The 72,089-nt window shown below is 37.4% G+C and overlaps 2 protein-coding genes and 4 long non-coding RNA genes across 22 annotated transcripts in view; 3 read left to right on the top strand and 3 right to left on the bottom strand.

Moving 5' to 3' along the window:
- The window catches only part of LOC136251083 (uncharacterized), a 3,964-nt gene extending 2,252 nt beyond the window's left edge, over positions 1-1,712 (bottom strand). For both annotated transcript variants that reach the window (XR_010698923.1, XR_010698924.1), the window contains exons 1-2: positions 1,583-1,712; positions 81-119 (exon numbers count right to left, since the gene is read on the bottom strand). This is a non-coding gene — a long non-coding RNA (uncharacterized lncRNA). The remainder of the gene's footprint in view (positions 1-80; positions 120-1,582) is intronic.
- A 10,953-nt stretch (positions 1,713-12,665) lies between these two features.
- On the top strand, positions 12,666-37,754 carry LOC136251075 (gamma-aminobutyric acid type B receptor subunit 2-like). Of its 2 annotated transcripts, XM_066043458.1 has the most exons (15): positions 12,666-12,998; positions 13,116-13,250; positions 24,569-24,739; positions 25,959-26,075; positions 26,189-26,254; positions 26,336-26,542; positions 27,730-27,963; positions 30,750-30,816; positions 30,862-30,954; positions 31,503-31,635; positions 31,687-31,930; positions 31,986-32,117; positions 32,168-32,485; positions 32,536-32,700; positions 37,450-37,754. In XM_066043458.1, exons 1-15 carry the CDS (start codon positions 12,720-12,722, stop codon positions 37,546-37,548), a joined length of 2,460 nt encoding a protein of 819 aa, XP_065899530.1. In that variant the 5' UTR covers positions 12,666-12,719; the 3' UTR covers positions 37,549-37,754. The 2 variants fall into 2 exon arrangements, with proteins under 2 accessions (XP_065899530.1, XP_065899531.1); XM_066043459.1 differs by lacking the exons at positions 12,666-12,998; positions 13,116-13,250 and adding an exon at positions 14,667-14,772.
- Positions 37,755-52,877: 15,123 nt separating this feature from the next.
- LOC136251076 (uncharacterized) lies at positions 52,878-55,082 on the bottom strand. Of its 7 annotated transcripts, XR_010698905.1 has the most exons (12): positions 54,815-55,082; positions 54,670-54,767; positions 54,577-54,618; positions 54,501-54,534; positions 54,010-54,436; positions 53,878-53,963; positions 53,748-53,823; positions 53,580-53,698; positions 53,450-53,525; positions 53,327-53,390; positions 53,175-53,280; positions 52,878-53,123 (listed from the first exon to the last, which is right to left on the bottom strand). It is a non-coding gene; the product is annotated as an uncharacterized lncRNA (long non-coding RNA). The 7 variants fall into 7 exon arrangements; XR_010698906.1 differs by lacking the exon at positions 54,501-54,534; XR_010698903.1 differs by having other exon boundaries at positions 53,580-53,624; positions 54,501-54,618.
- On the top strand, positions 55,052-60,001 carry LOC136251077 (uncharacterized). Of its 7 annotated transcripts, none has more exons than XR_010698911.1 (6): positions 55,052-55,187; positions 55,249-55,360; positions 55,412-55,568; positions 57,874-58,057; positions 58,536-59,786; positions 59,838-60,001. It is a non-coding gene; the product is annotated as an uncharacterized lncRNA (long non-coding RNA). The 7 variants fall into 7 exon arrangements; XR_010698914.1 differs by having other exon boundaries at positions 55,055-55,360; positions 58,536-58,853; positions 58,989-59,786; XR_010698912.1 differs by having other exon boundaries at positions 55,055-55,360; positions 58,536-58,688; positions 58,798-59,786.
- A 2,009-nt stretch (positions 60,002-62,010) lies between these two features.
- On the bottom strand, positions 62,011-67,323 carry LOC136251079 (uncharacterized). Of its 3 annotated transcripts, none has more exons than XR_010698917.1 (6): positions 67,148-67,323; positions 64,105-64,233; positions 63,834-64,050; positions 63,208-63,602; positions 62,224-62,303; positions 62,011-62,172 (listed from the first exon to the last, which is right to left on the bottom strand). It is a non-coding gene; the product is annotated as an uncharacterized lncRNA (long non-coding RNA). The 3 variants fall into 3 exon arrangements; XR_010698918.1 differs by having other exon boundaries at positions 63,208-63,355; positions 63,452-64,050; XR_010698916.1 differs by having other exon boundaries at positions 63,208-64,050.
- A 57-nt stretch (positions 67,324-67,380) lies between these two features.
- LOC136248526 (uncharacterized protein C14orf93-like) lies at positions 67,381-69,662 on the top strand. Its single transcript, XM_066040300.1, has 6 exons — positions 67,381-67,455; positions 67,748-68,185; positions 68,651-68,712; positions 68,763-68,866; positions 69,168-69,256; positions 69,310-69,662. Exons 1-6 carry the CDS (start codon positions 67,381-67,383, stop codon positions 69,619-69,621), a joined length of 1,080 nt encoding a protein of 359 aa, XP_065896372.1. The 3' UTR covers positions 69,622-69,662.
- Positions 69,663-72,089: the final 2,427 nt, after the last annotated feature.

Raw genomic sequence — 72,089 nt, forward strand, 5'->3', positions numbered from 1 at the left:
CTACAACTTTTTTTACATTATTATGTTCATGACTGCATATAGTTTATAGTAAAATCACAAACAAAATAATACACACTTACATCAAACTGGTGAATTCTGTGACATCTTGTTTTAATACTCTGCAAAATAAAACAATCAGTATAAGGCACAACACAATAGGGAGGATACAAGTAATTTTTCTACTAAATAAATGCCAGGTATCAAATGAATACCAGTCATAATTTCTAAACATTCTGTGCAACAGTGCTATTAAATGACGAAGTGAAGAGCATTGTATAGAGCTCGTGGAAAGCATCAAGAAGAGTACAACGCAAGCCGTGAAATTCAATCATCTGGGATACTGATCACATTTCTACCAACTTTCAGGTTGATTGCAAAAATGTAGTAAGAACAGATACATGATCAAACACGTGACCCATGATACGAATATCTTGAACTATATGGCAAGGATTGTAGTTAACAGTTTGCCAGCAAAACGTGATGTATAATTATACTGATTGTTATATATGATAGGAAGAACACAAATTTTCATCAGAAAATTTAAAATCTTCAAGTGAAATGTGCACATGATTTTGTTTTTACATTTCGCAAGCAACCGTATATGCCCGTGGAACTCATAACCCCGACACCACTAAGTGACACTAGCTTCCCCAAGTCCCAGTTATACAGTCATACTTAGGTAGGTCTCGTGCTCAGGAAACTGCAACTTACAGTTGGAGGAGGGGGCATCGAACCTGGAACCTGCAATTACCAAGCCAATGTTCTAACCAGCCGGGTTGGCTATGTCCAGTGTTGGGCAAGTTACTTTTTAAAGTAACTAGTTACATATTACATATTACTTGCAGCTGAACTATTTAGTTACAGTTACATATTACCCATAAAATAAAGTAACTGTAATAATATTACATATTATATTACTTTGTGTCCATAGTCTTAAGCTGTCACGTGTGAAACTACCACCTTATCACGTGACACGATTGCGTTGTTGGACAATGTGCAAGTCTTGATATAAGTAAGAAGCTGGTGAATAAGCCTCATTTAGTAGGCTTCATTACTTCGTTGTGGCTAGGCATTACTCAATGGATTACTAACGAGATCAGTAACTTCGTTACTTTTAGTAATAATATTACGTAATATTAGATTCGTTACAGAAACTATATTACTTAGGTAACGCGTTACATTTGCAAGTAAAGTAACTTGAGTTATATGACCTGTTTTTATAGCGTATTTCGTTATATTACTTTGTTACCACAAAAGTAATAATATTACGTAACGCGTTACTCCCAACACTGGCTATGTCGCTTCACCTATATGGTATAAGCAACAGCACAAAGCAGGCATTTGTACTAATCAAAGTTCAAATCCCAACATTGTCCCATGTGCAGATAACCAGTAATGTTACAGTTTATGAATGCATGGCATTGGTTGGTAAGCTTGGTTGATTTGTAACCACCTGATAACAATGCCATACATTATTAGCTCAAGGCTCACTCACTACTCAGTAGAGTCCATGTAATGAAAGTACTACTTGGCATACACAACTATTAAACTACCAGAACACTATACTGACTACTTATAATACCTTCCATGAAGCAGACGCCAAGATATAGGGGGTAGCTTGAGGTCACCTGTTATACTAGCAGACTAGCGAGATATCCACTCCACTGTAAACAAATCTTTAAATAAAGGTCACTCGATCTGTCATTGTTACGCAGAACTTTGTGCGGTGATTACGTGACAGCCCAGTTTCCTGTATTACATAATTTTGTGGTTGAGCAAGTCTGTACATAACGAGATTGCTTATCAATCACTACCGTGATTCATGATACCTTAGCATAGTGCAGTGCTCAAATAGCTACAACCTCTCAATTAAACCTAGTATCAATTATAAACAGTTGTATAAGTATTAATAGAGCTAATTCAGTATATTAGCCCTGTAAAAGGGATGGAGTAATAGGTTGTACCCACAGCAAACAAAGTAGAATCACATGATCAAATTAAACATGTGATCATGATCTGTGTTTGGGCAGCAAAACTTCAAATACAACTAGCTATATGTACATTCCTGCAACCATAGTTTGTTCGGCTGCAGAACAGATCAGGTGTTTCATTTAACGGGTATAGAATAGCCATACAACACACACGTCATGAATATAACATAGATACCTGACAACAGGGAGCGTTATAGTAGGATAGCAATATTGGCAAAAGACCAGATTTATCGACATCCTATAACATGTACAATTAGCTTTATTGACCTAATAATTACAGTTGACAATTACAATCCACAGAGCCAAAGAAGCCAGGTAATGGGGATCCATGCAGTTTCACATAGCGTAAGCCCTTCAAATAGCTATAGTTTTTTATTTATTTATTTATTAATGCTTTACAGCACAAGTGCTGAAGGTCTGTAGGACACCTGGTCCTTTTGTGGCATCTAAATACCCTCTTTAAAGGATATGGTTGATATTGAAAATTCAGTTTCCTTGCATGAAGAAGAATACAACCATATATTATGCAATTGAAAATAAAAGGAAAGCTAAAAGTGCAGAAGGCAGACACTCACTGAAACCAGAAAAGACACATGCCACATATGAGTTTGTATGGTCATGAAATTTAAGATGTTTATCAAACAGTATAATATTTATACCAAGGTCTTTATGGGTAGTTGTATCAAGAGTTCATAATATAAAGTAGTATTATAACTATTGGTTGTATATAGTGTCAATTTTTGGTCATTAATGTAGTAGAATTCAAAATGATGAAGTGGTCCTAGGGGTAAATGTTTACACTTTAGTATAAATCTCAGCTGCCCATGCCACTGATCATGACCATTTATAAATTGAGTTTAAATCATTTTGAAGGGCTGTATAGTCATCACTACTTATTGCATGAAATACCTTAGTGGTGTCGGCAAACATGAATACAGGACTTGAAACAAGAAGAACACAGGACCAACACTGCATGATCCTTGTGGTAGCTACACTACTTGTTACTGGCCATGGGATGGAGCAGGATGTGTGACCATTAAGTACAATTTGTTGTTCTCTGTTAATTTTGAATAAAAAAAACTTTTATAATGTTAACAATAAAATTGCTAGTGACTTTGTTCTTTTCTGTCCTCTTGTATGAGACAGCATTCCCTTTTTATTTTATGATCACTACAGTTCACTCCGGTGCACTCTGCCTGGTAATACTAGTATTCTTTTTTGCTATCTGGAACAAACTCCATTTAACATTTATCTTTGTTGAGCTATAATGCTTTTTATCATGCTGTAAAACAGTTTGTTGAAATCTAAACTGAAATTGTATCCGTGGGATCATTTTCTGATAAACTTTGATGAGAATAATAATTGCACTCTACACTACTTATGTCCATGTTCCAGATGTCATCAAACAAAACCTCAATTACCAACTTCAAACACTTATAATTAACCATGTAATTTAAGTAGTTAGTAATAATTGTACGCTGTTATGGTTGTTGGTTGCTACCAACAGACACCTACCAACAGACCTTTGGTGTTTTTACACCATAAAGCCTAAATAATCAATAGCGGATCCAGGATGGGGCATTTGAGGCAAATTCCCCCCCTCACCTTGTGGAAGAGCCAACCATACTTCTGATTAAAATAGCTAGCTATACTCAAATAAACTTTATGTCAGGCCAAGATCAGTTTATAAAACTCCTGAAAATATGCACATTTTACTAGGATTTATTACAGATTCACTTGAAACCAAAACAAGCCGAACTGAGTCAAAATAACTGTGAAATTGTCACCCAGCACCTTTGTGTGTACTAAGCGCCTCTAAAATAATTATCGTGTTTTTGGTTGTTTTTTGGTTTATTTATTAAGGCTTTACAGCACAAGTGCTGATTTATTAAATGCTATCCCACTAGGGACCTGTGAGAAGGCTAAAGCCTGTGAATACAGGGAGTCTGAAACATGCCGTAACTGACACATTGAAGTATGCAGAAAAAATCCCAGCCAGAGACCAGTGTTGACTTGATCTGTTTAAGGCATTCAGTGCCTTTAAAAGACTTCACAACCACCTGAAAAGGCCAAAATGGCAAAAATCAACAGCGAGACACTACTAAGAGGTGATCATTTGCTGTTTCAAAAATGCAGTACTGAACTAGACAATCGGCTGACTCCCCAGCCACCTACAACTTAGCCTATTTGTGTCCCTCCAGGGGCGGATCCAGACTTTTAAAAAGGGGGATTCCACTCTGGAATTGCAACTTCAGCCTAGCTGTAGCTAAGTTAAAGACCAAAAAAAAAGAAGTCATCACCTGCTCACAATAACTGCCCCTCACCAACTATATTTCCTTAAAACCATATTACTTTATAAGAAAGGAGACCCAACCTCTCCCAAGAACTTCTGTCCCATTACCCTGACCTCGGTTTTGGGAAGTTCTTTCATCGTATACTGTCTATTTGTTTAGAGAAGTTTGCTTTGAACAACAGATTGCTAAATCCTTCATTTCAGAAGGGTTTTCTCTACGGAGTGAATGGCACAATGGAACATAATTTCAGTATTGATTCACACTAAGAACCCCCATTGTCATGTCGTTTCTTGACCTGAAAAATGCTTTCGGGTCAGTATGTCATCAATACCTCTTTGATATTTTGCAGTAAATCAAGTTACCTTCTCCTGTTGTTTCTTACATTACCAGCTGTTATTCAAAATTGACAGCGTATGTCTCTACCAAGAAATGGAAAACATCCATATTTTCTATTTACCGTGGAGTTTTCCAAGGTGATACTCTATCACCACTTTTATTCAACTTAGCCATTAATCCGTTACTAGCTTATCTCTCCACCTCAGAGGATTGTGGTTACTCTGCTCAACTACTGGCTGCTAACTCGGTTGGGCTGCCCCCTGTGGAGGTTCCAATAAATGTGTTATGGTCAGACTCCTCTGAGATTCACTGTCCGGATGGTATAGAGCAAAAGTGACTTCCTATCATTGTGATGGCTCCTGTGATCTTGCTTATGATAATGGTGATAGTGAACAGTGTGTGCATGGATCTTCATGTTGTGGAATGGTGCTACACAAGCAGATATCGCAAAGTATACCGCCTTGATTAACCTTCCACCCAACCATCAACCTCCATTAGTGCTGCTGCTGCCCTTCCAAAGATTTGCTATTCGTCACTGCATAAAGCAAAGGGATTTGCTGATGACTTAACTGTCATCTCCAATGATGTCAAGTCACATCAGTGGGTTATATCTTCACTAGTCTTAAAGGTAATTGACATATGTCTAGAGTTCCAACCTCTGAATTGTATCTCCCTTAACTTTAATGACCACCGTATGGTTTCCTCTACAGTGTTTTCAATGGCAGATGGGAATACTGTTAATATCTGTAATGTGAATTGTACCAAGTTTCTGGGCCGCACTATTGGTATATCTGCAGCTACTACTCGAAAGACAGCTTCTGCCAACATGAAACAACAAATCATTCAATTTTTACAACAAATCGATAAGTGTTCTATCCGCAGGGAATACAAGATATGGATTTTAAAAAACTTTGTGACTTCTGTTCTGCATTTTCATTTGGCTGTTGAGAGGCTTACTGTGTCATCTATTAGTTCTGCACAGTCGTCAGTGTTGAAGTTTGTGAAGAGTTGGTTGAACCTCCCCTGTAATTGTACTCCTGGAACTGTTTTTCATCCAGATGTGTTGAATATTCCCTTTTTACCCCATCTGAAGGAGTCAGCTAAATTGTCATACAGTTTAGCTGTGGAACAGTCAGTTGATCCACTGATTGTAGAGCTACGACATTCTGTTGTAGCCAACAGTCTGCATATCTCTTCCAATGTCTTTGACTCTCTATCTGCTGCTAAGGCTTCAGTTGCCAACATCCACTCTGCAACCTTTAAGAACCATGCACATGACCATTTACATTCTACTCACATTGAGCATTGGGATTCAAGCTTTGAGCCATTAACTGTTCAAAATAATTTTTTAGATATTATCACCCTTGAGCAAGCTTGTCCTTTGTGGAAGAGATTAATGTTTGGCCTCCCTGAGAAACAACTGTTGTTCTTGCTACGTGCTGGTTGTGATACTGTAACAAAGCAGGTTACGAGCACTATTCAAGCTACCACTCATATATCATTCACAACAAGACTGACACAAAAGTACAAGGACCAATTAATACTTAACTATGTAAATAGCTTATACAAAAGGTGTTTATAATACAAAAACAAATAATTTAATAGGTCTGTTACAATACTCTTCCAACTCCTATGAAGTTTTTTGAACCTGTCCAGGTGGAATATAATTACTAATCCAAAGTGTGCTCTTTGTCAAACTCCCCAACCTACCACAAATCATATCTTGACCGGATGTTCTGTTGCTCGCACTCAGGGTAGGTATACCTGGAGGCATTACTGATTCAGTCTTGCAGGTTTTCGTTCTTGGGCTTCAAAAGCATTTACCAGAAGTTTTTAAACTTTATGGTGACCTTCCAGGTTATCTTGCCAGTATCAGCCCTCCTAGCACTATCCCCACCAAACTTTCTACCTCCCTTAGCAGACCTGACTTGGTCTTGGTTTCCTAAGGATTCCATCTACCTGTTTGAGCTGATCGTTCCCACTAATACCCAGCAACACTTATTGGCTGCAAGAGCTCGGAAGGAAGATAGATATGGCTCTTTACTGTATGATCTTCAACGCACTGGATTAGTCGTTGATCTCATTTCTATCGAGATAGGATGTCTGGGTCACTTTATGCCAGAAACACTTGCTCAAGTGGCTACTGCTTGTTGTGTGGCGAAGAAAACTGTCCGGTCACTGTTTGAGCAGGCTGCTCGTATTACTATCTCCTGCTCTTACAGAATTTTCAATTCTAGAGCTTCCCCCAAGTGCGATCTATTGGACCTCTTGACCTGAACCTTGTTACTTTGTAGTTATAATTTTGTACTGTAAGTTAAGTAATGTAAGTCGGGAATGTCTATTTTACGGGGGCGTCTGGATTCAGTGGAATGGAATGGTGGACTGGAACGGTGGAATGGACTGGAATGGTGGAATGGACTGGAATGGTGGAATGGACTGGTGGAATTCCGGTAGACTATTCCGGTAGACTGGCCATGGACTCCGACGCTGCCGGGATTATACTCAGCACCATAGATATTATAGACTACGTAGGTATATACCAGTACGTATGGCAGAAGTCAGCGTGATGCCAATACAAAACTTATAATCTCCAATCGATAAGCGACTGTGCGGAAAGGGTCTGGCCACGCGAGACCAGTACCCCAGAACATTGTTAACGCTCCCGCATAGCTACACTGAGTTTTGTAATGATTTGGACACAATTATAATTACACCTGTGCATTATAATCATACCTACACAGTACACAATATAATTATAATAATGCACGCTCAGCTACAACCAACGATAATTAATAATACATGCGCTAAGAGTTTGAGAGATAAGTGCCACCTAATGGATTGGAGTCATAGATAATATAAGCACGTATTATCTATGCTGGGACTTTCGTACATCAGTTCAGTTGTAATGCATCACACAGTCGATTCAACAAATCAAATGTAATTGGCATTTCAGCTGCACGTGATCTAGCTAGCTCTTAATTAATTGATTATAATTATTACAAGTCGACATCCGTATAGATATGTACAGTGGATAATGTAGAAAGTGACTAGCTATGTCGACGTCGGAGCACGATTCAGAAGATGATGAACAGACGCTTGGTACGTGATTTAAACCATAATCTAAATAAGTTAGACACCGCGACCAAGCGATTTAGTAACCCTTCGCGCCCTCACTGTGCTCAGGACGCAGGGACGCTACAGCTGTGTATAATCCAAGAAGCGTCGGAGTCCATGGTCAGTCTATCGGTATTCCATTGTTTGTTCCAGTCCAGTCCATTCCACCATTCCAGTCCATTCCACCATTCCAATAACCTCCCTAATCACATCATCGATACAGAGTCACTAGAACAGTTTAATAATTGTATTTTTGGACTAGATTTGTTGTAATTAACCCCCTTTTTGTTTTGAGGGTCCCCCCCCCTCCTGGATGTAACCAGCACTGAGTGCTGTCTTTCCAGTATCTAATCATAATCATAATCATAATTCCATTCCAGTCCAGTCCATTCCACCATTCCAGTCCACCATTCCATTCCACTGAATCCAGACGCCCATTTTACGGACCGGACTGGGCGAATTTTTTTTTTTTGGACGCACTTCTGACTTGGAAAATTTTTTTCATGTTTTGTAAACTTACCGTTTTTCTTTGTTTTACGGAAAGCAACATTGATGTTTGCGGATAAGGAAGAGATCATACTGAAACTATTAACCCCTGTGTATTAAGTGTGTTGGTCGTCTTCAAAGACATTGTGAACAAAGGACGAGACCTACCTGGATGGACATTTCTTCACTGCCGTTCGCCTGTCATCTCACAACACTGGCGTGACTCGATGGCTAAAAACTTCCGAGTGAAGGCCAAGGTGAAGACATGAAAGGATTGAAGGACACTTGTAAGAAGGTGTCACAAGTAATAAAGACAGTTGGGAACTGAATGTGTAGTATGTGACTATTGAGAGCTGTAATGGTAGACTCTGGGTCCAAATAAATTTTCTGTTTCCCATCCACTGCCCACATCTAGTTACTGTCAGCTCTAACTATTCCATTATTCCGTATTCTTCCATTATTTTCCAGTTATTCTTGCATACTGACAAAGTTGTTTTGAAACAGTGACAACAGCGCTATCAAGTTGGCACAACTTCACGTTTGTACTATTTTTGCAACTTAAAAAGGAAGGAACAAGCTTAAGCATGCTTTTATGGTTGTGCTAGGCAAATAGTGGCTTGAAAAGCTGCCAATTACCCGCGTGTAATTATGCGGACAGGAAATAGAGAATTTATTTGAAGTGGCCTTAGCTATATATCTGCATAAGTTAGTGGTGAATATGTAGCAGTTGGTATAAAAAAGTTATTATGGTGAGTAGTGGTGGCAATATTGTGGTAATTCAGTGGCAGCTGGTTCCGGCCACTGTGGGCACATCCCCGAATCATTTAACACTATACCTTGATAGTCAAGCGACCTTGATTATATTTTTAGTTCAGATTTAGCCTTAATAAAATATAATCTTTTGAGCGTCAAGTTATAGAGGTTTCACTGTACTTATGTTAGCATTTATTACACTTGTTCACAAAATTGATGCAACAGCTATTCAAACTTGACCACTACTCAGTATAAAACAATGTTGTTTTTTTATTATGATACTGCTCAAATTCGGCCTCAGTTAAAGGTGTGGTGGTGTTTAGCTACATAAAAATGGTACTTGTATTATGCATGAAGTATATAATTATACTTTAGCTAATTAAGGCTTATGACCTAATTAACATGGACATTTTATCATGAGGTGATCTTTCAACAAGGTCTTAAAATACACATGAACTATGTGTGGGACCTACTTGAGTTGGTTACTTTAAATGAGATAATCTTATTACTGAGCTTGTGTCAAGTATACCTTAGCTATGTTTGAGACCTAACTACTCAACATGGTCACTGTAATGAGGTGGTCTTATTAATGAGGTCATATAGTACACTTTAGGTCATGTCTGGGATGTACTTGTCATGGTCATTGTAATGAGGTGGTCTTATTAATGAGGTCATGTAGTACACTTTAGATCATGTCTGGGATGTACTTGTCATGGTCATTGTAATGAGGTGGTCTTATTAATGAGGTCATGCAGTACACCTAAGATCATGTTTGGGATGCATGTACTTGACGCTATAATGAGGTGGTCTTGTTAATTAGCTACGTTTGGGACATACTTGACATCCTCACTATAATGAGGTGGTCTCAATGAGGTTGTCAAGTACACCTTAACTATGTTTTGTTACTCAAAACTATGTATTATAAGGTATCACTATGTACCTGTCGTGTTCACGTACTGATTTGGCTTCCACAAACACAAAATCAAACTCATCCTTTGAATTGCTGGCTAAATAGACCGCCACATTCTGCTCTTTGTTTTATAGAACTGGAGAGTCTGGTTTCTGCAGCTTTGGCACCATGGCTTTATTGGAAATGATGTTTAGTGAGCTGGAAAACCATGAAGGGCCAGTCGCATATACACAAGAAGCCAGTACAATACTTACGCATTACTGTATATGCATACATGAGACAAACTTGGAGTGTGTGTATGAGGTCTGCAAAATAGTGTACTAGGAAAAGTAAATGCTATCACATTGTTTTAAAAAACTGCTAGAGTTTTGCTACATAACTATATAATGTTGTACATAATAATCACTGACTCGTAGAATATTCTTAATGTCAATGTAGTAATTAATATATGTGACTAGATTTGTTAGCTCCCGTACGTACATACATATGTACATGCTTGTGAAATTCTCAGGTATCACATTAAAGTGTTCAATAATGATAAAGCTATGTCCATCTATACCTTAAAATCAACCAGGTTGCTTGAAGACATCTTTCGTTTGACAGTCTTGTACAAAGGCAGCTGAATGTATTGCTAAAGTGGAGCAGGGGAAATTATGTATGGATGTAGCAATCAAGTTGCAGGGTAGTATACCAGAATTGCAGGTTGTGCTAACTAGGTAGATTCAATCAGATATTGCAAATCAATATAATATTATGGGCAAGAATTTTTTTTTAAATCTATAAAAGTAGTGTGGGCCAGTAGTATCAGTAGATGTGCAGCACGACCTCAATATCCAGCCAATCATTAATGGTCGTTACAATGATGTTCATCTTATCTCGAAATGTGTAGCTGAACTCAATGTGTATGTACACGTCTCCAATGACTGGTTAATTGACAATTGATTTCATTTTTTGGTCTCATCGTTACCCTTACATGTTTGATTATTGGGTGGAAAAGAGATGGACGTGGTATTTCTTCCTTTGTTGGTGAAATAGCCAGTACAATGATTTGACTGATTCTTGCCAATTATATTGATAGTCCTTATAAATTATCAAACCAAGGCCTTCAAAAATGATTACATGTGGTCTAAAGTATAACTGTGTGATTTAAATCTAAATTTTGAGTCGTAAAGTTAAGTAGTTAGGACTAAGTGTTACTTTACTTCAACGTAAATAACAATCTTGTTCCATCAATGGCTGACTTGTTTTGGGTAGAAAGCCAACAGTTATAATTTCATGACCACGGTCAGCCTAAGCAAAGTAGCAATATGCTACCTTTAAATGCCCATTATGTGACCACATTGTGAAATAGGTCTCTTCCAAATTTGATAATTCATAACTGCATACTGAATATAGCTATTAGCATGATGTTTGGTCACAGGTTAGTATTAACATATGTTAATTTGATCATGGATACTGCATTAAGTCTGTGGATCAAGTCACTACCTGGCCTGGGATTTATTCCTGGCCATTCCTATAATTACTAGCTAATTTGTGGTCATTCCAATAATTATTCAAAAGTGAATGAGACCCGCTAAACCTGGACAAAATGTAACCCAAATGATGAAGGCACTTACAACGTTGGTAAGAATGACAGCATCAGTAACATGAATTCACAATGCAGTATTCAAGGGTGCAGAGCAATTGTAGAACAAAAACAAAATTCTTCTGAGAGCCAAAGATGTGGTACAACACAATATTTAAAACTCTTACAGTGTGGATCCCATTTGTATTTTGCATACTTTGAATGAAGCTGGTAAGGCCACTCCAAATAAATTCTCTGCTTCTCTTAGCATGCGGGCAGGCGGTCCATGTATTTCTATTATAAAATTGGCAGCTTTTCAAGTTATTATTTGCCTAAGTACAGCCATAGCAAAGAACATAACATTTTCAGCTTGTACCTTCGTCATTTACATTGTAAGAATAACACAAACATGAACAGTGATAACATTCTGACATGTGAGCTGGTAAACCTTACAAAATCAATTTTATTAAGCCTGTACAGCATACAGAAAATAGTGGAAGAATACGGAATAATTGAACATCTTAGAGCTGGGAATAAAGAGATGCAGGTGGTGGATGTGAAACAGAATTTATTTGGAGTGTTTTAAAGTGAGTGCTAGCCTTTCATATCCCGGCAGTTGTGAACTTTATTCAATCACACAATACTACGGTACATAGCATAATGAAAAATAATGATGTTAACTTTACACACAACAAACTACTGTGGTCACCACCTGGATACATACATACATAATGACAAGTACAAGATAGCTATAGGTAGTCAGAGTGTATACAGCAAACGTGGATATTATAGTCACATACTACGCATTCAGTTCCCAACTGTCTTTATTACTTGTGACACCTTCTTACAAGTGTCCTTCTATCCTTTCATGCCTTCACCTTGGCCTTCACTCGGAAGTTTTCAGCCATCGAGTCACGCCAGTGTTGTGAGATGACAGGCGGACGGCAGGGAAGACTAACGTCCATTCAGGTAAGTCTCGTACATTGTTCACAACGTCTTTGAAGACGACTAACACACTTAATACACAGGGGCTAATAGTTTCAGTGTGACCTTTTCCATAGATTATAGAGGGGAAGAATCTATGCCTTTTTCTTCTCCGCAAATAATGTTGCTTTCCGTAAAACAAAGAAAAACGGTAAGTTCACAAAACATGAAAAATTTTCTAAGTCAGAAGTGCGTCCAAAAAAATTTTTCGCATAGTGGTAACCTTATTATTCTTTATACTTTATGATGACGTATGCCCATACTCTACCATATAAGTTATACTATCTATGACTCTACATCCTGACGCCTACACTCTACATCCTGACGAGGCCATGGCTTATGAAAAATTAATGGTGTTTACGGCAAGAGCAATTTTATTCGTCGTTTTGGTGGAAGTAGCCTATGGAAAAGAAACACTTCGTCTTGGAGCGCTAGTATCTAGCAGGCAGGCAGGAACCAGATTTGATCAAACAGGATTTCTGCTTCCCCTAGAATTAGCATTAGAAACGATTAACAATGATTCGACGCTTCAGTACACGTTCGAAGTCACAATCAGCAATTCAATGGTAATACCCTTAGTGCAATGTTGTCACTATTAATAGTCTCGCCCCAGGCCGCAAGACCTCTTGTGGTCTGGGGCGAGACTAAAACTGTGTGAATTGTCAATTGCTTAATACGTTTAGTGTGAAGCAACACCTACCTTACGAAGTTTCATAGACCAAATACTTAATCAGAACCTGATCATGTTGATTGGTGCGGAATGCTCTGTTGCTACTGAACCTGTTGCAGAGCTTGCACCCAACTGGAACCTCGTGCAGGTCAGTGATGTGCAGTTGTTATAGCTATATCTGTGACATGCTGTATGTAATAGCCATGTTCGAGGTTTAGTTTGTAGTATTGATAGGTGTGCGATATCTACTAGCTATGTCAGTTATACACACTGTCTCAGAAACTCAGTGTTGACAAAATAATTCCCTAGATTTATGTTGCGAATTATGGGAAGATGAACAAAGAAAACAGTGTCAAGACAGTAAAATCAGAATGGTATAACAAGCTATCCCAGGTTGGAGAGTATATTACATTTGGTTTGTTTGTAGTTATGTGGTTTCTTTCTTTCTTCAAGTTGTACTTTTGGCGAGATGTGCACAGCTAAATGGTGTTGTAAAATTGCAACAGATATCTTGGTAGATGTTCTTTCTTTTCATCGCTGTGATTTCTTTTTGCCAACGGTTGGCCTGAGTTATGGACGAAAATGTACGTCCATAAACTCTATTTCCTCTTCTGTACTTACAATCCAAACACCACATGCACAATTCAATAGCTCTTTAGTTGGCAAACAATAGCCCCCAAGCACCATTCTGTACTGTTGAACTGTTATTCAGCTGCAGTAGGCCTAAAGGTAGCTACCTAATAGCTACTAATACTAATAGTAGCTATTAGTATACCTAATAGTAGCTACTAATACTAATAGCTATTGTATCACATACGTACAAGCAGCAATTCTATGTGAATATTTGCATCGTGAAAACAGTAGTACTCACCAGTAACTCTTGGAGAAGTGAAGTGGTCTTGGCTGCTCTTCCAAAGTTTGAATTCTTAACTGGTATACAGAAATCTATTGAAATTCATTAAATCTCAAATATGGTATGGATTCAGATTTGATGTAGGAATACTTGATATTTGTAGATCCTAAAATCCTTCTACAAAACAACTACGTATATACACCAAAATACTGAAGTCATATAGCTACATATACTTTGCATACCATGTGCACATTTAAAGTGATTCTGTTTGCAAATGTGATCACATGTTGATTGCTCAGCGTGCTTTCAGTTTCATGTACATGTACACCATGCATTATTGCAGATTGTTTTCGTGCATGCACACCAGCTAGGGTACTGATGAAAGCCGGAATGGAACGGAATGGAATGGAATCGATTGGGGCGCGCGCCATGTTAAAAATCATTTAAAACAGATTGTGCGCTATTTCCAACTGTCACACTATAACTAGAATTATGCTAGAATTAGTTTGTTTCTGTTTATAGGCATGATTATGATTATGATTATATACTGGGTCGAGACAGCACAGCTGATAATTGACCCAGGTAATTACAGACAAAAAAAAACATTTAACATATACATGCATACATAAAATTATTTATTGTGTGATGACAAGGTGGTTGATAAAAATTTCTGTGGATTGCTCTTCAATAAAGTTGTTAGGTAAAGTGTTCCATTCTCTTAAAGTATTCGGAAAGAAGCTTTTCTGATACGATACAGTGGAACTGACTGGGATAATAAATCGATGTTGATGGAGCTGTCTAGTTGGATACTGAGTTGGTAAGAAATAAGATGGTAGCTGTATGGCATGCTAGTAATCGTTCGCTCAAAAGTTCTATTAAATGCCCACCACATGGTAAGGTGTGTGTAAATAAAATCCAGCCAGTTTAGTTTAATCTTGTTTTAGAAGTACTTCCTTACCATTCCAAGAGGTAAACTACTGTAGTATTTTCATGTTGTAGCGGTATTCAAACCTTTTTGTACATGTGTCGCTGGTTTTCTGAAGCGACTATAATTCTACCATTATTGGTAGCGATTTACGAGAGTTCGCAAACTGCAATATGTTATATTAACAGTGCTTACAGAAAATAAGTTAACAGTTTAGCTAGATGATCGTTGTTCAGCTTAGACGATTGTACAACGCATTCTTGCAGTGAGCATTAAATAGAGCCGTCGAGCAAATGTTTTCTAGCATGTTTATAGCAGAAGCGAACTAATTCTAGCACAATTCTAGTTATTGTGTGAAAGTTGTAAACAGTACACAATCTGTTTAAAACGATTTTTTAACTTGGCGCACGCCCCCTATTGATTCCGTTCCGTTCCATTCCGGCTTTCATCAGTACCCCAGCTAGCTATATAGCTACATATACTTTGATATGATTTCATGCTGTTGTTAAACCACATATGCATTTGAAGCAATTCAGTTTGCAAATGTGATCACGTACTTGTCTCATGATCATGTTAATTGCTCAGTGTGGTACATACATGCACTTTTATACATGCCGTTTTATGAATAGCAGGAGAGTAGCTGTACTTCACAAGTGTGTTTATTTACAACCACCATTGCTCACAATTATGTTGCTATAAACCCAGCATAGTCAAAGACTGAGCATATAAATACTCAGTATTTGTGGTTACCTTCATTGAGTATGAGCCCGAGGCTGAGTTTATCCATTACACAAACAGTAATCACTGGCACATCATTGGTATGGTCATTCGTTACACGGACAAAAATCAGCATAGTATACTGACACTCCATGTAAGGCTGGTACACTCGTGTATTACACAACCAATAATGGTTTACTGATACTCTGTATAAAGCAGGTTGTATAACATTCATCACAAAAAGTGTAGACAAACTTAGCAGCTGACAAGGACATGTTTGGTGATTGAAACTTGTAATTACATAGGGCAGTGTACAAAGAGTTTGCACTTTAATACCTAACCAGAAGAACTCCACACACGATGTTAAAAACAATAGTTAGACAAGTAATGGAGTTTTTCTAGGCAGTGGGTTGAAAGTTATTCGTGAACAAAATATTTACTCAATATAATTGTTGGTCACAATCAAAATGACATTGTTCAGCTAAATATTTTAAACGAGTTAAATAAGATTGTGAAAACGATAATATGATGCCTCCAAATCCCAGAGGTTCATTGGAGTACTGTTTTCAGCTGTGCTAGTGAATATTACGTGAGGGATACTGTATTGGAAAAGCCGAAAAGCCAGGCTCAGAAAAGGGAAGAACTATTCTGGGCATGTGGCCAACTACTACCACATAGTCTTTTACTATTGCCACAGCCAAGTTATCAACACAACAAATGGTACATCTTTCTTCACAGTACTGGCTACTGAAGAATACAAACACACAACTCTCATGATCATTTACACAGGCACCATTCTTGCTTCACTTTTACTGCAACTGTCTGAACTTAATTTCACTGCTTTTTAGAGATCCAGGTTCGTGGAATGACACTTAACACAATTGCATAACTCTAACTGTGTTGCTATGACTGTGAGGTCCACCACTTTCCAAAAGTTCTTGTGATTTTTGTGATTTCAGTACTGTTTAAATGCATGGGACTTGAGCCTTATTCCTAACTAGACCTCCAACTTTGAAAATAAGAACAAGTCATGGGATTTACTGGCTACCTAACCAAAGTGATTTCTGGTTCACCTATTTAGTGTACAAGAAGTGCTTGACTCTCAGTTATGACTAGCATTGTCAAAAAATGGTAAGAGAGCAAACTGGAAAATGAATCATTGCATACAAAAAACAAGGCACTGAATAGTTACATGCAAGTTAAGCACAAATAATTAATTGTATATGCATAGATAACTCACTACTCTCAGATTAGCTACATTATGGTATAGTGGAACTCTGACAAAAGTATCTAATCACCGTCTTGACAAAGCTTGAATCTTTATACCCATCAGTTGCATAGCTCAGCATACAAATTGTAAGTTCACATGCACCCAATTAGCATCCAGCATGTAAAATCTTTGCCTTTTGATGCTTTTAGCATCTGTCTAGTAGCTACAGATTAGTTCTGGCTGATATTGAATGCACTGTCAAAACAACGTAGCACATTCCAGTTGTGTGAATAGCATGCACATACGTATGTCACGTGCAGTTGGTAGGATTCACACAAGCACTTTTGAGTGTATGGCAGTTCCATCAAAATTGTGTTCTGTCTCTGGACATACTATGGTTTCAAAGGCTCTCAAATTATAGAATGATTTAATAATCTTGTAGCATACAAAAGAACAGCTTTTAATACCAACACAAAAACAGTTATGTTTTCACCTTTCTTCTTTTTGGCTAGCTAGCTGTCATCAAGTTCTCAGCAAACCTTCTTATATATAGAATCTCAACAGCATTCTTTGCAGATTATATTTTAGGCAGCATGATCTAGTGTTGTAGGACTGTCCTATTTATATCATTACAATAGGCAGCCTTACAATTAAGGTGAAACAGATAAGTCACTGTTTATTATTTCTAGAATTGCTGTTATTATTTTCCAGAGTCACTGTTTATTATTGCTAAAACATTTTCTCCATATGTTGTGTGAACTAGCTACAAATGCACTGTTACAGTAGTTAGCATAGTGAAATAATTTATGTAAAGATAATTGTAAGTCAGTAGCTATGAATGAATGTGTATGAAAAGGTGAAGTAAAGTATGGTACTGCTCAAATGTAGCATCGTCTCGTGAGAGTGTGAATGATTAAAAAAACTCACTAATTAAAGGGCTTGGCACCCAATTCACTCGCGAGTATTCATCTCGTTTCATTTGGGATGAATACTTGTGAGCGAAACAGCCTTTAGTTAGCAAGTTTTTTAATCACTCGCACTCGTGCAAGACAATGTTACATCATGAGCGGTACCATAGCTATATATTGTCTGCATTAGTAGCTGTATGCCATTATGAGGTTTTGGGATTATCAAGTTATAAAATGTATCATTGCAGGGGCGTAGGAAGGATTTTTTGAAGGGGGGTTCCAACATCAGTATTGAATTACCAGAAGCAAGGGTCTGGGGAAGCAACCCCCAGCCGCTGAGAGACTTCAACATTTTAATGAATCAAAACTCAATAAATTGCTATATATTTCTATGCAAAAAAGTACATTAATTAATATGCATAATTATACATGCCCCTGGGATGAAGCTAGTACTAGATAAAGCTAGTGGAAACAGACAGCATAACACAGAGAGACACAATATCTGTAAGTGATATATAGTCAGTGTTGGGAGTAACATGTTACTTATGTAACGTGTTACGTAATATTATTACTTTTGTGGTAACAAAGTAATATAATGAAATACGCTATAAAAACAGGTAATATAACGCAAGCTACTTTACTTACAAATGTAACGCGTTACCTAAGTAATATAGTTACTGTAACGAGTCTAATATTACATAATATTATCACTACAAGTAACGAAGTTACTAATCTCGTTAGTTGTCCTCTGAGTAACGGCTAGCCACAACGAAGTAACGAGGCCTACTGAATGAAGCTTATTCACCAGCTTCTTACTTATAACCAAAATTTGCATATTGTCCAACAACGCAATCATCATGTCACATGATAAGGTGGTAGTTTCATACGTGACAGCTTAAGGCTGTGGACACAAAGTAATATAATATGTAATATTATTACAGTTACTTTATTTTATGGGTAATATGTAACTGTAATTAAATAGTTCAGTTGCAAGTAATATGTAACTAGTTACTTTTACAAAGTAACTTGCCCAACACTGTATATAGTTGTCCCATTGGTATAGGAACCATGAATCCACTGATACAAATGAAATGACTTACAATCAAAACATTATATCTACTATATATGCATTGCATGGATTCATTTTGCATTCCCAAGTGATAAATTACTGGAGTTCTATATCTTTATACACTGCACACCAAAGCTATAGCAGTATAAGGTCATGCTCAGTTTTGCTTTTAATGTTAGAATGTCTGGAAAACTCACTAATAAAGTTCCTTAACATATGGATATTTACAGGCATGTTCTATTAGAGTATATACCTGACTGCTCTATTAGAGTATAGCGATCTTTTTAATAAGTTTTTAAGAGGGCTCATGTTACCTCTGTAAATCCTTCCTTGAGAGATCAATGAAAGCATTATTAATTGCTCTGCCATAAACTATTAGCTACTCACTCATTTTGTTCTGCCACACTAACTGTTAGGGTCGTGCTGTAAACTCAGAAGTCTAAATTTTACAGGGGCATGAGGGGGGTTCCTGAACCCCTGGGAACCACCTTCCCTACGCCCCTGCATTGTGCGATTCTAAGAATTATATCAGATTGAGGAGTAGATTACAGATATGCAAGCACGCATGGTCAAGACACACAATACTCAATAGTGTGTCATGCGGCCAAGTACAGCTAGTGCGGTCGCGCGACAGACAAGTGTGCATTTTACAGGAACGTAAGAAAACACCATTTTCACGCATCCGTAGGTCGATAAAGGCAGGACAGAAATTAGCCATTTTTGCTCTGGAACTCCCTCGGGGTAGGGCACCTCCCATTCTAAATTTGAGGTGAATCTACCCATCCGTCACTGAGATACGTGCCTTCGAAGTTTGTCTTATTTTCTCCGTATTTTTCTTCTTAATCTTTTTCTTCTTCGTCTCGCACACTTTAGAAAAATTGTAATAACTCGCGCGTACTTTGGTTGATTTACTTAAAATTTGGAGGGCAGTAGGAAAGTAATACTGCATCCAATTTGGTAAAGATCACACAAAGAACAAGGGAGTTATGTGCGATTTTTCAAAAATCAAAAGGCGATTTGCTCCAGGGTGAACCGCTTGACAGAATTACTTAAAAATCGGTATGTATATGGAGTAACTATCATAGTGCAAACCTTTTGTGGTGTGAAAGAAATCGCATTAACAGTCATGGAGTTATAACAAAAATGCCAACTATGTGTAAAAAGCGCACGATCGAGTTTTGTTAATTAAAAAATATTAATTGTCACGCCTACCAGGCAAACTAGTTTATGGAATCAGCCAAAAATAGGTACAGAGGTAGATTAATTGTTTTAGAACAAGCTTTCAGTGGTTTATAAAAACCATTGAGTTACACTATGTAGGTGTAACAAGTGCGCGATCGAGATACTCTAATAGTGCAGTCACCCTAATAGAACATTCAGCTATATAATAAATCTTTCTATTAGAACATTCAGCTACTCATGTAGAGAGTTCAGCTAGCAACAAGTTACCCAAAAGAGTGTTCAACTACAAAAATGTCACCTGGCCTATAGAGAATTCAACTACAGTACAAACAAGTCATGAAGAGAGTTCAACTACAATCACGTCACCCTGTAGAGAGTTCAGCTATAAACAAATCACCCTGTAGAGAGTTCAGTTACAAATAAGTCACCCTGTAGAGAGTTCAACTACAAACAAGTCACCCTATAGAGAGTTCACTGAGCTACAAACAAATCACCCTGTAGAGAGTTCAGCAACAAACAAGTCACCCTGTAGACTTCAGCTACAAACAAGTTACCTTGTGGAGATTTCTGCTACAAAGTGGCCTACCTGTAGGAGAGAGGACATGTGATAATTTTCATACAGTATTAATTTTTGTATTTAAAAAGCATCATTTTAAAAAAGTATCCATAGAATCCAGGTCTTGATGTCTTCTCCTTTCTGCAGAAAAAGACAAGTAAAGAACTACAAAGCTGGCCACAGGCTGGTTTTGGAATACAAATACAAAAAGAAGTGATATCTCAGCCAAGCTGTGAGAAAAGGGTGCAGCCTCCAACAAAGCCAGGGTGAAAAAAGATGTGAAATCCGAGGTGACGGCCAAGAAATGGCTGTGATGGTAGATTAATGCAAAAAAATTAATAATGATAATTCAGGTGAATTTGGTGCCAAATCCTAGGAGAAGGTAACACAAATTCACCTGAATTGTCGTTATTAAAATTTTTGCCATTAACCTACCATCACAGCCATTTCTTGGCTGCCACCTTTATTTCACATCTTTTTTCACCCTGGCTTTTTTGGAGGCCGCACCCTTTTTTCACAGCTTGGCTATTTTTGTAAAGATATTGTATTACAGGTCTAGTGCTACAGGTATTTTCTTTCAAATATTTGTGACCACATTGAGATAGATATATATATATATGCAGTGTACCATAGCTTGGTAAACCCAGCAATACAGGTTTGACTTTTTTATCATAAATGCAGTAGGAACAGATCCTTTGGAGGAGGGTGTTACAAGGCTTCCATGAAATCCCCCTTTGGTAGAGGAGCCATGTCCACTTTTTTACTGAATTTGGTAAAGTGTATCACTAATATAGATTACTAATTGCATAACTGGTATTCAAACCACTCAAATTACCTGCATTTGTTACAAAAACACCCCAAGACTAGTTCAGTTCTCTAATTGGTTCTCAAACACCTTCAAGCATACTAAGCACCTCTAAAAGTAATTATTGATCTTCAGAAAATTGAAAGGAATAGACACAGAAAACTTCTGCAGCTGTCCAAGAATATCCATGTCTTAAGCCTTGTGTGTTCTAGATGGCCAGTAGCTCTATAAAATGCTAAAACAATCCCAGTGGCTATTTAACACATGCTGTTAGCAACATTAGCAATAAAAACATAATATTATAGTCTGTGTGCAATCACAGTTTTGAATCAAAGAGCCCCAAGATAATATACATAAACACTGGTTCTATAAAAGGAAAATATATAATAAGTACTTAAATTATTAATCTGTTGGTGTAGTGTTTTAGCCTTTTAAATTTTTCAGAAGGGAATAGTTTAGCAAGTTGCTTTTATTTAACTTGCCATAATGGTTGTTTTTCTTACATTGATATTTATTAATACTAGTCTAATTGGCTAGGAAAGGAAAGTGCTATAGGATGTACTGTAGTTGCCTAACAAAGTAGATCATAATTCACTGGTAGGTGGAAGTTATACTCACCACAGTAATGTACCGTATTGCCTCAAATTATGGCTGGTCCTGTATAAACATCTGGTCTCATTTAGTCGCTGGAGTTGATAACAATGTGACCACCATGAATGCCAATTTGTAGTATTCATAGCTTTAATAGACATCATGTAATACCAACTGAAACCTTTGTTGTGTCAACAGAAACCTTTTATAGCAATTAACCTCAGATTTAGAGCTACTTTTGGATGAGCAATAGGTGCTTTAAACAAATAAACGCCCGGGTCATAATTCGAGGCAATACAGTATATCTTTTACTTGAAGAGTACTAAGTATTGAGCAAGACACACAGTTGTGTGTCATGCCACCAAGAAATGCAGTGTGCCACACTGTATGTAAACTGACAAGAAGAAAGAAGTGTGTTTTCATGCATGCATAGCTCCATGGTCGTTGCATTATAGCTTTTTGTACCCCACATATAGATTAAGCAAATATGAAGCCTCAAAGCTAGACTCAATTTCTATGGGTTTTGTTCCCTTTTTTGCAAGGACCTGTGTTTTTCCCCTTTGTTTTTGCAAATTAAATTAACCCACAATGTCATGGCAATTGAGTTATGCATTCACATTTATACTGGGTTTGGTAAAGTGTGAGAAAGGTGAAGATAAATATCACTTACCAACTCTGATGATTCACATTAGGGGTGGGCGGTATCTCGGTTATATCGTAAAACCGCGATATTCTGATGTAACGGTACCAGTATCATCAAAAATTCTTAGAAACGATATTATTGTGACCTCATGATTACTGCAGTGTTCTCCAATAATAGCTAACTACTGTAAAAATGGTGCTGCTGTTTTATCTCCAGGAAAGGGAAGGATCAGGATTATAGATCAAGATACTCTAATAGAGCAGTCACCTATATACTCTAATAGAGCAGTCAAGTAACTCTAATAGAGCAGTCAAGTAATTTTAATAGAGCATTCATGCGAATATGAAAGTAGCTACTAAAGGGACTTTATTATTTAGATTTTTATCGAGGAAAGAATATTTCTGTACATTGTAGCATTGTAATGAAATGTGCATGGGTAATGCAAAACTGAGATGAGCTTTTATTGCTATAGTTAGTAGTGTTTTAGTTGTGCATGGGAATCTGTAGAACTCCTGAATTCATGTCATGCACTTGGGTGTACAAGACACATCCTCACTATGCTTAATTATATGTCTACCTGATGTCTATATCTCCATGTACAGTTCAATGAATGGTACATGTCATGTAGAGGCATGTACATGTCATGTAGAGGCATGTACATGTCATGTAGAGGCATGTACATGTCATGTAGAGGCATGTACATGTCATGTAGAGACATGTACATGCCATGTAGGGGCATGTACATGCCATGTAGAGGCATGTACATGCCATGTAGGGGCATGTACATGCCATGTAGGGGCATGTACATGTCATGTAGAGGCATGTACATGTCATGTAGGGGCATGTACATGCCATGTAGGGGCATGTACATGCCATGTAGGGGCATGTACATGCCATGTAGGGGCATGTACATGCCATGTAGGGGCATGTACATGCCATGTAGGGGCATGTACATGCCATGTAGGGGCATGTACATGCCATGTAGGGGCATGTACATGCCATGTAGGGGCATGTACATGCCATGTAGGGGCATGTACATGCCATGTAGGGGCATGTACATGCCATGTAGGGGCATGTACATGTCATGTAGAGTCATGTACATGCCATGTAGAGGCATGTACATGTCATGTAGAGTCATGTACATGCCATGTAGAGGCATGTACATGTAATTTTGCACATCCATTCATGTTGTTGCAGATTATATTACTTGTGTAGGCAGGTGTAGTTTCATAGTAGAACATCTGTCAAAATATGAAAAAATATCGTGATAATTAGTAATATTGTGATATTTTTCCCACTTGATAGTAAGATTTCAATACCGCCCAGCCTTAATTCACATACCAAGTGAATCTGATAAACATTCACAGTGTCATGAACAATTATTTACAAAAAATAGGCCAAGTTTTGTCACACCTGCAGAGTAAACTGCTTATGGGGATAAATTGAAAATCGGTCATTCAAACCTTTTGTGATTTAAAAAAATCACAACAGCTGCAGAGTTACAAAGAGAAATTAAACCAAAAAAAATTGTGGAAATCAGACGCTCTAATACAACAGTCTCACAATGGTGAAAAGATGTACAAAAAACATTGAAAAATAGTCAAAAACAAAGTCGTCTAGGTTTCAATTCAGGGTTATTCATACAGCCATTAATAAAATTGATAGCATAATTTTTGCCTTTTTCTTTGCCTCCATCTTTGAATTCACAACTTTTTTCACCCAGGCTTTTGAAGGCTGCATCCATTTTTACAACAAATTTTCATTTATAATATAAATTAAATGACTCAAGTAATTGACAACAGCGGTTCAGTGGTGAAGGGTTTGGGAGTTAGGTGTGCCTTGTTAAAAGTGATCAGCATTGAAACATTGCAGCTATGCATTTTTTGGATGCTATCTTTGACAATTTTTTTCACCCAGGTTTTGAATGTTGCATGCACCTTTTTACAGGTCAGCTGTTTTTGCACGATTGTTGGTGTGATTGTAACTTCAGATTGGCATCTTTTGTAGATATCACCAGGAGCTACCTCACCTCGTCTTTCTAATGAGAAGTTATTTCCTCTATTCCTAAGAACAGTGTCAAGTGATGCAGAAATTGCTGTAGGAATAACAGCAGCCATGAAGAGATTTGGTTGGTCCAGAGTTGCTTTAATAACACAATCAGAGAATATCTTTACTTTTGTAAGTCTTGTACAAGCTCGCCAGTGATGCATAAAATATATTGAGTATTATTGATCGTGAGGAGTGATGCACAAGTCATAATTAATACTGTTATTCTAAAATTCATCATAGTAAGTTACACACACTGGCATTGGCGTAGCAACCCGGGCATAGGCGGATCTAGGAGGCATTGTCAGGGGGGAGCAAGAAGTTTTAGTGTACAACAGTGTTTATTCCACTAAGAGGAATTCTAGTACACAAGTTATATTCAGTTGCATAACTTTATTCAGTATAGCTGGATGAATAATAGACAGACATACAGTTTTACGACTGTAGTTAAAGAAACTTTTTTAAAATTAGACCTACTAGGTTTGAATTTGGGAGCATTATTGATAACATTAAGTGTATGCTTGCAATGCATATAAAGATTAGTTAGCCTATCTGCTTGATGGTAAAGTGTACTAAATCAAAAATAAGGTGTAGCTAGTATTGTTATGACATTAGAATTGTGACTGTTCTATTAGAGTAGTGACTGCTCTATTAGAGTATCTCGATCTTAGCACAAAAAATTCTAACTTATTTGCCTCACTTTCTTTACAATGTATAGTATAACTGTAAAATATATTTATAACTGTTGTCTTATATTTGCCCATTGGCTTTCTATGCTTCTGAAAACAGTATAAATGCATGATTCCAGTTTCTGGTATCAATATAGTACTGTGAGTACAAGGGGGGGCAAGAAAAAGGCCAGGGGGCACAGCACCCCTTGGCCCCCCTCAGATCCGCCTATGAACCCGGGGGGCCCTTGTGATTTTCTGATTGTAAATTCAAAAAAAGATCGAGATACTGTAATAGAGCAGTCAGTTACTCTTATAAAGCAGTCACAGTATTCAGAGAAGCAGTGTAGCAAACTATGAAGTTGTGAATAAGGATTTTAATGTGCTTTATCAGTGATAGAATCTATATTATTTAGTGGAAGACAGCCATTCTTAGCAGCTATTGACCCTTTTTTTTCCTCTTCGACACCAAAGTAGAGCCCCCTATCTAAAAATATCTTGCTACGCCTATGACTGGCTTTCCTTGGTCACATGCACAACAACATGTACACTCTCCATTTTTAGAAATGCCAGGGATATATGTACCACAAATTGCAATAGCTAGTACTATAAGATTACAGTTCTGTTTTAGAATACATGTAGATTAGCTTTGAGAATAAATCGTATTACTGATATTGCTCTAGTTTTCTACAGAGTTTAAAAGTCATCTTAACCAAGCAAACTTGCAGCTAACAGAAGAGCTTATCTTTAACACGGATGAGGCAGAAAATAATGTAGAGTTGCTTGTAAATGCACTGAAGGTGAGCACTGAATCTTGTATTATTGAAGTGTGCATACATACACATGCATAATGTTTTGATAGCTACTGTCATTTGTACAATTACAGTATACATATCACTTATGCATTTTATAGAATTCTCCAGCACGGATCATATTTTTAAACATGTATCAAGAAAATGCAATAAGACTGATGTGTGAGGTACACATGCACTTTGATGTGCATGTACATTATTGTAATGTAGTATTGTCGATGTGTGTTAGCTGTACTATTCATATATAGGCACTCGAAAATAATATGGCTCATCCAGAATATGCATGGATGTTTTTCAACTGGTACAATGACAACTGGTGGACTGATGTTAGTTGCACAAAGAATGATCCTGTAACTGAAACTGCTATAGAAAATATCTTGCTGACTTCACTGATCTTTGATCACTATCCCAGACTTGATGAAGAGTATAAGGATGAGCTGAATGTAGGAAATATAGTAAGTTATGTTACTACTTCTATTTAGTATTCATTGTACAGATTTGATCTCTAGTAGGCACCAGCCTGTTATGCTGACATAATTTTGAGCATAATAGGTGCCTGAAAGCATCAAGCATAATGCTAGCATAATAGGCAGAATAATTGTCATACTGTAGGCAAAAATGCATGCCACAGAAAAAGGTTGGCTTACAATAATAGAGCTGTTGATGCCACTTATATGGCATTAAGTAGCTATCTGACACAATTGTTATTATAGTTAACAATGCAGCCAAATTCTTAATGCACAACAAGTACTTTTTACATTTAACCAGTTGTCCATAAGCCAAAGTTTATCATTATCCATATATGTGACCGGATTTGTGAAAAGGGGTCTCCACACACATCCAATTCTATGAACTTGAAAGACCATAACTTAGTGGTCAAGAAAGATACATGCATGAAATTTTCTCCTTCCATTTACCTATGTTGGCACTCACTACTGGCCAAATTATACATCAATAACATTTTCCAATCTCAAGTTATGAATTGCCACAGTTCGTAAATTGGATGTGTGTGGAAGACCCCTTTTCGCAATTCTGGTCACATATAGAAAGTAACAAAACATTGGAACTGTGGCAAAAATTTTGAGCATAATAGGCAAAACTTTTGAGCACTGCAGCATAGCATAATGGGAAAAATTAAAAGCATAATAGGCTGGTGCCTAATCTTTAGTAATTGAAAATAGGGTGACCATAGTTACCTACTGTTTTGTAATACCCACTATGCAGGAAGTTTTATGATTTTTAAAGGCAGAGTTTTTGCAGGTATCATTTTCTTTGGGGGATCCCTATGTTTGTAATACATCTAGCAATCTTTAAGAATTTAAATAAAACAAAGCCACAGCAAAAACCTATAGCTGCTATAATGTTGTTTCCATCATTAAAATACATTTGATGGCATATGTATTAGCTCCATAAGTGACCCAATCATTGAAATTTCACTGCATAGTTAAGCTTTGCTCAGTGACAAACTTTAAGTCTGATTACATCATTAGTGTGGCCCCTCTAGTTGGTCCCAAACAACCAAGGTGCACTGCGTAACCCTAACAATGAGGGCCATAATATTATTTGGGCTACATTGTTTGGTTCCTAACGTGGCTGTATTAATGATCTTTTTTTATTAATGATTTAAATGTCTTTTTTGCAGAGCTGGAACTACTATACATCATATTATGATGACGTTGCTAATGATTTGGATATTGACATATCATCTCAACTAGAAGATAGTGCATTCATGTTTGATGCTGCATGGGCAGTAGCTCTAGCTCTGAACAACACTAATGCAGATTTAGTCAATTTTACTTATGACAGTGAAGACTCTGCTAACATTTCCCAAACCATATATCAGAGTATGCTCAATTTGGAGTTTTTTGGATTAACCGTAAGTAATATTTTATCATACACTGTATAGTACATCACAAGTTTCACTTGTCTGATTGCTTTATTGGAATGTTTATAGGCCTCGAAACAGTTGTATACATATTTGCCAGGTGGTTCATGTAATAGCCACACCTGTATAGTAGCCACATCACCACCGTGACTTAAACAATATTACAAAGACATATTTGAACAGGCTGTTACAGGTACTGATAGGATATTCTTGACCTTTTGGTGTTTTCTTGCTATTAGCTGTTACTTTATCTCAGTAGGTCCTCCATTGTACCACCCCAGTCAACCCAGCGAGCAATTCTGCCCAGCAAACAGAATCCTCTTGGCATGAACAATATACGTAGTAACAACAACTTTCATTGACTGAACTTAAGAGACTTACAATTACATTTCATGGTTTTTTTATAGTCTAATTACAAAGTCTCATGACTGGGGTCATTGAATCATGCCACCATCACATTATCACAGAACTTCCTCCCTTGGTTAAGCTTGTCCCAAGTGTCTTCTTGTATGGTCAACATGTTAATCATTCCAGTTACAACTTCTCAAGAAAGTATGGACATTTCTGTTGTTGAGATTGTCTACTTTTCTGTTGTTCCATCATTGTCTTAGTAGATGACCTCTGATCTTACTAGCAGGAGTATCTGGCTCCTTGGTACCTGTACTCTGACTGTGTCCAATTTTCTTGACCCTTGGTGTTTTAGTAACATTTAGTAGTTCTAGTAGCATTGGCTTCAGCTTCAGATGTAGTTGTTGCACAAAAGGAGCAACTTGAGCTTCAACAGATTTCTTATCTTCTTATAAGGTGAACTGGATATTGGCAGGGTGATAGTTAACCATGTCTAACTGATGACATACAGCTTCAGATAAAAGTAATTGGTCAGGTGCCACTAGTTTAACATACGCAGTAACATGCAACACTTTCTCACTGAAACTGAATGCTATGTCTATCTGTCCATCAAATATAATGGGCTTCTGGTCGTACTGTTGGTGACTCAATTAAAGTGTACTACAACCTTCTTTGGTAGTTGGCCACAGCATTGAAACAGGGTCGGGTTAACCGGGTCACATTTTGTCGGGGTCATCCGGGTCAGACCCGCTTTAAAAATTATCCAGGTCTGACCCGAATTGAATCATGTGCGAAGCAAATTAATTAGTTGGACGGTACAGAAGTGTATAAACACATCCTAGTACAACCCAGTTTCTTTTCGTGAGCCACGCCCACTTATCGGACGACTGCCTGCAGTCATACATGCAGCCACGCCCATTTGTCGGTGATATTAAAGTCTACAGGTATGCACGAAACCATACTCATAGCTACCTGCTGGCTTAAGTGGAGCCACGCCCACTAATTGATTGTTGTACGAGATACAGGCAAGGCCAGATTTTTTCGTGAGCCACGCCTACTTTATATCATGACTGTGTCATACCTTTTTAATTATTGTGTGTTAGGTGCGTGCAAAGCCACACCTACTTACAGGAAGCGTATCTTGCTTTCTGCAAACTTACGTGGAATCATGCCCATTGAATAATGCGCTAGTCGACACTAAATCTATGCTCAAAACTTAACTGTTGGTGCAACTCACTTTTAATTAACCCGGGTCACATCTGGGTAAAATCTAGTCTGGCGCGGCCGCCCCTTCACAAACAGGAAGGGTATGGGGACTCTAGCATTGCGTACTTGTGCGAACTTACCGAAAACTGGTGCATCCAATCAAATCGTTTACCTGCTCATTCAGTGACGTAATATCCGTTTTGGCTAACTGGATATGAATATCGCAATGACTATAATGATAATGCGAGTGATAATGGTGCAACGTAATTACGGAAAATCACATCTCTCCCACTAATTACATTCCATTCGCACAAGTACACTATGCTAGAGTCTCCAGACCCTTCCTGTTTGCGAAGGGGCGGCCGTGCCAGACTAGGTCAAATCTGGGTCAGTGGGTCATCCGGGTCAGCAGTAGTGACCCAGTTTCAATGCTGGTCCACAGCTCTGTTACACATGATACAAAGTGGAGTATAGACATAGGTGTTTGTTACTTTTTTTAGAAAAAATGAACCCTTTTTCTTTTCCAAAATGCTAAATAATAATGAAAAGCGCGGGTGATTTCAGTTACAAATGTAGGGAAGCCATCTAGAGCTGGCTACCATGAATCAACACCATGCACTGTCAGCAAAGATAAAGAGAACACAGGTAAGTCCATGATGCATGCATTGTATGTGCTGCAGCATACCAAAACACACTTATAGGGTTGAAGCGACGTTGTTGAACAGTGAAAAAATCAAGCCCATAGCCTTATAGCCGTTTTCAAGTATCTCTTGTAAGTATACAGTTACTATATTAGCAATTCTATAAAACACTTTGCATGTTATGGAAAGTATAAAATAAACTTTTCTGTTGGATCTTGCCCATACAAAATTACTTAGTAAAATAATAATCCTAATGATTCCTAAAATTGTGATGTTTAAAAATAATTGTCACCCAAGAATAATAAACATTGTATTCAGTTGTCTGAACCCCTTGGGACCATGGGTGGTCCATGCATAAGTATGAAAATTCCATATCTCTGAAACTGTGTATAAATAACCTTTAATGGCATATTTTAGAATCAGTATTATCAACTACTCTAATAGGACAGTCACTACTCTAATAGAGCAGTCATTTCTGTGGTTCGGTTAACCAAGAATCCGGATAAGTGGGGTCCATGCAGATATAACTGAGGTTCTACTTTATGTATAAAAAATTCTGCTATGTATATCATATTGCTATAGGGTAATGTTTCATTTAATGACAATGGTGACAGACCTGGAAGAGTGCGTGTGCTCCAGTACAGACAAGGTCAGGTTTACAATTACTAAGCAAATTAATAAAACTCTATCACAGTTAATAACATTGTGACTAAAGTTCCAATTGGAAGAGTGGAAAATGGTTTATTAATCATCGATAATAATGAAAATGGCAGTGCAATATTTCCAGGTGTGTATACTGTGTAGTCATGTATAAACTCTTTACAGATGTACAGAGAAGAGATTCAGTAATACATGTTACACTCTATATTGTGTGTAGGGGACACAATTAAACCATGAATTGGGCTGGAAAAAGGACTTGCAAATGGACTGGGAAAAATTTTCTGAAAAATTGGCTTTAATAATTTTGAGCATGTTTGTGATTGCATTCATAGGCTAGTTTGTTATGTTTTAGAATGCTATACTGTTAAATCCATCCTTTGCAAATCCGTTTTTTGTCCATTCTGTGTTTTAGTCATGTTCCATGTATATGTAAGTCATATTATGCATATAGATTGCCACTTTACATAAACCATATCTTTATCAATAATTACCTGACTGATTTATGAATACCTATACCACAATTTCTTAGGTTATAAATTCTTATGTTTAAGCTACAATTTTTTTAAAATTCAATAAGTGTTTCCTGCTCATTTACTTAAATAATCCCATGGTACACTTGTTATCTAAAATAATTTTGGTAATTGTCATTTTAGCTTTCTTTATCTTGCCTATTAGGTGGTGCTGCAGAAGACGAGGAGTACAGCCGTATTTATGTGTCATTGTTCGTCATCTACACTGTGTTGTCCATATTTGGAATAATCTTTGCTGTTATTTGTTTGGTTTTCAACCTGTGGTTTAGAAAACAAAAGTATGTTATTAGAATCATGTACTATTAGGTTGAATGTGTGAAATAATTTAGGCTGGTGAAACTAAGTAGTCCATATGTCAATGTGATGATTATAGCTGGAGCAGTTATATTTTACATAACAGTGATTTTGTTTGGAGTGGATGAAAATGTGGCATCATCTTCAACAGTAGATCATCTGTGTCAGACAAGAATTTGGTTGGTAGCAATCGGATTTAGTTTACTGTATGGTACAATATTTGCCAAGACATGGAGGATATACTATATCTTTAATTATTCTACACCACGGTCTAAACTGGTCAGTGCTTGTATGATGACTGGTATGAATAGTATTGTACTTGTTTATATTATAGACTATGAACGATATTTATTTATTGACCATTGTTGGAGTACTAGTTCTGGTAGATATTGTAATACTGATCCCACCAACAGCAGTGTCTAGTGCCATCTTGAGAAGAGAACAAGAAGAAGTTGAAGGAGAAGATGTTAGTGCTTTAGTAGTAATGTTTATTAAATTGACAGTACTATTTTGTAGGCTGGTGATCTGCCTAAAGTAATTGGAGTTTGTAGATCTGAAAACTCACTGCCTTGGTTAGTAGTCGTGTTTACTTATAAAGGATTAGTGCTGCTAGCTGGACTGTTTCTGGCCTTTGAGACACGTAAAATAAAAATTAAGTCTTTAAATGAGTCTCGGTTTGTGGCAATGTCAGTTTACGGAGTGGTGATTGCTTCGATAACTCTCACTCCAATTGGATTTTTTCTAGAAGAATTTCCAAATGTACAATATGGTATACTAGGAATAATGATGCTTCTTATCACGACTTTAATATTGGGCTTGGTTTTTGTTTCAAAGGTAAGTAGCCAAATGTATATTACATTTATAAATGACTACACATACTGTAGATGTACAGGGTGTATCGTGATCCAGAAGGAGAGCATTGTTTAGATCAACACTCTTACAAGAGTAACTCTGATGGTAACGCTAATCACCAATCTGAAGAAGACTACAAGAAAAGAATACAAAGCTTGAATTTAGAAATTAAAAGGCTTAATGAGCGATTAGAAAAGGTACTGTGTCTACATGAATCCATTTGTTATCCTCTAGTTATAAAACTGATATGTATAAATGTCACTCCCACTAAGCAGCCACATCACATCCAGCTATAAATGCACTCCCATAATGATTATAGGCATTGAAGTAAATATTTTCAGCAGTGATATACAAATGCTAACCAACCTAAGAAGTTATCTGCATGTTTCATAGAACTTTTAAGGCATTAAAATTGCTGTATGTAGCACTTGTTATAGTGTACACAGTAGTGTAGCCAGGAAAAAAAATTTACCAAGGCAAAGTTATACATTGACCTAATTGAGAGGGTCTGCTTCTGACTCAACTGATTCACAAATACTTTCAAACATGGATGATACAGCATTTGGAGGTTGACTAGGAAAATTTTGAAGACATATATATGCTTTGAAATGGTTGTATATAACTGCTAATGCATGATATGCATGATCAACAAATTATTCAAGCTATATACAAAATGCTTATCAATTCTTTTCAGTTAGAGTGATTAACAATTGGAATTCTTTACCCCAATCAGTGATTGACTCCAACTCCCCTAATCAATTTAAGAATTCGCTGGACAGACACTATAGTAATTTGCTGGACAGACACTATAGTAATATAATGTATGAATTATAATGGGTATAGCTACTTAATTGTGTGTAGGCCTCAGTCAAATATGCTCAAAAAATTGCCCAAAATGCTTTTGGGAATTTCCTAAATTTTCACCCATTATGATTTTTCAGTGTTTCTATTATGCCTGCATTATGCTCCTAAGTTTACAACATTTGGGACAATTATCATGGAACATTTTAATCAGTGTTTCACTATAAATGACTGTTCTATTAGAGAGTATCGATCTAAGGAGCTATGTATATACAATGCATTTGAGTGCTCTATTGCAGTTTGCAGTTTCCACCGACTGTTCTATTAGGGAGTATCAATACATTTTCATGGAATTAAACTCCATAGTTTGAAATATTCACTTAATATGCCAGCATTATGCTGGCATAGCACTCCAGCCTATTATGCTTTTTATTATGATTTGATGGAGACCTAATTGTGTGTATGATTTGGATGTACAGGCTACGCCTCTATCCAAATTTACAATTACAATTAGCTCAATGCAATGCCATGCAGTTGACTCATTTGAACTTTTGAAAAGACAATTAACATAAATGTGATGGCATAGAATAAAAATGGGAGCTTATGCACACCCTGGCCAATTACTGTTTTTTAGTACATTTAAATATTTGGCCCTAAATGAAGCAGTTCACCAATTTTGAGCATCACTGTCCCAGTTTTACCCTTAAAATACCCCCAATGAGCATAAGCTATTTTGCATAGAATAAAATTGGAAGCATGACCAATGCATCATATGAAAGTACAATAATAAAAGAAAATCAATTACAACTGTTGTTTCTTGTAACATAATCAACCCATCGTTCTTCAGGGATAAAATTTCGGCACATCTGAGTTAAATGCGTCAGTTTGGTAGCAGTTATTTCACGCGTTTTCTTCAGTTGGTCATATGTATCACTTTCTAAGGGGAAAACATTAATATCTGCTGTATACCCCGAGTTCAGTGTTAAAGGTGACTTCTTAGATCTCCCGCCATAACACCCTTCACGTACTAACATAGTGGCATTTCCAGTGTTTGGAGATGTAACTATCACAAAGTCATGAAGTTCACGAATACCAGGTAACTTGCTGTGTTTAGCACTAATTTTTTCTCGCCAATTGTAAATCAAGTCACCTTTCACTAGTTTAGCTGTAATATGATTAGGTTGGGACATTACGTTTACAAGCTCACTGGTGTTGAATACATCAGAAGAGTTAAATGCCTTTGATGTAATTGAAAACACTCGATCTACATCAAACTTTGTATGGCCAGCCACAAGAAACGAGAAGCGCAAATAATCCAAGTATTTTTTGCTGTATTGTTTCCATTCCCCATCCCATAAAATAGGCATTTTTATTTGTGCTCCCTGTATTGTCTAGAAATATATGTACCCGTTTAATCCATGATGGGAAAGCAGCATTGCTCCTGATGTAGTCCATTAAAAGTGATATAGTATGATCCGTATTTTTTGGACCAATTGTTTCGTCAAAAATGCATAGCATCAAGTGGTCCTCTCGATGATCCACAACCCCAAAAATATCGTGTGACAGTTTTTGTAAATAATATGTACTGCCTGGCTGTGGAGACAACCCCAGTATGGAACAAGCTTCTGCATTTGAAAATCCACGCTAAGAACTGCTGTAAAATTATGTCGAAGATTTTCCAGTGTTTCATTTTCTTCATTGCTTTTATTCTGTTTGTTTTCTAGTTTATAAATTTCTTTCCATTCCATTTGGCATCGACTTTTACCTCATTGTAATAATCATGTGATTGTTGCGCTTGCTGTCGATGTACTTTCACTTGTTCATTTATCTGAGCCATTTCATCCTCAATAGACTTTTGTTGATCTTCGTCAGCAGAACCTGTCTGACAAATACGATTTAAAATAGTTTGCTTGGATCGTAATAACTCTTTTTGCTTGGCACAAGTATCACAGTAATCCAGTTTATGGGGATATATGACATGTTTTGGTTTTTCCTTTTTTAGCCAGGCACTTGCTGAATAATTTGACATGGTAGACTTGTGTTGCTCCTGTTGTGCTCGGTTAAATTCACCAACCAATGATTGCTTCACTCTTTCTTCATAGTTACTCACGCCAACCTTAGGAGTTTGGATTGTTCTAAATTTAGGTAAGAAATAATGGGTGGACGAGGAGCTTTCAGCACTTCGTCCATTTGGTTGAGAGTTTAAATCAACGAAGTTCAGAAATTCTTGTTTTGTATTGACTTTGGCAGCATGTGAAACCCTTCCTGCTGAACCATGGCGTTCATGTGGGTACCGAACCATTACAGTACTTGAATTATCAAGCTGTTTCCACCATGCCATGAAAGATATGTCACAACCCTCTGGCATTACCACATTCTGACCTAAATTTTTTGAGATAACTTCTGATTTGGTAAATGACCGAAGCGGTTCACTGAACTGCTTCTTTTTGATTTTTCTCTGTCTAGCTAACCGTTGAAAGGAAATGCCCAAACCGTGATGAACACACCGACAGCAAAACAAATAGTTACCTGTGGCATCAAATATGTTATTCCTTATCCAATCATTTTGTTTCACCAGATCTCTGTAGTGTTCTTTATCTTGCTTTTTAGGGTGGGGATTTATCAGTTTCCTTCGTTTCAGTTCACTTCCCTGCCTTTTCATCTCTCGAAATGTAGTAGCATATTTCTCCAGTACTGGAGCACAGCTTTTACAAACGTTTTTATTCCATGTACTCTGTTCAACGTGGCATGCCATAGCCTGGCTGCTTGACGTACTGGGTTCATTATCACCAAGTACCTTTTGCAAATCGCGTGACAATCTGTATGGATTTCTACAGTTTCCTGTAACATATCGGTGCTTCTTATTGGATTTTCTACCTATCCTTGTGGAAGATGAACTGTCGGGCGTTTCACTGATAGAAGTACTAAAATCATCACTACACAAAGCATCTTCATCGTCATCTTCATCACACAAATCTTCGCTAGAACTAAAACAATCGTCTTGCTCTTCTTCTTGCAACATATCTTCTTCCTCAACACTGGCACTTCGTCTTATACACTTTTGACAGATATCGTAATCCTCATCTTTATCAGACAAATCTTTGCTAGAACTAGTGCAGTCATTTTCCTGTTCTTTTTGTAGCACAACACTTTGTTGTACACGCTTTCTACCTCGCTTTCTACAAACGTCCACCATTTTACTTTAGTGTTTCCAAATAATGCCAACTTTGGGCTTGAACTAGATTAGGATGCGCTTAATAATGGTCTAAAGTTTTGTTTTATTACCATGCTTCGTTTATGAGATGTAGCGTAAGTATCCATGCTTGTTTTTCGCTACTTTTAAACGCTTTTTTCTGGATAATGTATGGTATGCGTAAGCTCCCATTTTTATTCTATGTCATCACAAATGTAAATGATTTAGACCAAGCAGTGTAATGAGAACAGTGACTATAATCTGTATACTGAATGCTCTATTAGAGTATATTACGATGACTGCTCTATTAGAGTATCTTGATCATTTTACAAATTCAAGTAGACATGCAGCATTACTGTACCACACATAATAGAATCTATGGCTGTAGTACTAAGCAGGGCTAGAACCCATGGTGACATGGTGCTGGACCACTTTACAGCTCTAGTAACGTTTGAGTAGAAATCCGGGGGTGCCCAAACTCAGACCTGCTCAGCCTGTTGTTGAGCATTTTTACCGAGGCAGCTGCCTCGGTTGCCTCAATGGTAGCTATGTCACTGGTACATACTGTGGTATGCCAAAAGGCACCTGTCAGACTGAAGCGACATCAAGCAGTGAAAAAATCAAGCCCGCAGCCTTAGCTGTTATTGAGTTACACTTGTCTGAAAGCATCAGGCAGTTATTCAGTCAGTAGAAAATTCCATTGAATAATTTTTTAAATTTTGTAGAAATTTATTGGAACTATTTAGGGCTGTACTGAGGGCACTTTTGGGCTTGGTTATACCTAACCAATGTCAGGATGATATTGTGAAGCTAGTTTTTGAATGATTTTTTCTGCCAGAAAAATTCAAATCTCCATGATCCCTAATATACAGATAGTAATTCCAGTTTTCTATATTATGGTGGATATGTCACTCACTGCATTCCTCTAACAGAGATATGTCTACTTTTATAGTCCAACTCTGATTCATTTGCAAGTTCAATACGACTACTTGAGGTATCCGATGTTTCAAAAGGTGATGATAGTGCTGGAATACAAGATATGCAGCTTTAAAAGATATTATTTAGTTTGTTAACTGAAGTACATACTATAAGTTTATGTGCTACATGCATTCACTATATCTTTTTGTATGTAGTTATATTTTGTTTTGTTGTGCAGATGGTATGTTACTAGTAGTAGTAGTAGTAGTAGTAGCTGAAACTCAAACTACACAAATATATGTAGCATATGCACCATCTATATCTACCTTTTAAAAATCATGTGGAGAATAATCCCATCCTCAGGGAGTTTCTGGAGGAGACTTCTGGTTTTGTAACTATCGGATATTGGGTTTAGGGGCACAGCTCCTTGACACTGAATAGTTTCAGTACTGCAGACTGAAATCTAATCATACTGTATAGTAGGGATCATGAAGATATTTATATCTAATCCAAAACAGCCAAGCTGTAAAAAAAGTGTGCGGCCCTCAGAAAGGCTATGGTGAAAAAAGATGTGAAATCCAAGGTGGCGGCCAAGAAATGGCTGTGATGGTAGGTTAATGGTAAAAATTTTAATAATGACAATTCAGGTAAATTTTGTGAAGTGGCACAAAAATTCACCTGAATTGTCGTTATTAAAATTTTTACCATTAACCTACCATCACAGCCATTTCTTGGCCGCCACCTTGGATTTCACATCTTTTTTCACCATAGCCTTTCTGAGGGCCGCACACTTTTTTTACAGCTTGGCTGTTTTGGATTAGATTTCATTTCTTTTTGTATTTGTATACCCCAAAGCCGGCCTATGGCCAGCTTTGGGACTTTTTTAACCTATGTTTTTTTTCTTTACTACAGGAAGAAGTAAAGATGAAGTAGATATACTTTAAATATTTTATCAGTAAATGTACAAATTATATATATAATACATATGTGACCGGATTTGCAAAAGGGGGCCTTCCACACACATCCAATTTGCCAACTTTGACAATTGATAACTTCAGATTGGAAAGAGCTATTGCCTTGAAATTTGGGCAGTGGTGATTTCTTTGCAGCTGAACTCTCCACTTGATGGTTTCTTTGTAGCTGAACTCTCTATAAAGGCAATTTCTTCTAGCTGATCTCTCTACAGGGAGATTTGTTTGTAGCTGAACTATCTACAAGGTAACTTCTTCTAGCTGATCTCTCTACAGGGTGATTTGTTGGTAGCCGAATTCTGTACAGGCGATGTGTTTGCAGCTGAGCTCTTTACAAAATGGTTTCTTTGTAGCTGAACTCTCTACAAAGTAACTTCTTCTAACTGATCTTTCTACAGCGTGATTTGTTTGTAGCTGAACTATCTACAAGGTAATTTCTTCTAGCTGATCTCTCTACAGGGTGATTTATTTGTAGCTGAATTCTGTACAGGTGATTTGTTTGCAGCTGAGCTCTTTACAGAATGGTTTCTTTGTAGCTGAACTCTCTACAAGGTAATTTCTTCTAGCTGATCTCTCTACAGGGAGATTTGTTTGTAGCTGAACTCTCTACAAGGTAATTTCTTCTAGCTGATCTCTCTACAGGGAGATTTGTTTGTAGCTGAACTATCTGCAAGGTAATTTCTTCTAGCTGATCTCTCTACAGGGTGATTTGTTTGTAGCTGAATTCTGTACAGGTGATTTGTTTGCAGCTGAGCTCTTTACAGAATGGTTTCTTTGTAGCTGAACTCTCTACAAGGTAACTTCTTCTAACTGATCTTTCTACAGGGCAATTTGTTCGTGGCAGAATTTTATACAGGGTGATTTCTTTGCAGCTGAACTCTCTACATGGTGGTTTCTTTGTAGCTGAACTCTCTACAAGGTAACTTCTTCTAACTGATCTCTCTACAGGGTGATTTGTTTGTAGCTGAACGATCTACAAGGTAACTTCTTCTAGCTGATCTCTCTACAGGGAGATTTGTTTGTAGCTGAACTCTCTACAGGTGATTTGTTTGAAGCTGAACTCTCTAAATGATGGTTTCTTTGTAGCTGAACTCTCTACAAGTTAACTTCTTCTAGCTGATCTCTCTACATGGTGATTTGTTTGTAGCTGAATTCTGTATAGGTGATTTGTTTGTAGCTGAATTCTGTATAGGTGATTTGTTTGCAGCTGAGCTCTTTAAATAATGGTTTCTTTGTAGCTGAACTCTCTCAAGGTAACTTCTTCTAGCTGATGTCTTTACAGGGTCACTAGTTTGTAGCTGAATTCTCTACATGGTGGTTTCTTTGTAACTGAACTCTCTACAAGGTAACTTTTTCTAGCTCATCTTTCTACAGGGTGATTTATTTGTAGCTGAATTCTTTACAGGTGATTTGTTTGCAGCTGAGCTCTTTAAAGAATGGTTTCTTTGTAGCTGAACTCTCTACAAGGTACCTTCTTCTAGTTGATGTCTCTACAAGGTCACTAGTTTGTAGCTGAGCTCTCTACATGGTGGTTTTTTTTGTAACTGAACTCTCTACAAGGTGACCTCTTCTAGCTGATCTTTCTACAGTGTGATTTGTTTGAAACCGAACTCTCTACAAGGTAACTTCTTCTAGCTGATCTCTCTACAGGGAGATTTGTTTGTAGCTGAACTCTCTACATGATGGTTTCTTTGTAGCTGAACTCTCTACAAGGTAACTTCTTCTAGCTAATCTCTCTACAGGGAGATTTGTTTGTAGCTGAACTCTCTACATGATGGTTTCTTTGTAGCTGAACTCTTTGCAAGGTAACTTCTTCTATTGATCTCTCCACAGGGCGATTTGTTTGTAGCTCAACTCTCTACATGGTGGTTTCTTTGTAGCTGAACAATACAAGGTGATTTTTTCTAGCTGAACTATCTCTTTTCATAGTTGCATGAACTCCCTACAAGGTAACTTCTTCTAGCTGATCTCTCTACAGGGTGACTTTTGTGTAGCTGATCTCTATACAGGTTTCTTATTTCTAGCTGATCTCTTGAATTCTCTTCAGGGTGACTGCTCTATTAGGATGACTGCTCTATTAGAGTATCTCGATCTCGCACTTGCCGCACCAAGTTGGATTTCGTGTTATAACTCCGTGGCTTTAAGTCTTATTCTTCTACACCATTGATGAGCCTTTCTAAGATGATTACTCCATCTGTACAACGATTTTCAAAGCATTACCCTAAGCGGTTTATCTGGTAGGCGTGGCAAGCAGTCGTTTTTTTTATTAGCTATCTCGATTGCGTAATTGTTACACACTGTTGGTTTTTTTCGTTGTATCTTCCTGGTTTTTAGCTCGATTTCTTTCAAACCACAAAAGGTTTGAGGTTCAATAGTTAACCTATTCACCCACCGATTTTCAGCTTCTTCCCATACGCGGTTTACCCTGTAGGCGTGACAACATATTGGTGTTATTTTTCGTGAATAATCGCTCATAACTCTTTGCCTGTTTATCGTATTCCAGCCAAAGTTGGTACCGAGATGCGCCTTTATATCCCCCTTCTGTGTGCCAAATTTCAAGGCAATCGGATAACGCGTTCGCGTTTTATAGCAGTCTTTGTAAGTGTGCGACAAGAAAAAGAAAAATAAGAAGAAGAAGAAAAAAAAACGAAGAAACTGAGCCAATTTTTGAAGTCGCATATCTCGGGAACGCGCGAAGCGATTTCGCTCAAATTTGGAATGTGGAGTGCTGCAGTTGGAGGGAATGTCCACAGCAAAAATCGTCTTGTTTCATCAAGGAAGCACAGAGCTACGGAGGTGCGAAAATTGCGTTTTCTTTCTTCCTGTCAATATACTCACGGGTGTTACGCGCCGGCTTCTTGGGCCGCACGACACACTACCGTGTGTCTTGATACCTTCCCACCAAAAACAAAGTATTGACAAGAAACTAGCCTTACAATATACCTTTAAGGCACCTTGGCAATATTAGTGAAGTATAACTTATCCCAGAAGTGCCTTCAGTGTGATATGAAACACATTTTAAAATGGAATTTTCTGCTGGCTGATTATGTGATTTGTTCGTCAGCTAAGGCTATGGGCTTGACTTACTTTTCAAGTAAGCTGGTCGGTTGTATAGGCCAGGCCAGATTCAATTATTTTTCTCCATGTTCAGGGCAGCATAAGGCCCCTATTTGGTGATTATTAGTTTCTCATCCACCGCCCGCATCCCTCTTAAGCTACCGCATGGTAAGCCATTATTTACTCTGCGCATGCTCAGAAGAACACGTGATATCAAACTGTTATAATTTTTGTTGATGAACGCTACAATGCGCTATATATCACCAGGAGAGCTGTTGTTTTCCTTAGCAAATTGCTGCAGTGCCAGTTGCAATCGTGCTCTATCGACTTCATCAAAGCAGGCTTTCAGTTGACTGTCGAAAAACAGTTGGCGATCACGAAAATTAGAATCAGCTGGTGAAGGAAATGTTTGTAGTAAGAAAGAAAGACAATTTGGACAAGGTCTGTACATCAGTGTGTTAATATTATAAAATAATGGCATAATGGTAATACCCTCCCGCCCACATCATAATAATTAGAAAGGCTGGATGAGAAACTAATAATCACCGAATAGGGGCCTAATGGGTAGAGCATTGCCAAAACCAATACAATACAGCTACATTGCTTAGTAGTGTAGGGACCAGCGTTGAAACCGGGTCGGGTCATCCGGGTCACATTTTCTCCGGGTCATCCGGGTCTGACCCGGTTTACAATTTATCCGGGTCTGACCCGGATTGGATCACGTGAGAAACGAAACTGTTCGTTTGACGACGTGGAAACTTATAAACGCTATCGCGTAGCTCTTTCGTGAGCCACGCCCACTTATCGCATTACCAACATACGCTCAGCCACGCTCATTTGTTAGTAAGTGTAGTATGTAGCACGAAATTGAGGGTATCTATGGTGAGGGGTAGCTATTGTCAGTAGGTGAAGACCCCCTTTTTTTTTTTTTGGTCTTCAACCTACAGCTAGGCTGAAGTTGCAATATTTACTCAACACGAATCGAACGCTGAAAATGTAGACTCGTTCGCTCGCTCGAGACTAGCCGAAACACGTCTCGGCTTTAATTAATCCGGGTCACATCCGGGTCAGTGGGTCATCCGGGTCAGCAGTAGTGACCCGGTTTCAACGTTGGTAGGGACACACATTTTGTCATACAATTATAGCCTCATCTGTCTGGCACCATTCTTACTTTTGATATAAGTTCAACAATGATGAATATAGTGGAACCACTCTATTACAGACACTTTAGGACCAAGAAATTGTGGCCATTTTGGGATCAGAGTAGACTTGCTGAGACCAAATTCTTGTCCTTATTATGGAGGTTTATTCCCTTAATTTGGATTTCTAAATTATGGTGTTAATTCCTTAATTTCTATTGTGTCTTATACAGGCTAAAGTAGAGAATTAAAATGGTAACCTTGTTTTGTAATAATTCCTACATACTTGATGTTTTTCCTTGTAATCATTACTAAACTTATTCAAAATGGGCACAATATTTATCCACACTGGCACAGTAGCTAACTATGTCAAGAAAATGGAATGACATGCTGACCAGGATGGAAAACAAAAAAAAATTCAATGTTTTGGCTCCAGTCTCACAAACATTGGGTAAGGCCATGTTGTTTTACTGAAACCACTTAACAAGGGCCAGCTCCTCTCAAACATGGAATTGTTTAATAGATGGCATAAAGCAACAGTCTGGCTTAGTCTTGTTTGCCTGTTTGCACCCATATAGTGAATGTCACTAAGACCATATATCATGCCGCTGAATTGCTAAACTATCCAGGGCCTTTTGCAAATCCAATCCCAAATTCTATAAAGAGGGCAGATCAACAGGACAGTAGTAGCACAAACCATATCTGAACTCAAAGCAAAATGACAGCTTGTTTAACTTAATAATTATACTATCCTACCAGTAGGACAAAAATTGAAAGCTAGTCAGACTGTATTTACAATTTAAAGATAAGTTGATCAATCACCACTTTGAAGTAGGCAGAAATTTATGAAAGTGTTGATATAATGTAATTGACTAAATTTAACTATTGATGCTTATATATCCAGTGTGCACATCACAGAGTGCCAATCTAACACATATTGGAGACTATGTACTCTTTCTTGGTGCTGTGCAACCAATACAGTGAAACCTGCCTAATCACGTCACTGCATAAAGAGGTCACCTGTCTAACCCTTGGTTTCCCAGCACCTTTCTTCCATACATTTTTTGTACTTCCTGGTAATCTTTTTTTCTGAGTAGATTGAAAGTTCTTTCTTTAAACTACTGGTTTATATTTGGTTAGTAACCTCTAAGCACAGGTTAGAAATAGAAATTTCCTTAAAAGATGATGTTTATGCCTTCAGGCAATATTATGGCTATTGTATTCCTATTCTGTCATGCAGTAGTGAACAACCTTATTCTAGTCATAAAAACATCACAGAATAATTATGGTTTTCTATTCCAATTTTTTCTACAGGTAGCTGAATGTTGTGGCTATCCACTGAAATACGAAAGATTCCTAATAGAGCAGTCAATGTATGTAGTAAAAATTATTGAAAATATTTAATGTTTAAATGTACCACAATCCTAATTAGATTATTTGATGATCACACCCATGCTCTCAACTGATCACTGGGTGTAGAGAAGAAGTGCAGAAAATTTCATGATGATAGCTAAATGTATGAATGAGATATAAAGCAACATGTGAAGTAGTGTAAATGTTGTGCAATACTTGGGAAACAAAGGGCTAAACTAGCTGGCCATTATAAAAATCCCCACATGTGCCAACTGTGTACAAAGTGAAATATTTAGGCTATACAGTAGTACGGTGAAACTGAACCTGGTCATCAAATTTTTCTGGCCTTATTAAGGAGGTGACTGCATTATGCAAGTTAGGCCACTACAATGAGATAACTTGTTTTTCATCAACCGCCCGCACCAAAATTTTCTTTTGCCTATGTGCACTCATTATTGCACGAGATTGCAGTATAGCTTTTTTAAGTGTTGTGGTAGTGGGTTTATCACGTAGGAAAGCACTATTTACATGGAAAACTGCAATCCCATTGAGATACAGACACCATTTATGAGTGTTTTTACTTCTGTGTTGATTAGAGTGCTTTCTGGAGTATCCAACCACCAATGAATCAACAGTGAGTGCTACAGTGTACTAGCATTGGTACCGTGACCTGCATGCCTTATATGTGCAGGGCCATCATATCTAAGAGTCATAGTAGCTTTAGTGTTGTTACTTCTGCTACAAGCTTGCACAGTCACATGAAGAAGAATACAACCATTTATATCTAATTGAAAATAAAAGGAAAGCTAAAAGTGTAGAAGGCATGCAGACAGAGTACACTTATTGAAACCAGAAAAGGAACATGTCACAAATATATGAGTTTTTGTGGTCATGAAAATTTAAGATGTTCATCAAACATTGCACCAAGGTCTTTATGGGTAGTTGTAGTGTCAATTTTGGGTCATTAATGTAGCAGAATCCAAAATGATGAAGTGGTCCTAGGTGTAAATGTTTACACTTTAGTATAAATCCTCAGCTGCCCACTGATCATGACTATTCATAAAGTGAGTTAAAATCATTTTGAGGGCTGTATAGTCGTCACTACTTCTTATTGCATGAAATACCTTAGTGTTGTCAGCAAACATGAATACAGAACTTGAAACACTAAAAGCACATGTGCAGGACCAACACTGCATGATCCTTGTGGTAGCTATACTACTTGTTACTGGGATGTGTGACCATTAAGTAGTACAACTTGTTGTTCTCTATTAAAAATTAAAAAATACTGTTATGATAAAATTTCCTCGAAAATTGCTGTTATTTTTAGTAATTTTGCATCCTCTTGTATGAGACAGCATTCCCTTTCTATTTTACTGACCGCTGCAGTCCGCCATCAATTGACTCCAGTAATACTGGTATTCTTTTTTGGCAATAGCCTAGCTACACCACTATAGCTAGCTATCTGGCCATTTAATGTTTTACCCTTGTTGGTATACATCTATAGTAATGCTTTTCGTTATGACATGCTGTAAAATGTACATGTGGCACTGTGTAATCTTTACATAACTCTAGATCTAGTTATGTCTTGTGTTTGTGTGCGTGCTTGTGTTCAGTGTCGTTTTTTTCTTGCTTTTTGTGTGTAACTTATAGCTAAGCACCCTCGTGCAGGCCTAGCCTTTTATATAGTGCCATCCCTTGCAATTACATATTTCTGACTCCCTGTATCAGTTCACAGGCTTATGTGTTGAAGAAATCTGTACGGCCACTATTTGAGCAGGCTGCTTGTATTGCCATCTCCTGCTCTTACAGAATTTTCAATTTTAGAGCTTCCCTGGAGTGAGATCTATTGGACCTCTTGTCCTGAACTTTGTTACTGTGTTGTTATGAATTTTGTACTGTAATTTAAAGTAAGTGATGTAAGTCTTGCCAGGGCTCCTGCATTGATCACTCTTTTCAGTGTATGGTAACTAACCCTGAGTCTGGGTCCCTGTTTGCATACTATGACCATGTGTGCGCTAAGGCGTGGCACTTTATTACATCATCAAAATAATGCACCCGCCATTTTTTGAGGGCAAAAAACGTACGCCGGAATTCTATGCCTACGAAATTTTTTTAATGTTAATACAGGGACGGATCCAGGGGGGTTGAAAGGGTTCCATAGAACCCCCTAGAGCCTCTCTTACTCGAGATACTCTAATAGAGCAGTCAAGATCGAGATACTCTAATAGAGCAGTCACAGTTCTTAAGAGGAGCAGTGTAGCAAGCTACATGTGCAGTGGCGTAGCCAGGAAAAAAAATTTACTGAGACAAAGTTTATACATTGACCTAATTGAGAGGGTCTACTTCTGTCTCAACTGATTCACAAACACTTTCAAGGAAGGCCGGTGGTACGGGTTGACTCTCTAGTTGGATGAAAGAAACTTTCAGAAAACTCTGAGCATTTTTCTACATGTCATAAGTAATGCTCCAGTTTAGTTAATGCTACAGTATACCATACTTCAATTATTAGACTAGTTTAATTGCACTCAACACAAAAAAATGACTTACTCCAGAGATAGTTTCAGTGGTCAGGCCTGCAACGGACGTCATTAGTAATGCACACCATTCAGTTTTTATTGATCTGATGTGATGTTTAAGTCAGAGATTATAATCTCTTTCATGTGATACTCAACTGTATGTGCTAAGCATGTCAAGCTAGGGAGTCTGGGAACATGCTTCTTCAAGGAAAATTTTGAAAATATATGCTATGAAATGGCATGTGGAGGCTATTTTTTAATTGTAACTACTAATGCATGACATACATGATCAATTAGCTCAATTTAATAATGCAGATGACTCATTGGAACTTTTGAAAAGTAATTTAAAGACAATTAAAATGATTAATAGATCAAGCAGTGTAATGACTATAATCTGTACTGAATGCTCTATTAGAGTATATATCACGATGATTGCATCTCGATCTTTTTCATACAAATTCAAGAAGCTGAAAGTGATTCAGCCATGCTGGACCGTGTCACTGGGCTCCGGCCCTGCTTAGTACTACAGCCATAGATTCTATTATACATGATCTTGTCGATTCTCGTGTGTGATACTATCTGGTATTAAACATTTGAGTAGAAAATGTTTGAGCATTTTTTTACCAAGGCAGCTTCCTCGGTTGCCTCAATGGTAGCTACGCCACTGACAATGTGGAGTTATTAATAAGGAAATATAGTTGGTGAGGGTATCTGTGGTGAGGGGCAGCTATTGTCAGCAGGTGATGACCTTTTTTTTTGTCTTTGATTAACAGTGGAACCCCCCCTTTTAAAAAGTCTGGATCCGCCCCTGTAATACGAAGGAATCGTGATAAAAGATAGAGTAGCGCTAGTATAAAGGTTACTAGGTAAAAGTACATAATATTTGCTGCATGGCGAGTTATTCCGCCTAGGGAGGGTTTTTGCAATAGAACGCTCGATACTGTTGCCCTCACTTTTCTCGTAAACTATCGTGAAACTTGAAGCCGTAGCAACTTTTTTCCGGTTTTTGCCAGACCACGCCTTGGCACGCACAAGGTCTGTTATTATCAAACTCTGTTCTTCAAAGTCATTTGTATTTGTATTTGTATTTTAAGGATAAAGGCTTACGCCTGTACATCCATAAACAAATTATGTACTTAGCTATTCTAATTACTATACAACATCAAATAAGCAATTACTGTAGTGTCTGTCCATCAGTGTTTTAAAATCATTGACAGAGGGAGAATCAACAATAGATTGGGGTAATGAATTCCAGTCATTGATTACTCTGTTACTATAAAAATTAGATCTTGTATATGAATTAGTGTGATGTCTGAATAATTTCCTGTGTGACCTCTTGTTACAGTAGAAGTGGATGGGGTAAATTAATGATTTTCCATGTCATAACTGCCTTTGAGAATTTGGTACAAATAGATCAAATCACCACTTTGTCTACGGTGTTGTAAAGATGGTATGTTTAGATGTCTTAATCTGTCGTAGTATGATAAATGGCTGATAGATGGAATCATTTTGGTTGCTTTACGCTGTATTCTTTCAAGTTTTTGATTGTCAAGTGTGTAAGAAGGTCCCCATATGACATTGTTATATTCAACAATTGGGCGAACAAGTGTTTTATATAGTTTTACTATGACATCAGAGTCTTTATGCTCAAATGATTTACCTAGAATCCTGTAGGCCTTTTTAACTACCATATCTGAGTGAATATGAAATTTTAATTTTGAGTCAATTTGTATGCCAAGATCTCGAATGTTATCCAATAGCTTCAGCCGGATTCCTGCTATAGTATAATTGCCGGTGTATGGAGCATTGCCAATATGTAAGACCTTGCATTTTAAAATATTAAAAGATAATAACCCTCGTTTTGACCAGTCAAGCAAGATATTTATGTCATTTTGCAGTACAAGGCAGTCTTCAGAAGAACGGATGGTACGATAGAGCTTTATATCATCTGCAAACATCAGTAACTGACTGGAGACAAGTGACTGCAGTTCGTTAACATATAGAGAAAACAATAACGGACCATGTATTGAACTTTGTGGGACACCGCTGGAAACCTGTACCCAAGATGACAAGACACCATTAATTTTAACACACTGACGTCGACCAGCAAGAAAACTTTTGAACCAGCTCAAAAGTTGACCATTAATTCCATATGTTTGAAGTTTCAATAGTATGTGGGAAGCTGTCAAATGCCTTTGAGAAATCAAAATAAACTACATCAGTAGAGAGATGTTCATCGAGTGATAAGGTCCAATCATTTAAAGCATGTAGTAGTTGAGTACAACATGATCTTCTAGGAACAAACCCATGCTGATTAGGTGAGAGTAAGTTATTGTCAGAGAGGTAATTGGACAGAGTATCCTTTATAATAGATTCAAATATTTTAATGACAGTAGACGTTAGACAAACAGGACGATAATTATTTACTTTAGTCTTGTTACCCTTCTTGTATATAGGTGTTATGTAACCAATTTTCCAATCATCTGGTAGTACACTACTTCTAAGGATTTGTTTAAAAGGATAGACAGAGGGACACACAACTGATCTGCACACTGTTTGAAAACCTCTGCTGGCCATCCATCTGGTCCAGGTGCCTTACCAGTTTTAAGAGAAGCCAATTTTTCAAACACAATAGATGGATCTATGGTAATACTGGATAATGAGACGTTATCACTTTTGTCTATGTTAAAGGTTAGTGCTGCACTTGGGTCCTCATTTGTAAAAATGCTGGAAAAGAACTTGTTAAGTGCATTGGATTTAGGCCACACCAAGTCAAACCTTAGTTTCTGGTCACCCGCCCGCATGGTAAACCTGGAACCCTAGTTTATGAGGACTATTATTAATATTACAGGTGTTTAAGTGCATGTGACCCAGCAAGACACTTATTTTTTACTGCAAAAGATCGAGATACTCTAATAGAGCAGTCAGGGATTCCAATAGAGCAGTCACACTACTCTTAACTCTAATATTAGGTATATATGCTACACTAATAAAATGTTTCTAACTATAGCTAGTTTTGTCCTTGATTATATAGCTGTTCAGATTATAACTGTTACTAATGTTTCTGTAACCAAAGTAATTTCAGTAGCATTAACTAGTCTACTAGTCCATGCAGATGGGCCATAGCTTTAACTTTATAATTCAAATGTAGTCCTCTAATGATTAGTCTAGTAACTTCAAATTCTTTATCACTGAACACTGCAGGAGTATGGAAAGCCGGCAACATTCGGTGAGCCTAAACTTAAACTTTTCCATAACTAAAATTAGATTGGCAAGTAGAAACCCTTATAGTTTAAACATTCCCAGATGATCACTAAAAACACTAGTCTGGAGCACTCAATGACTCAAAACTTTGACAGTTACTTTTCTCAAGGTTTGCTGAATAGAAGGCTGGAAACACATAGCTGGTGGGCTAAGACTTCACATTTGAATGAAGAATTTCTGATGTGAAAATAGAAGTTAAATTTCATTTTGGATCATGATCATTTGAACAACTTAGCTATAAGTCATAGTAATACTTTCCTGACATAGCTAATGAGACATTTATTTCACTTGGAAAGCATAAGTAGCTACATGAGCAAAACATTTCCTATAGTATATTCTAAATAAATAAATAAATAAATATACTTAAATACTATACATCAGTGTATAGCTAGCCATGATCCATCAACAACTTTCCTAGTGCATTGTTTGCCGAAGCACAACTACTTATGTTGTTGGTTAAGTTTGACTAAAAACAAAATCAACATGAATTTGCTAAATTGAGCAAATAATAGTACCATACAGTATATTGTCACAGTAGAGTCTATAGTCCTGAAGTCCTGATCATCCGCCCGCCCGCATCCATTTGTAGGCTTGGGAGTGACCAGAAACTAAGGTATGACTTGGAGTGGCCTTATCTATATCTGAGGTATAAAGTTTGCCATCAATTCCTACAATATTTCCTGTCATCTCCTGGTTTTGATGGGATAATCTATACTCATTCACGACATCTATCATCCTCGCATCATTTTTTGGCAACGCTGTTTAATAAGCTGCTTCAGGTTGGCATTTCTCCATCCAGCTGGTCCACAAACGAGATTCTACTGACAACCCTAGCAATTTCCGCCCTATTGCATTGACTCCGGTTGTTGGTAAGCTATTTCATAAGATTTTGGCTGCTCAGTCGTCTGGAACACTATTTACTATCCAGTGGCGGATCTAGGATTTTTAAAAAGGGTTTCTGAAAATTGGTATAGCTAAATAAGGCATCTGATGACAATTTTCAGGAAAATTTTTGAGATTTTAGATGCTCTGAGGTAGGATTTTAGGCTATTTTTAGTTAGCAATTGCAATAAATTCAATGCTTTAAGCTGTAAATAGTTACTACCGTAGATTCCCTAAAACTTCGGCAGAAATAAATTAATTCCGTTCGTGTCTGGCCGAACAATTAGGAAAAAAATGTACCAACCCGGTGCTATTGTCGAATTTTTAGGGATCTATCCCTAATGCAGTCTGCACGCTTCATGGCTATGTTATTTACGATCTGTTTACTGCTTACTTTCTGGATTTCTTTCTACAGGTACCAACAGGAGCGCCTTGAGGCGGAGCTGACGATACCACAACACTCACTTGGCCGTAGCGCTATATACTATGATTGTCTACATTATCCAGGAGGAATGGTCAATGTCATTACTACATCAGTCGCTTTTGAATACAATCACCCAGACGTAATATTAAGGATTTCAACAATTAATAAAAATAGAAACCACAATCAATAATATTATAAGCGCCACTGCAATGAGATAACTTGTTTCTCATCAACCGCCCGCATCAAATTTTTAGTTATGCACATGCGCACCCATTATCGCACGTGATAAGATTGGTATTAACAGCATGGCTCTCTTGTGTGTGACGGTAGTGAATTTATCTCGTAGAAAATCGCTGCTTCCTTGGGAAATCGTTCAATCCCATTCGGATACAGCTACCTTTCGTGAATTTTTCAATTCTGTGTTGGTTCCGAAGCTGTCTAGCTCATCAACCACCACTGAAGCACCACAGGTGAGTTCTAGCTAGCTAGCTATATTGTTTTAAAAATATGAGCGTATTTTGGAATTGAAATGATCATATGCATGGTCGCCACTGTTGAAGTTTAATAATTGACTGCATGCAATTATTATAAAGAGCCTATAAAAACTTCAGTAGCCATATTGTCTATAGGTGGCCCTTTTATACAGTGTAGATCTATGGTTGCTTCTAGCTTCTTCTTACTTCTTATCTACTTTACCAGTTAGGCACTGGAGGGTGGACACAGAAGGCAGAGCCTGTTCGAGGTGTTTACCCATAGCCAAGGAGCCTAAAAGCTATATCGTATGATATTAAAGGACACTGGAGCTAAGATGGAGAATATGGTATAGGGAAAGTATACAGTGTATATTGTATTAGGTTACAAATATGGTCTTTGTAGCTATTCTCAAAGCCACAAAATCCAGGTGGGGTTTAGTTTATGGGATATTGAAATCACTTGGATACATGGCATTTTATTGATCCACCCAGCCATGTCTAGCCAACCCAGTGGCCTCAAAAGAACCCAAAACATGCCAGGGGCGCTTATACTGAAAAGGGCATACATTATGGCTGCCATGATGCATAAGCAGACTTGATTATTTGATGCTTTTTATACTATAATGGCCATATAGAACGAAAATCTTTTACTGCATGGCATTAATAAAACTTTTTGCTCTGGTTAGGTGGATTTTGTTGAATATGGGCATAAATATATATTGCAAATTAGCTACTTTTTTATTAAGATTTTCAATTCACATATTGCAGAAGTATTTGTTGGCAACAGCAAGGAATCCTTATCTTTAAAGGCTAACCTCGATTTAGCAGTAAATTCAGTAGCAAAAGAGTTTGGAAAGTTTATCAAGTTTTTTGTTGATACTTCAGAAGATGTATGTGAAGAACATCGACCATCTCTCCATGTCAAGACACCTAAAAAAACACTACCATTTTCTGCAAAGTGTGCAACATGTAAAGAATGTTGACATGATGATGTTGTGTGAGGAATGTGATATATGGCGTCTGTTGTACTGTAAAACAAAGTTAAAGAAAACACAACGCACATCACTGGAGTCCACCATGCAAAAAGTTTGAAATACTTAGGTGTATAACTGATGTATGATTATGATATACGCTAAGAGTACACATGTGTGGCACATCTGTTATACACCATGGTTGCACCTGTGTATAGATACCATTTACAATACTATGTATAATTATGAGTATAATTGACTCATACACTACTGGTTAACCATGTGTATAACCTCTGTTTACATAAGTATAATGTGTGTATATATAAGATATACATACTTAGATATACAGACCATTGTATAATTGTGGTGTAACAGCTGAGTATAACTGATGCATATTTCTGCTATTATAAGATTAGAGGTTTTTAAAAATTTAATTAAAATATTTTATACAACATTAAATAAACATTGTTGCATGTGTTCAGTACAGTGTTCACATTTCTTGGATAGCTACAGCTACGTTGTTCTTCCTTCCTCTATATAGGTCTCATCATCAAACAATGAAAGAGATCACTTGACAATGATTCGCATGCTCTCTTGCTATATCACCACTGAAAACAATTATATTGACCAGGTGTACAGTACCGACATATTCCTCTTCCTAGAAAAGGCACAATTATAATAATTAGACAACTGTGCAAAGCCATTATACCTGTTCACTACATAAACACATTTAGATCAAAGGCTGACTCAATTGTGATCATGTGCCTGTACATCTAAACATGAAGTATCAGTGGGATTGATTCTACTAGCCAACCCTACAAGATGAAACTTAACAGTCAGTAATTCAACATTAATACATACCTGCAAAAATATTGATGTGCCGTACAGTCGTAATAAGCAGTGGCAGTTCCACTGTCACTTATTCCTGGAATTAAAAATGATTGGACATTAAAACTGACAAGAAAATGTAGTACAACTGCTTACCTATCCACAATGTGGCAAAGTGATGCCAGCATTTCTAGCCATCTGAAATGCATCATCTGCCGTTTAAAACACACACCTAGCAAACAATAAGATTTAGTATACCCCTATATCAAAGAATCGACAGACTCACATGTGGAAGTGCTCCTGTAAAAGTGTTCCTATGACTAGCAACATCCTAGAACAATGCACGATGAAATAAATGAAATGAACTACCAGAGTCTGCACATTTGAATAACTTGCTGAAATAAGCTATCGTCATTCACAGTTAATTCAAATGTTGTTTTATTTGTGGTCTCACCATTGAATCTGGTATATTCCCGTGTGTGTTCTTCTTTGGAGTTTACATCTCTATAAACTCCAGTGAATTACAAATACTAATGTCAATAGGAATAGCACATTGTTAAATAGACAATGTAAGCCCACTATACCTGTTGGTTACACAAACACAGTTAGATCAAAGACTGACTTGATCAACACTGTATGCCTGTACATCTACTGATTGTACCAACCAGTCCTACAAGATTAATTTTTAACAGTCAGTAATTCCACATTAAACATACCTGCAAAGTACAGGCCTTATGGTTGTAATGAGCCTTATCCAAATCACGTCACAAACATAAATAGGCCACCATAGTAGGGGCACTTTCATGACTTTTGTATGGGCAACTATCGGAAGAAGACTTTGAATGGTCATATCTCAGGTAAAAATGAAGATATCGAGCACTAACTACCAAGTATGATTATAAGGCATTACAATAACTACAAACTAGCGGTTTTCAGTTGATTTTCAAAACAACATTAGATCCCTCTTCTTTCAGTTAATATATAACCATACCTGCTGGGTATACCTCGACATCTTTGTTCTTGGCTGAAATATGGCCATTCAAAAATCTTCGTCCGATAGTTGCCTACACAAAAGTCATGAGAGCTCGCATGAGAGTCCCCTACTATAGCAGCCATTTTTATGTCTGACATATTCCACTATTACTGGGATGAAAAAATGATTTAATTAAGTAATTATAACTGACAAGAACATAGTGCAACTACTTACCTACCAGCAATGTGCCAAATTGATGACAGCATTTCTAGCTGACAGTTAAGTTTAGACAAGAAGTGAACAAACACACCTTTCAAATGTCTCATAATTGCTATTGTACTCCAAGCAAAATCTAAATTAAAACAACTTCAACAAGCACAGGTACAAATTGATGTACACTCACACCACAGCAAGTGACACACGACCCCTGTCTCTAGCCAAGTGAACAGAGAATACAGCTTGACAGGCACAGCTACACGAGCCTTACCAGCTAACGTACACCTAAAACAATAACATTAACACCACTAGAATTGAACATAGTCGTTCACCTGTGTGGAAGAATGGCTATCGGAAGAACGGCTATCTTTAACCCAGAACAGGAGGTTAATAAATAATCAATTACTTCTGGAAGTGCACCTGTAAAGGTGCCCCCCTACCCGCCACATCCCAGAACAATGCGCGATGAAACATATCGACGAAATAAACCACCAGACTCCACACATTCTAATCACTTGCTGCTCAAACTGTTGAGTCTTCACCCAATGGTCCAGAATGATCTAACCGCATCCGGTAGTAGCTAGTGTGTTTATAAATTCGAGCACTTAGTTAATTGATTCAAGTGTATATGTTTACTTTTGTCTCCAGGAATCTGCCCCTGGTTCAGTCCCGTCTTTCCTTGCCCCGTACAGAATTTCCATCGAAGTTAAGGCAGATCTGTTTCTCTCGAGCGTGCGTGTCATTGATGTTTTCCTTCTTTGCTTAGTGATCATTATTTAGAGTTTAAGCGTCTCGACATCAAAGAACTCGTTGCCCTAATATGTCACAACTGAACAGCCAGTAGTCTTGTGAGGGTGGTGTTACTGATATTTCGCTAGGTGAGTGGTTATGTTGTTAATGCACCTATCAATGTAATCCTTGACTACCAGGGATACTAGTGTCGCGTGTTTGGGTGGGGAGAAAAGAATCTGGTGCAACTCCAGTAGCTGTTTACTTCTGAGCCGTTCCCAGAATCTGGGGACGTTAATTGAATAACATTGTCCACAAAGGAGGCGTGTGAGGGTGGTGTTAATGACATTTCGCTAGGTGAGTAGATATGTTGTTCTGCACCTATCAATGTAATTCCGCGACTACCAGGGATACTAGTGTCGCGTTTTTTCCGTGTATTGGGTGGGGAAAAAAGAGTCTGATGCAACTCCAGTAGCTGTTTACTTCTGAGCCGTTCCCAGACTTTGGGGACGCTAATTGAATAGCATTGGCCGCAAAGGAGGCGCCAATGACATCAGTAAGTAAACTCGAGATGGCTTCGATCTGTTTATCCTTTAAATGATTCTTAATTTGCTCCGATATCTCTTTCATAGCATCTTGAAAGTTCATCCTCATTGTGTAGCAAGACTCACAACCACAACAGGAGTGTACGAATATTTCATTCTTTTACTGATGTTATGATGCCTCTTTTGCAGTCAATGTTATTCAATTAGTGTCCTTAGAGTCTTCAGAAGTAAACAGCTATTGGAGTTGCACCAAACCCTTTTTTCCCACCCAATATATGGAAAAAAGTGGTCTGGCCACACGAGACTACAGGGATATGGGCTAAGGTGGGGGAAGGTGGGGATTTGCATCACAGAAGATTACTATTCCTCACCTACTGGGGAAGTATTGGTCATACAAACCCTGACTAAGCCTCGACTAGCAAACCCTGGGGATAGTGTGGCTTGGAGGGGATTTGTATGATAATGTGGCATTCAGGTGTTGGCCAAGAGATTCAGGTTGTGAGTGAGTACAAGTGGATTCTAGTAGTTAGCTAGCATCTGAGTAACTCCTTTCTAAAACACACGCCTTTGTTTCAGTAAATTTCTTAGTGAAGACAACCCCCCATGGAAATTTGGCGATTGATTCCCCCATCATCCCCAACCTTCCCCCACCCTCAGCCTGTATCTGTGGTAGTCGGGCATTACATTGATAGATGCATTATAGTGCAAGGGGGTGTCACACATATACTCACTGTAGGTCGATCTGCAACCGCAGTTAAAGTCTTGACCCACCCAAAATTTTGCTATGACCTGTAACTAATAGTCTTTCGATCTTTGACTGGTGACTTTAGCAACGATATTTCACTAAGTACTTTTCAATTGTGGGTTGGAAATTTTCACTCTTGACCGTTGACTTAGCACGAATTTGGTGGCCTTGACCTTTGACTTAGACTTTGGTTGCAGATCTACCTACAGTGAGTGTCTGTGTGTCACCACCATGTAGTGCCGTTCCTTGAAGTTAAGAATACCCATAGAGCATTCACATATCCATGGTAACATAATTAAGGCCATGTTCTTGTACCAAGCTGAAACTTCTATCAGCTGAATTGGGCCAGAAACTAAGTCAATAAGTAAGTGATTTAGGTGTAGATAACAGGAATGATATTTTAAAAAGGTACCAGGCCTAGGAGATCTGTACTGAATCCCAAAAGGGCAGTTTTGTAGGGAAGGGAAACGTATATTGATCTATTAGGCCAGGTTACAGGCAATTCACGACTCCAAACTGGCTAGAACAACACAATCTGTAGTACAGGATTATATCCACCACCACAGAACCATACAGCAACGTTCAACTTCAGCCAGAGCTCCATCAATGTCCCATACCAAACGCATTCTAGCTTACCACTCAGTTCGGAAAAGTAGCTAGCAAAACCAAACCACTTAACTCTGGTTGGTTTTACACATGAAGTTCGAATGTAACATATTTATTGTCAAAAGTCAATTAAGTGGTCTGCCTTTACTGGTTCCATTTAGGACGGGTCTCCTATACCTGGTAACTTTTCTAAATAGCATTCCTGTCACTTACACCTAAATCACTCACTTATTGACTTAGTTTCTGGCCCGATTCAGCTGATAGAAATCCCAGCTTGGTACAAGAACATGGCGTCGATTACGTTACCATGGATATGCAAACGCTTTATGCTGAAGCATACACACTGTGATGTACTATGACACATTGGGCATACAAAATAATAGAAGGCTCTATAGTTGAGATAAGGCTAGTGGGATCATTACAGTGATGGTGCAGCCATTAAACAGCCCTCCACTAATAATCCTACCTCCCCAGAAATGCATTCATTAATGATGGTTGTAAGTGCTTGAGTGTGACGGTCCCACTCTGTCATGTTGGTCATTTCACTGTGTCATTTTGTATGTCCGCTGTGTAACTTTTTGTGATGTGCAATTGTAATATTACATATTATGATGAGTTTCTATATTCATGAGTGTACACTACAAATGGGACCATGGATTAAAACTAAAAGTGTCTTGATTAGTATTTGACTGAACTTAACGTTTGCTACATGCATGTGCTTAATCTTTTCCCAGATTGCAAAATTTATATGTGTGTGTGTATGCAGAGCTGTGTTGTGGGAGCCATGATTATATGTAAGCACTGATGTACATAAGTTGGAATACATTATGATATTCAAAATGATGAAGTACCAGTGCTTTATATTGATGTCAGTGGATTGGTCAGTTAGTACGCCCATCCTAGACGTGCTGCTTGTCACTTGAGAGATTATCAATTACCCATTAATGCTGGTGAGTATATTATATGCTATATACGTGTGTATTGAGTATAAACTAAACAAACATGAGCAAAATCGTTTATTCTCATTTGTAACTCTGTGCAAGTGAAACATGTAGAGTCAAAATAAAGTAAACGACTGGAATTTTTAAAACAAATAATAATCTGTGCACACACAGTACATACACTGTATGTAAAGCCGTCAGCTTTCTAAAGCTCTTTGCTACATAGTTGATCTTGTATGTTTCACAAAGCGAAGGATGTAATGTACTTAAAAGGAAAATTACTTATGGGTATAAATGCAAGTGTGCACTATTAGGAATTCACTTGGGTGTCTGAGTGGTGCATAAGCACCCCAGTTGTCATTCACTGGGAGGTGATAGTTATGGTAGTAGGGCTGGGCTGCCATTTGTAGTGCACACACACATACACTACACTACACACACACACAAAACATGGGAGGTGTTACTCATATTTCGTGGTGTTGATTAGTATGAGAGGCGCAGGCCAAAGTCAAATGATGGTGAAAGACACATTCTTCTACTGAACGAGAGGACGCGGCAAATCAATCCGAGGTTGGGTTCCATATCATGCATTTTTGCAGGATGATCCAGATTGCTCCAATCACCCAGTATGTGCACGATGGTAAGTCCCCTTATACTTGCATGTTTTACCCTCTCTTTGGAGTTTTTCTCTAGCAAACATTGTACCAATTTATAAAGTGATACTTTTATTTGTAAATCATTATTGTTAGTGTAATAGTGTGGATGGTCAAGTTTAAGGAACTGCAAGTTGAACCATTATTAAGAGGTAAAGGTGTGGACTCAGTGCATACAGGGTAGGCTTTTGTGATATACTGGGCGACTGTTCGTGATACGTATGTAAATACTTACACATAGTGTATGTGTCATACACACTGCTATACCTCTATTGTGTTTCATACAGGCTGCTGTCGGTGATGAAGATAAGATTGTCCATAGTTCTTTTCCTAGTTCTAGTGTGTTTGTGTGTGTAGTGGTATGTCGTGTTTGCATTGCACAACCCACAGTGTCACGCACACAGACACTCTCACATACACACATGCACACACACATGCAATATATACACATGTGACAAGATGTGGGAAGAAAAATTGTTACATGTGCGCACATACATACACGTACGCATGCACGCACGCGTGCATGCACACACGCGTGCATGCACACACACACATGCACAACACGAGCACGTACACGTGCACATACACGCACATGTACATACACACTCGCATACAAGCATATTCCTGAAATTTACAGTACAGTGTATTTGTTGCTTTTTTAAATTAGTGCTTGTTGAAGATACTCATGATCACTTAGGGTTGTCTATTGCGATCACGTCGTTTGCTTTTAAATGCATTCTAAATGCATTGTATGCTACATGTTTGCAATGGTCAAGCCTTGTTTCGTAATATCTACTGTACCATTGCAACTACAGAGCACAATGAGTATGGTATATGCTCATAAGTTAGTCATTTATACTGTTACATTTCATTTCATGCTGTTTGAATTTATAGGGGCTGTTGAAATGTAGTCTTACCATTGAGACAGGTATCATGTGGTGTACTGCAGTGTTTCTTGCTTGTTTGTTTGTTTTGTTTTTTACAGTATAGGTACTCATGCAATCAATATTTTATATACTGTGGTCTTTAGTATTTCTACAATGCATCCATATGCATCTACCATATTGAGTATGAGTGGATAAATAGTGAGTTCTCTCTCATGTTTCGTCTAGTCCATTTTATGCTTCAATTTATAGAATTCCATTTGTGAACGTGGGTGGATTATCATGCAGCTCGGACCTCTTATCATCATGGAAATTGTGACAGTGTCTTGAATGTTTATATGCATAGTACGCATGATTATTATATTATGTATATAGTATGTATGATTTTATTTTATCAAGTGATAGAGAATTTATAATAATTGTAGTATAGAAAGGTAGTGACGTACTGGAGCAGTTGGGTGGTTTATCAAATTAAGTTGCATGGCTTCATAAATAAAATATAAACAGCATTAATAGTAAACAGTGTAAATATTTCATACAATTGTTAAATAAATCATACAAAACTAACAATTTCATTAGTGATGCTTACCCATCACTTATTTGTAAAGGAAGAGAATTTCCCGTTGGCTCATATGGCTTCTCAAATAATTGAGTTGGACAGGTTGGTGGCAAAGTATAAGTTTCACACTCCTTGTACTCTAATAGAACATCACTGCTTGGAAACACAATCAATTGAATGAATAATAAGACCACCCATGGCCACACATGGTAAATTCACTGTCTCACAGGTGTGAGGCATAAAGTGCTGTGGAAGAGTTTTGATACTAAAGTCAGATTGAGTGGAAATATGTAATTGATCATGATGACTTTCAGTTTACGGAATTTGACATCCTATAAAAGAATCGAACTTATTGCTAACGACATGCACGCATAAGTACAATTCTTTTTTGCATACGTGGATACACAATACCACTACCCACCACTAGAGTTTCACCCATTAAATAATTATTATTATTTTATTGAATTGCGGAGATTAACATAATTTGAAATTCATTCCATGTTCAAGTTCATAATATTATTCTGACCACAGGATACACCCAAATATGTTTGTTATGGATTTTTAAGTTTATTTATGGCCTCTATGACACTTTACATCATCCAAAACATCAGTATTGATGCTTCAAGTGCCTATAGGTTTACAAATTTGAGGTACTATTAATTTTTATGTTTTAATAATCATAACTATTATAATATTTTTAAGGATACTCCCACTAGGCTCAATTTTTTTATAGAAGGTATTACTTAAGGCTTGTAATATTTTTTTGGCCAAAGGAACCTTGTACATCACACGCTGTTTGATATAGAGAGCAAATAGTGATAAAAATCCTGTAAAAAGTACACTCTTTGCAAGGCAAGTTAAGGTTACTGTAGGCACTGTAGCTATTTTTATGATGTGCACCTTTAGCCAATTTTATCACTATTTGCTCTCTATATCAAACAGCGTGTGATGTACAAGGTTCCTTTGTCCAAATAAATATTACAAGCCTTAAATAACACCTTCTATAAAAAAATTGAGCCTAGTGGGAGTATCCTTAAATATATTATAATAGTTATGATTATTAAGTTTAAACTAAATTATAAAATTATTGTTACCTCAAGTTTGTAAACCTATAGGTACTTGAAGCATTAATTTGATGTTTTGGATGGTGTGAAGTGTCATTGTGGTCCTAAACAAACTTCGAAATTCGTAACAAACATATTTGGGCGTGTCCTGTGGTCAAAACATGAACTTGAAACAGGGAATGAATTTCAAATCATGTTATAATCTCCGGATGTCAATAAATAATTATGTAATGGATGAAACTCTAGTGGTGGGCAGTGGTATTATGTATAAAATTGTACATCCACATGGTTAGCAATAAGTTATTTTATGGGATGTTGAATTCTGTAGTCATCATGAACAACGCATATTATATTTCCACTTTATTTGACTTAATGTTTTTTATCAAAAAACTCTTCCACAACACTTCATGCCTCACACCCACTGATCATGACTCTGTGAGACAGTGCATTTACCATGTGTGGGTGGTCGTACGCGTATTATTCATTCAATTGTGTTTCCAAGCAGTGATGTACTATTAGAGTACAAGGAGTGTGAAACTTATACTTTGCCACCAACCTGTCCAACTCAATTATTTAGGAAGCCATATGAGCCAACAGGGCAATTCTCTTCCTTTACAAATAAGTGGGTAATCACCACAAAAAATTGTTAGCTTTGTATGATTTATTTAACAATTATATGAAATATTTACACTGTTTACTATTAATGCTGTTTATATTTTATTTATGAAGCCATGCAACTTAATTTGATAAACCACCCAACTGCTCCAGTACGTCACTACCTTTCTATACTACAATTATTATAAATTCTCTATCACTTGATAAAATAAAATCATACATACTATATACATAATATAATAATCATGCGTACTATGCATATAAACATTCAAGACACTGTCACAAATTCCATGATGATAAGAGGTCTGAGCTGCATGAGATAATCCACCCCACATTCACCAATGGAATTCTATAAATTGAAGCATAAAATAGACTAGACGAAACATGAGAAAGAACTCACCCAGTGTAGCCAATATGGCAGATATAAATCAGGTTGATTGTTAACTAATATGTGTGGTAGCAATAAGTGACAACTCCCATCTAAAGAAAAGAATAATTTGTATGTGTATCTGTATTGTTCACATATGTGTATGTATGTGTATGTGCATGTGAGTGTGCGTACATGTGTCTGTACATGTGTCTGTACATGTGTCTGTACATGTGTCTGTACATGTATGCACATAAATAATAACAAACACTGCAGTACACACAATTTAATAATGAATTCATTACCAGCTCCCCTACAGCTACTATCACCTCTCACGATTCCAATATCACAACTGTGTTGAAGCTAATTTTTTACAGCTAGTCCTAAATCAAGAGTTTGGGAAGTGTAGCAGTATGGAGGAAATTGACGTATACCACTCGCAATCTACTTTGACCTACACAATGATCCTGTATATAAAAATGGATACTCTGAATGTGTGCTTACATTATTACCCTTAAGTTTGACTTTTATACAGTTCTGTGATGTACGTAACTTACATCTATCGCCATCACCATTTGTTAGATCCACAAAAGGCCATTCCAGGTTTGACTAATCTTACCTCCTCGTGTTTTAGCCTATCACCTTCAAAGCAATATTTATAGGGATACAATGTGATGCTGGTACCACATTCACAAGCCAAGGTATGGGTTGCCAGGTAGTAATTATAAGTCCCTTTATTGCAGATCTGGTCACATTAATTTTGCTTTATGCTCTGATCTCTGATTTTTGACAGCTTTGGAGTAATAAAACAACTTTCAAGGTCTGAAGCTATGTCCCAGCACTAGTGTACGTGTGCACACACACAAGTGCAATCAAATGTCCTGAGACAGAACCAGTAACCCACAGGAGTGCCAATTTTTGTATGAGGTCATGTAATTGGTACATGTTAACATCAGGAGTAAATAAGCACCACTATAAAATAATGTTTTTTTTATGGGCTACATGTATGTTGCTTACTTATTCCCCAGAAAATTTGGGACTGCTACGTCACCTGCTGTGAGTTGACCAGAACTAGTGATTCCATGCTACAGAACATTTTGTAGGAATTGGCAAATACCACTCCTTAAATCGTCATTGGGAAGCCATGTAGCAATCTCTGCTGGACCTGCCAACAGAACAGCATGGCAACAATGAAAATGGCAAATAATTCAGACCACCAAAAAGAAATGGTACTGTAGATACACCATGCATATTACATTACCAATGATCGCCTTTACACAGATCATTGATGAAGACACAGTAACGACTAAAATGTTATTGGATCACAATGCCTGCAAATCCAGCAGAGAAACCCTGAATTTTCACCACAGAAGACTTGTTCCAGCCTCCATCATACTCACTGTATCTATTACCTAAGAGTCACAAGAGTACAGCACATTACAGCTTTGGCACGACATGACAAGTGAAAATATGCTATATGTAAATGCACAAAACTTTACTACTAATAGGTTCACTATCTCAGCAAGCATAAGTAAAATTGCAATATCAATACTATTAAGTGACATACTTGATTGGCCTTCAATGTCAGCAAGAGAACTAACTCTATAATGCATGATGTACTACCTAATGTGGCGAGTTCTTACCGGTCTACATGAGGAGGTGAAGATCTTACTTTTACCATTCGAGCACACAGAATTAGGACTCCTTACACAGAGATTCTGGGTACAAAGATTGGGGATTTTGACAATACCACCAACAGCGTCCCTCTGTCTTCAGTAAATGTAGCACAGCTTGGTGGTTCACTGGATGGCACCAATTTTGTTTCTATGTACAATTGGAGTGAAGATCAGATCATCATAACTGCATTGAAGGGATTTAATCAGATGCACCATTTCAGATATATTTCATGCTCACCTGGTGTAGTATTTGTCAAGTCAGTGGGATCAGGAGCAGGGTGAAAGTGCTCAAGAACACAACATGGGCATGAACTGCCTGCTGTAATAGTTCCCATGGGGCTTAATTTCCACTGAGATTAAGCAGTATCTATTTGACAAAATTAGAGAGCAATGTCAAAAACCAAACTAACAAAACACCTGTACGTATTACATTTATCATTAACTGTGTAGCTAGTATTTGGTAAAAACTGACAAGAAGGTGGTTGTTGAATGAAAATTCACTAAACCAAGGCCATTTGCTGTACTTTTTTAACTTCTCATATGTAGTAATGCACAGATTAATTGATAAATAATTGGAAATCAGTTTATGACCAAATTTCAGCAATACTGGTATCAGTAATTGTGACCGGATTTGCGAAAAGGGGTCTTCCACACACATCCAATTTACCAACTTTGGCAATCTGTAACTTCAGCTTGGAAAATGCTAATGACTTGAAATTTGGTCAGCAGTGAGTACCATCTTTAACTTAATGGATGGAGAAAATTTCAGGCTTATATATTACTTGAACACTAAGTTATGGTCTTCCAAGTTCATAGAATTGGATGTGTGTGGAAGACCCCTTTTCGCAAATCCGGTCACAATTATTAGCAGATTATTCAGCTGATTAATTATACTGACCCTTATGCTACAATTTTCATCAAGTTCAAAAATGACAATTTTTCAATATACGTGTGAAATTTCAGTAAACATAAATATCAGATTGGTTATCGGTATCAGACATTTCCTTATATGAATTTCAATAACGGCTAACTGGTAAAATCTCTTATCAGTGCATCACTACTCATAGGACCATATATTGACATTAATATACTGTGCTCCATCCCTTTGTAATGCTTACCGGTGACCATGTGTATCTGGAATAAAGAATGTTATATATTACTAGGTAAATAACTAGACTGGTTTTAGTATCAACAGTATAAGGGTCTTGTTACAATAGTGACACTTTACCACTATTTGAATTCCAGGAGTCACTCACAACCATCCAAAATAACATCTGGTCTTGAATAAAGGCTCCATTGAATTGTAGGTCTGGTCAAACTACACTCTTGAGCCTTCTTTATAGTACATTTAAAGTACTTTTGTTGGCGAGATCAAAGCAAAAATAGTACTCTATTTTCTGTAACGTATTCAAGTGTGCTATATTTTTCATTTGCATCACAATAAAGTAGTTATGGAAGATAAAGAACAGTTATGCATTGATTGGAAAATAAATACTAAAAACAAGATCATGTGCGTAACATTTCTAATCACCAAAAGTAGCCAAAAAGATACTATTTGCTTATATTACTACCACAACTGTACTACATAGACACTAACCGATTGTCTGATGGCTGAAAGCTGACGCGGTTCAAATTCACTAAATGAATGCTCCAAGACAAGACAGCACTCTAAACCAGTTAAAGCACCGCTATACTTGTACAATATGAAAATAATAGCACTTGGGCATGGTATAAAGCCTAATATAGCACGAGGCGAAGCCGAGTGCTATATTAGGCTCGATACCATGTTTGAGTGCTTTTATTTCCATATTGTATGCGTGGTGGTGCTTTAAATAGTATGTAATTGGTACACATTAACATCAGAAGCCCATGCACATAAGCATTAAACTCCACTGATACAGTTATTAACAGTCATCAATTTGTGACCCACTGAGCAAAAACCCAACTTGTTTGCATGATTCTGTTTTAGAGATAATGTCATTGAAATACATTAAGTAAAAATGCATAATTTTATGTAACGTTTGAATCACTTCAGTATGCAGTGAAGGAAGACTCAAAGTGAAATGTCTAAATATACCAATGGATTAGCATCTTCATGGAGAGTACGAATAATTATAATTGTTTCATTTCTGTGCTATGAAGTAAATGTGAGTTAGCTTACATTGCAGTAAAACTCAACTTTATTGTCGCCATTTTAAAGCACCTTCTTACTTGATAGCATGGGTGTATTTAGGTCAAAACATATACTTTTATGAATTCTCCAGTTCATTGTAAATAAGCTCATTGAGCCATTACAAAAATCATGCTTAACATTTTACGTAGGACACATACGCACACACACATACCATACCTTCCTGTTACACCACTGTGTGCACATGCTATTTACTTGGCAACAGGTTCAGCCTCATTTTTATACCTACATAAATATTTAATTTCACATGCAGTACACTAAAATGTAGCAATTTTAAAATTTTAGTAAGGATGGTACAACTAAAAATGCAACGTTTCACATACGTAGTGTGGAGCATGTGTGCACATGTGTGTGTGTGAGGCAGCATAGCGAGGTGGTTAGAACATTGGCCTGGCAATTAATTTGGTATTTTCCTTGTGTAAGAAACTTTCTCTGTTTTCTCCAGTATTGTAAAAAAAGCAGCCCATCCAGTTGTAACATAAAAGGGCACCCGATATTGACTGGGGAAGCAAATACCAAACTGTATTTGTCTCACTTAGCTGTGTTGAGGTCACTGTGGAACTTTGGAATCCGAACCTTTCCGTAAGACCTGGTAGTCCTCCTGCGGGTTACTGTATGTGCGTGTGTGTGTGTGCGTGGTAGACATGTATCCCATATACATTAGCAGCACATTCATCAATTTGTATATCATATAAGTTAATAACAACTGAGACAGCCAAATTAAGACTGTGACCTACATGTACCACCACTATTTATACAATAATTCTAAGAAATTCTACACATAATTATAGTGAGGCAATTATTTTTCGTGCTGCGGTTAACCTGTCTACGTTGCTACAGCCGCCTCATCAATTTTTTTTATATAGCTAACAGCAAGGAATAGAGTACATCATTCCGTGAGGCCGCGTGGGCGAACAACTGAAATACGCCTGCATTTCCACATTGACTAGCGAGGTGCATCGTTGTTTAGTGTGTAATGTAAAACAAGGACCTGTAGAGCTGATATTATACCCTCATATTATCCCTGAGCCTTGGTGGAGGCTCTGCATAGCAATATTAAAGTAAATAATATTATTATGGAAAAACTGACCTTATATTAATACTCATCATTCAAAGAGGCAGCGAGAGTTGCGCCACTCCATTGTCAATCACACGATTTCAAGGGAAGCCGGTCTTCATCTCTGTCATTCGCCCCTCTTGGTGAGCCCACAGATAGTATAACTACGTACAAGCCTTTGAGTGTTTCTTTTTCCTTTCCTGTCATCACGTGCTATCACGTGAACTAGAAATAAACCCGCGAGTTTCTGGTACCTTTGGCGCAAGATGACTTCTCTATCAAGACCTGCAACTGGTGTACGTATACGAGTATCTGGAAACAGGGCACCCCAGCAGCATCCGGTAACTATTTTTATACAGTGACACTTTAATAGCTAACATTATGTCAACATGAGCAGCTAGACGGGCGCACCGCATCATCGAGTGCTGAAACTCGAGGCAAAATTATTATGTTTAGGGATATAAGCATCAAGGCGCTCATGTAGTAAAAGTGTAACTATACCTAGTCTGGTAAATTCATTCCAGCATGTGCTCACTGCCATGTCCCTATAGCTGTTGTCTGTGTGAGTGGGATAGCATTGTGGAAATTGTTTTATTCGCAGTAGCTATATTTTGTACTTTATCATGATTACAGCCTCCAGCAAGACGCAACTTGTTTGTTTCTGGATCTGCAAATTCTGATGAATGGTCAACTACCAGCGGCCTTGAATATAACACAGCAGTTCCCACCAACCGGTTCTATGGCAGTAGCCAACCATTGTCTACTCACTATGATGCTGAGCTCGAGCCCCAAGACTCCACTCAACGCTGGCTACCTGGACAGACAATCCCCATTGTGGCTAATGATATTCATGCCATTTTGGCTGAAATGCAATGTTGCATCACAAGGGAATTTGATAGGCTAAATGGTGCTATTGAAGACATTTCGCATCGCCTTGATGCAATTGAGAATACCATGGCTTCTCATGCTGTTACAATTGAATCTCTTCCTTCAGTAACTCCAACTACATCTCCATCATGTGAGGGGGTTGGTAGTGGCAAACGAAAACGTCATGTACCGACAGAACTCACTGTAAGTGAACAAAGGGTTTACAATTGTTTGTCAATGTAGGTGTCATTGCTTTTTATTATTTATTATTATCAAGTCTACCAGTTGGGCACCAAAAAGTTTGAACAGAAGGCAGAGCCTGTACAAGTACTTCACCGCTTGCTAGTGTTGGCTTCCCTTTACCAGCCTGCTGAACTACATGATTTCATAGCTATTAATTTTGATCATGCAACCTCAAGTCACTATTACTAACCACAAGGTGATGATGAATAGACCTCTCACCTGAAACCATACAAGAAAAACTATCAAACTTATTAATAATTAGTCTTGAGTATTAGCTAATTATTGTCAAGTTATAAATTTTCAAAAATAGCTACATTGACGATGTGTCAGCTATTTCCAAGGCCAATTAAATGGGAAACAATAACTATTTATCACATGTGTAGAAGTACTATTTATTAACTATACTGTATTGTTCCAATTTTCTAGAATTTGGTCCATGTTGTATACAACAACTTTCCAAATGAAAAACGGTTGAAGTTGGAGGAACCGTATGTTTATCTAGTAGTAAAATATTGTACCAATGACATTTAAATTGCAGAATTAATAGTGAGCACAATAACCGTGTAGTTGGGTGGGTGATGGAGCAGGTAAATGCATCTAAAACAAGTGAAGAAATTCCACACTCACTAAGTGATGTCAAAAGTAAGTAAATAGATTAGTGAAATAGGACTTTTACACAACTTCTATGGATCACTGATTCATTAATGTTAATGACTAGAAATCAGCAGTGAGCAACAATGGGTACAAAGGTTTGGGAACTTTAAATTTTAGAACTTTATGGTATGGTATTTGAATTTCATAGAATTGGGTGTGTACCCTTTTCACAAACCTGGTCACATTATAGCAGAGTGTGCACAACCACATAGATCAATGCACATGAAAACACTAGTAAAATATATACATTTAGTTACAGGTATAGATTAGATGTTGTTATCTATAATAGGTTCTTTGCAAACATACCGCAGAACATTAAACCGAAAGCATACAGATGAAGAAAAGGAGAAACGCTTAACAAGATCAAGAAAGCAAAGGGTAAGGATTTTATGCAAATGTTTGTATTTCTATATATCCTGTACATATATTAGAAATATGAAAGGAGGGGAAGGTACGTTACAGAAGAGGAAATGGATAAGTGGCAAGACATCACGCCTATGATGATGTCAGATGAGGAGGAAATGGATGGGAAATTCAAAGTGCATCGACCAGAATGGAGGTCTAGGGAACTAAATGATTTATTTAAGACCCTGGATATGAGGGCCAATACCTCTGAAAGAGCATCTGGCCATCCAAGAAAAGAAAGGGTGGATGGAACTCCTATAAAGTGCCCCCCACCTTTATGCATTGGTGATGGCTGCTGGATGGTGGCAGATGAAGCACCAAATAGTGATTTAGATTAGTTACTGTTATAGTTATGACATATTAGTGTAATATTACAATTTTTTGGCAAATTAGTTATTTATACATATAATAATGACTTAAATTAGTTACCGCTATATAGTTATGAATACATATGTGGTATCTTTAATGTAATGTTACAATGTTTTGGTAGTATTATTTTTAAACCATTAGGAAGTGCATAAGCACCATTACATTATTATTACACAACTGGCTTGAGATGTTCGGTATAACAAAATATATCTAGATGCATGTTAATAAATAAATATATTGTGATCTGACTATAGTACAGTAGTATCAGTGTGAAGTGCTGTACAAGTGTGATCATATTACATTTTCAAATTGTTGGTAACCTGCATCATATAATTACTTCAACATAATGAATTACCTCATAACATGTATTGTCTTTACATGGTTTTGGAACTATGCCTATATTGTATTTCCTTTGCAATTATATCCTGTCAGTCCTTATATGTATAAAGTTCACTGAAGCTGATATGACATTACACTAACCTCAACTACCAAAGTGATGATATGCCTGGCAAAGGGACTTCTTACTTAATTTAGTGCTTATGAATACACTACCATGCACATATGAATACACTACATCACATCCTACACTGCCATATAAAACAAGATAAAAATAAATTTCATACATTGTAGTTGTTAGAGTTAGATATATCTGTTTTGATGGCAAGTGAAGCGGCAAGGAAACGAGGACGAGATAAGTGCATTAAATGCAACCAAGAGCTTTCACATGCTGCTTTGAACCGTCATAAAAATCCAGCTGTCTGTCCTGGTAGACAGACTGCACAGCAAGTACTTAATGACATAACTGCTGATGATCACGAATCATTTAGTGTTGATGAAAGCTTGGAGCAGTTAGATTACAGTGGTAATCACGCAGGGTATCATGAAAACTCTGAGCAACAGCAGCAAAATATTATTTCACCTTTAGCCACAAGCACAGATTTGAACAATGACTACAGTGGAAGTGATACTGATAGTAGCTCAGAAAGCACAGTAAGTGAAGGGAATGAAGATACAATCCTAGTAAGTGATAATGAAGAAATAGATGACTTTGATAATCTCTTTGCACAAAATAGCCAAAACAGCAATGTGTATACTTTACAAGTTCCAGTCTCAAACAATGATACTGAAGTAAAGGAGGTGAAATCTATAGTATTTCATATTTGTTTGTTTCTAAGCTTTTTTCAAATATTTTATCGAATATCTGAACGTGGAATTTCTTTGCTCCTGGAGTTTATCAAGTGCTTATTAACATGGTTGCTGTCACTATCTTCACAATCAAGTTACCTGCAGTTACTACGTGATCATATGCCATCAAATGTTTACTACTTCAAAAAGTTGCTTGGAGATGAAACTAACATTGACTTGCAAGTTGTATGTCCTAAATGCAATTCATTGTATAGATTTACAGACTGCATTATCAGGCATCGGACAGGAGATGATGAATCAGCCAAGTGTTCATTTATAGAATATCCTAACCATCCTCAGTTAGCTCGTCGTAAGAAATGTGATACTGCTCTTCTCAAACGCATAAAACATGGCTCATCCTACAAGTTTATACCAAAGAAAGTTTATGCCTATTGTAGCATAACCACATCCATTTCAAAACTATGCAGCAAGCCAAGTTTTCTAACTAAATGTGAACATTGGAGAGATTCATTTCAACCCTTTACTTCAATTGAAAATTCAAATGGATTATTAACTGATATTTATAATGGCGAAATCTGGAATAAGTACCAAGTTGTAAATGGAAAGCCTTTTCTTGCAGTTCCTCATAACCTTGCACTGATTATGAACTTGGATTGGTTTACTCCTTTTAAACACATTCAGTACAGTATTGGAATACTCTATGCTGTTGTTGCAAACCTTCCTAGATCAGAAAGATACAAACTAGAAAATGTAATTATTATTGGTTGTATTCCTGGTCCAAAAGAACCAAAGAAAAATGTCAACTCATTCTTAAAACCTGTTGTAGCAGAGCTGCATAGACTTTGGGAAGGAGTTTATTTGAAAACATCTTCATTCTTTACATTTGTACCAGTGAGGTGTGCCTTGATATGTGTCACCTGTGATTTACCAGCTACACGAAAACTATGTGGATTTACGGCAGTTACTTCATTCAAAGGTTGTTCAAAGTGCAACAAGGAATTTCCTTGTAAAAAATTTGGTGAAAAGTCTGACTATTCTGGATTCAATAGACATGACTATACAATGAGAACGTACAGTGAACATAAGCAACAAGTCGATGAGCTACTAGCTGCTAATACATTGACCAAGAAAAAGGAAATACAAAAGAAGTATGGAGTTCGATATTCAGAACTGTCAAAGCTTACTTATTTTGATATTGTCTCATGTCATGTAGTTGATCCCATGCATAACCTCTTGCTTGGGACTGCTAAACACATGATGGATGTATGGAAGGAATTAAAGGTACTTAAAA

The sequence above is a fragment of the Dysidea avara genome, chromosome 3, assembly GCF_963678975.1.
Source record: "Dysidea avara chromosome 3, odDysAvar1.4, whole genome shotgun sequence".
Classification (NCBI taxonomy): Eukaryota; Metazoa; Porifera; class Demospongiae; order Dictyoceratida; family Dysideidae; genus Dysidea; species Dysidea avara.

Bases quoted from the DNA above. Each gene is read 5' to 3' on its own strand.
- LOC136251075 (XM_066043458.1), top strand. From the start codon at position 12,720: ATGACTCTACATCCTGACGCCTACACTCTACATCCTGACGAGGCCATG. The intron at 24,740-25,958 runs GTAAGTCTTGTA...ATATTGCTCTAG, and splicing joins CAGAGAATATCTTTACTTTT to TTTTCTACAGAGTTTAAAAG. The intron at 31,931-31,985 runs GTCAGTGCTTGT...TTTATATTATAG, and splicing joins CTACACCACGGTCTAAACTG to ACTATGAACGATATTTATTT.
- LOC136248526 (XM_066040300.1), top strand. From the start codon at position 67,381: ATGACTTCTCTATCAAGACCTGCAACTGGTGTACGTATACGAGTATCT. The intron at 67,456-67,747 runs GTAACTATTTTT...TCATGATTACAG, and splicing joins GGGCACCCCAGCAGCATCCG to CCTCCAGCAAGACGCAACTT. The intron at 68,867-69,167 runs GTAAGTAAATAG...TATCTATAATAG, and splicing joins CTCACTAAGTGATGTCAAAA to GTTCTTTGCAAACATACCGC.